General features: G+C 35.7%; 1 protein-coding gene, 1 long non-coding RNA gene and 1 other non-coding gene across 10 annotated transcripts; all 3 read left to right on the top strand.

Annotated features, from left to right (window-relative positions):
• Nucleotides 1-17,848: 17,848 nt before the first annotated feature.
• On the top strand, nucleotides 17,849-17,921 carry TRNAK-CUU. Its single transcript has one exon. It is a non-coding gene; the product is annotated as a tRNA-Lys (tRNA).
• On the top strand, nucleotides 17,898-21,342 carry LOC116421972. Its single transcript, XR_004232569.1, has 2 exons — nucleotides 17,898-18,232; nucleotides 21,256-21,342. It is a non-coding gene; the product is annotated as an uncharacterized LOC116421972 (long non-coding RNA).
• Nucleotides 21,343-31,559: 10,217 nt separating this feature from the next.
• On the top strand, nucleotides 31,560-69,741 carry MORF4L1 (mortality factor 4 like 1). 8 transcript variants are annotated; one of them, XM_031956756.1, is made up of 14 exons: nucleotides 31,560-31,678; nucleotides 36,662-36,708; nucleotides 42,946-43,013; nucleotides 47,903-48,019; nucleotides 49,202-49,288; nucleotides 50,385-50,465; nucleotides 52,582-52,638; nucleotides 58,558-58,583; nucleotides 61,286-61,374; nucleotides 62,487-62,588; nucleotides 65,936-66,024; nucleotides 67,575-67,747; nucleotides 68,081-68,165; nucleotides 69,013-69,741. In XM_031956756.1, exons 1-14 carry the CDS (start codon nucleotides 31,639-31,641, stop codon nucleotides 69,095-69,097), a joined length of 1,146 nt encoding a protein of 381 aa, XP_031812616.1. In that variant the 5' UTR covers nucleotides 31,560-31,638; the 3' UTR covers nucleotides 69,098-69,741. The 8 variants fall into 8 exon arrangements, with proteins under 8 accessions (XP_031812616.1, XP_031812618.1, XP_031812620.1 ...); XM_031956755.1 differs by having other exon boundaries at nucleotides 31,562-31,678; nucleotides 67,554-67,747; XM_012540390.3 differs by lacking the exon at nucleotides 31,560-31,678 and adding an exon at nucleotides 32,095-32,182 and having other exon boundaries at nucleotides 67,554-67,747.
• Nucleotides 69,742-72,089: the final 2,348 nt, after the last annotated feature.

The raw sequence follows: 72,089 nt of genomic DNA, 5'->3' as shown, positions 1-72,089 counted from the left end.
TCCCTATATTTATGCAACACCTTGGCATTTTTGATTTCCTTCACAAGCTAATTGTACAATATTTCCAGAGTCTGATTCTTTTGTACAGCAAAATAATGTTTTGGTCATGTTATACTTTATTGTGTATCTAAGTTATATTTTAATATATTTAACATCTACTGGTCATCCTGCCATCTAGAGGAGGGGGGTAAGAGGTGAAAAATTGGAACAAAGAGGTTTGGCAATTGTTAATGCTGTAAAGTTACCCATGTATATATCCTGTAAATAAAAGGCTATTAAATAAAAAAAAAGGTTTTTTGGGGGAGAGGGTTTGTATTTTCTTTCAAAACATGACTAATATGGAAATATGTTTTGCCTGATTTCACATGTATAATCCATATCAAATTGCTTTTCTTCTCTCAATAAATGGGAAAGGAAAGAAGGGAGAGAATTTGAAACTCAAGATTTAAAAAATGAGTCTTAAAAATTGTTTTTATGTATAATTAGGAAAAATAAAACTTTAAATTAAAAAAAGCCCTTCACAGGTTGGTTTCAATCAACCTTTTCATTTTCATTACACATTTCCCTTCAGGCATTCTGTGCTCCAAACAAACTGATCTATTTACTATTCCTTTTGAATCACAATCTATATCTCATGATTCTGTGCCCTTGTCAGTCTTCTTACTTCGAATGTATTCTCTCCTCATTGCAGAAACTCTCTTGCATCTTTCTCAGTTTGGTTGAAGTGCTATATTCTACTCAAGGCTTTTTGTGATTCTCTCCATTACTCTTGCTCCAGTTCAGATTCCAGGCACATCACGCAGACTGTGATCAAGGCAAAGAAGCAGCTTTTTTGGGTGACTTACAAAAGGAAGAAGGAAATAAAAGAAAGAGTGCAAGCAGTTCCACCCAAACCCCAACATCTAGAGAGTGATGGTATGATAGTCAGTGGCCTAAATGAGAGGCAGGATATTTAAGTCAAATGATGTAACCATACACTATCTTTTATGTACCAAAGCTCTCTTGGGTACTTGATTTTGACATGAAGTTCTTTAAAGAAGCAACTGATCCAGCAGCCATGACGCACCCAGAAGTGAACTTGGTGGGATCTCACTGAAGGGAAAAAAGAATCCCCCAGGTACATAATCCTGCCTCACACGTTTCCTATGTGTGTTTTTAGTACTTTGTGTTTCAAATTGAGTTTGCTTTCCCTAAGACTGAATGTGTGAGGACTGTCAACCATCCAAAATCAGGTACCAATCTGTGGATGGCCAGAGTTCAATGGAGCAGGCTAGAGACAAGATAGTTTGGAAACAAAGAGAAGTTTATTTTCAATGTGAGGGAAATAGCTTGCAAACAAGGAGGTAGATCAGACGAATGTGCTGGATCCGTGACCCTAGTGGGGGTACCCGATGTCCAGAGGCTAAACCTCAATTATACCAATGAGTGTACAGTGAATTGTAGCCCTGACAATGAGGAGTAACAGCAACAATATGGCAAGTCTGATTCATGGTAGAACTTCATTGCCATAATGTGGATGCAGTAGGTGCTTGTATGAGCTCAGGGAACATTGGTCAAAGCAATACAATAATTCTATGACACAATTCTTGAATTTTGCTGTGGCTGAGATCATCCAGCTGGTAAGCACAAAGAATTGTTGCTTTTTTGTTTTGGTTTTATTTTTTTGCTGAGACAATTAGGCTTGTGACTTGCCCAGGGTCACACAGCCAGGAAGTGTTTAAGTGTCTGAAGTCAAATTTGAACTCAGATCCTCCTGACTTCAGGGTTGGTGCTCTATCTACTATACCAACTAGCTGCCCCACAAAAAAATTATTGTTAAGCCAAGCTCAGGGCATCATTTTCTTGCTGGGCCTTATATTTGGAAAATAGTGTGTCTCCTAATAGCCAGACATTATCCCTTTTAGACAAAGGGAAAGGGTCTGAAAGAACCTCTACCCTTCTGGACAATAAAGGAGAAGCAGGTATAAACCAATATGCCAAGAGAAGACACTTGGGATGGGACAAGCATTTTTATCCCAGGAGATCATTACTTGAGGAGACCTATTGGGGATGAATATCTGGGTATCATTGCTAGTCACTGCTTGCTTGCAAGCAGAAAGGAGAGGAGGGGAAGAATATTACAAAGGAAGAAAATGCTACTACACATTGAAATCAGGGCCTTAGTGGTTGGGCACAGAACAAAAGAGAAGAGGAAAAAAAACTAGGACACTATTCTCAGCCCTCATCCGGAATCTTGAAACAGCTCTCTCGTCAGGGTGACAGCTGCTTCAGAGTCCATATCAGGTGAACCTTGAGGTCCCTTGAGGATGCTACCATCACTCAAGCTAGGGGATTTTGTCAGATGTTGTGGGCATCCACACCACAAGTCTGGCAGCTGTGGAAGTAGTCAGAAGGACCGGTACAGGCCCTTAGAGAAAATTCTTTATATCAATCTTTGGATCTCAGTTTCTAGACAGTATAACATAAGTTGTTAATTAAAAGTCTCTAAACAATACATAGAGATGATTTGATTTCCCAGCCACACAGGGACATATTCAAACAATGTAATAGTTTTTTCTCACAGTTCTCCTAATTGCATAATTACATTGTCAGGTAAAAATCAAACTAACAATGGACGAGTTTTGACAAAGGGGCATGTCAATCATGATGTCTCGGATGCTAACTAACATCAGGTGTTTTTGCATTCTAGTAACAATTTTCTTTTTTTTAAATAGTATTTTATTTTTCCAAATACATACAAAGATAATTTTCAACATTCACTTTTGCAAAACTTTGTATTCCAAATTTTTCTCCCTCTTTCCCCTCTTTCCCCTCCCCAAGATAGAAAACAATCAGATATAGATTAAAGATATGCAATTCTTCAAAATATATTTCCATATCTTTCATGCTACACAAGAAAAATCAGATCAAAAGGGAAAAAATACAAGAAAGGAATAAAACTAGAAAACAAGCAAAAAACAATAAAAACAACAGATGAAAATATTATGCTTTGATTCGCATTCAGTCTCCATAGTTCTCTTTCTAGATGTGATAGCTTTTTCCATTGGAATTGCTTTGAATCACCTCATTGTTTAAAAGAGCCACATCCATCACAATTGATCATCACACAATCTTGATGCTGTTTACAATGTTCTCCTGGTTCTACTCACTTCACTTAGCATGAGTTCTTCTAAGTCTCTCCAGGCTTCTCTGAAGCTGATCGTTTCTTATAGAACAATAATATTCCATTACATTCATATACTATATCTTATTCAGCTATTCTCCAGCTGATGGGCATCCACTCAGTTTCCACTTTTTGCTACTATAAAAAGAACCCATTTTCTATATCCATTTAATTTACATTTTGAGTCCCAGCTATTTCATGTAGTCATCTGGTCTCTACATATCTTTTCTTGGACAATATACTTGTTTAGAGGACAGCTCTAAAAAAGGTTCTGCTTTTTTTATTCCAAATCAGTGGTTTCTAGGTAATTCTGCTAGCAATACCATTTAAATTTGCTTCTTGAATTTTGCAACTTTAGACATATTCAGTTTACATACCATTTGCTGTTTCTTTCCTTATCTATATCCTATACCTAATACAAGACTCTTTTAAAAATTTATGAGAGTCCAAAACAAATTCTTCTGCCCTCTAAAAGTCATCAGATGGATACCTTAAAATGAGGAAATAATTTCACTTTCTTTACCATTATCAACACAATTTAGGTGCAAAATCGTCAATCCAATTTGAGAACTTATCACTAAACACACAATGCCTGAATTTCCACAAGAGATATTTTGAAAACCAACCATATACATGTATACATACTTCGTAGAGAAAACAGTTAAACCATGCTGGTTTTCTCAAAATTTGCTATTCCATTTATTTAGAAAACTTTTTTACATTACACCATCGTCTTATTACTTTGCTTAATCATTTCACCCTAAGGAGAATATCATCCCTATGTAATAATTCGACCACAGATATTCTTTAAAATTGTAATATATTCATGCTTGCATCCTATTATAGTAACTCAGGGATGTTCCAGTATCAATATATTATTGTACTTACAAAATTTCTTGATTACAGAAATGTGTTATAAAATGAAAGAGTAAGACATGGTTACAACAATGTCATATATCATAACAGGAGAGAAAAAAATCTCTTTGCTCTTTTTGATTCTAGGCATGAGTCATATCTGACTGCCAATCATGTAGTCATAGGGTATTAAAAAGAAGGCTCAGGATTAATCATGTGGGGAAATTTCTTTTTCAGAAAGGAAAAATACAAGTGCGAAATAGAATCAGGAGGATCCTACCTGGACAGGCACAGAAATCCACCATTATCAGTTCCCAGACTGCAGCACATACCATTTTTTTCTATTGGTCTCATGGCAATTCAGACAACTATCCTTGCAATCAAAGTTCAAAACAATAATAAATTTCAGTCCCAAGAATTTTACCATAAGTAGTAAAATTTTAACAACTTGGGGCTTGAATATCTTTCCTGATGTTTCCCTAACAGTTAACTTTTCATTTTTTCTTTACTTATAAATTAAAACTACTCCTATTTTAGGGCTTCAGACATATATACAGCAAATACCTAATAGCTGACATCATTAATATGTTGAAGCTACATCTTTAAATCACCCCATATACTTTCATAATAGCTAAAATTGTCAAAAAATTGCTGTTATGTATTATTATTAGGATCTTTTTTTTTAAACAAAATATACTTCATTAAATATTTAACAATTTTCAAGTGTCTATTTTTAATCACATCCTTTTAAAGCCCAATTCATGTATAACAACATCCAGATTAAAAAGCTGTTTTGTCTAACAGCATTTCTGCATAATGGTCTCTTAAGTCTTCAAATTTAAGAGTATAATAATAACAAAAACAATTGTTTATAAATTTCAGATTATATAAATTTCACTTTCAAATTATCAAATATAAAAATAATTAATCTTATTGTCTTTGGCATTTAAAAATCTTTTTTGAATTATCAACTATGGAATAGTTACATCAATTAAAGAAAAAAATAATGATGTAGTGCTTAGCACATGCCAGTCACTATGTTAAGTACTTTACTCTCCTTATTTTATTTTGATCTTCACAATAATCCTGAGAGGGAGGCCCTATTATTTTGTTTTTCAGATAAGGAAACTGGGGCAAATGGAGATAAGATAATTTGCCTAAGATTACATAGATAATAAATTTCTGCAAATGGAATATTATTTGTTTCCATACATTTTCCAAGCATTTTTTTTTCAACATCTATATTTGGGAATCTGATCTGAGATAAGATAGGTTAACAGGGAGAGACATGGAGAAGTAACAAGAGTCTCTTGTGTTTAAATAATCTTTTCTCTTTTCATATTCAAGGAAGAATTTTAAAGACATTGTTATGAAGGAGCTAGGTGACGCAGTGACGCAGTGGGTAGAGTACTAGACCTGAAGTCTGGAGGGCCTGAGTTCAAATCTTATCTGAGACACTTAACATTTCTTAGCTGTGTGACCCTGGGCAAGTCACTTAACCCCAATTGCCTCAGCAAAAAAAAAAAAAAAAAAAATTTAAGGCCTTGCTATAAAGGACAGATAGTTAATCCATCCACACACTCCCCACCCCACCAAAAAAAAAAAACAAACCTTACTAAGATGTTTCAGAATGGTGTGAGTTCTTGGAATTACCATTGCAATCTTAAAATAATTAATTTCCAAACTCCTTAATCTACACCAAGATATTTTAGTATTTGCACAGACTTTGATTATCTAACTTTATTTCTGCAATTCCAACATGTTAAAGCTGAACCTACAGACAAAAGTGTCTTGCACATTTTTTTCTTTTCCTCCTATAATCTAATCTCCCTCAGAAAGTCTAAAGTCTAAAGAATCAGTCTTGCTTACTGGGACAATTGTTTCAACTATAAAAGTTCATTAATCTTTCCCAGTGTTCTAAACTCTTTGGCTACAGTCCTCAGTAGTGTTTCCTGGCTGGCTGAATTCTAAGTCAAGATAACAATTTAGCTCACAATACAAACATAACACAAACAAAATGACAGACACAAACAGTTCTAATAAAGCCTTAAGTCACAATCCTTGGCTAGGCATGCACAAGTTTAACAGAAGCATGGAGCTAACCACTTTCTTAGCCTTTAGAGGGGGCCAAGGTCACACTCCTAATCTATGAAGGCTGGAATCTGGAGGCAGGCAGTTTGTTAGGAGAACAGAGTGTGCAGAAAGGATTTACTTACCAGAGAGACCTAAGACAGATTGGGTCACCAAAAGGGCCCTGGAGTTTTCCTCACAAATAATAATGAGCTCAACCAAAGCAGGAGCTTGGAGAATTGGAGCAAGGACAAGGGCAGAGGACTCACCAGACAAAGCAGGGGAGGAGGAGAAGGAAGGCATCAAAGTCTGGAGAAATAAATCGCTGGTGGAGTCTAGTCCATCCATTCCCACCGGTACCAGAGAGTTCAATGGCTCAACTCTATGTTCAATCCCACTTCTGATACCGATTAATGTCAATTGGATGAAACCGGCCTCTAACCCATGTATGGCTGGTGCTAAACAAAGCAGGCTAGACAAGGAGGTCAGAAATCAAAGTTTAGTTTCAAAGTTAGAGGAAAAGCTTGCAAGTAAGGAGGTGGATTAGAGGCAGAGACCCGCCCCTAATGGGGGGGACACACTTTCATCTGACCCAACCTCAATACCAGTGTCCCAACAGTGAGTGTAGCATTGATAATAAGAGGTAGCAGCAACAATGTGACAAGGCTGCATGACCAGAACATGGACACAGCAGGTGCTTGTCCTAGTTTAGGTCAAAGCAATATGATGATTCTAGGAAACAATTTTGAAATTTTGCTGAGGCTGAGATCATCCAGAGGCTGAAGCAAAGGATTGTTGTTATGCCAAGCTGAGAAGTTAGGCTTGCTGGACCTTAGCTAAGGAAAACAGGATACCTCCTAATATCCTGATTGCACAGAAGAGAGCACACTCCCCATTTGGAAAATGTCTATTTAAATGTCTCCTGCTTATGCTATATTTTCCTAATAAATATCCTTTTGTAAAACCTAAATGATATCAATTATTTAATCAATATGATGGGGCTTACCATATGGGGATTCATGAGTAATACTACTATAATTTTTCAACCCCTCCAGGTTACCCACCCAGTTGTCGATGTCAGTGGAAGTTGGGAATTTGCCCAGGATGGTATTCTACATATAAATAATCGCTGCTTCTCCCAAAAGGATGTAAAGTTTTTGTGTCTCTAGTCTCAGACTTTGGTACTTAGCAGACACTTGAAGCTCTTGACTGAAAAAAAGTAAGAATAGGCTGAAAACAAATAGGGGCTCATCTCAAAAAGCATCTAGTCTAAAAAAGAAGCAAGGAACTGGCAAGATCTAAGTAAAGGTTTGAGAAGATTTTATCAGCTTGAATCACAAAAAATTCAGAATTAAAAGAGACAGCTGTGACTATTTAATCCAGCCTGTACATGGAAAAGAATCTAAAGCACCACACATAAACAAAGGATCAGCCAGTTTCTGCAGGAAAACCTCCAGTGATGGGGCACATAAACAACTATTATGTGCAGGGAATGATGCCAGAGGTGAGAGATCAAGATGATTAAAATCTGTTTTCTGCTCTCAATCACTCTGGCAAGAAGGGATGCAAAACATACTCAGAATCAGAAAGCCTGGGTTGGAATATCACCTGTCAAAATTTGGACGAGTAATCTTACCTTTTGGAGCCTCAATTTCCCCCTCTATAAAATGAGAGGATTGTATTAGCTGATCTCTAGGAGCCCTTCCAGGTCTTACTGTGGGAGTATGTCAGCAAATATACATCAAAGCCATGTTTCTTCCACTTTCCATTCTGCAACTTCCCTTAATACTCAGGGTCTCTTCACCCTGGAGCATCCAAACTCCCCTGGTCAACTTTATAGCCCAGAATATGTCTCTGAAAGGCCTGCTCCCTTCTCTATTTGTGAGTTCCTTCTGGGGCTAAGTCTTATAGGAGGATCAAGCTGGCTGGGCAGGGATTGTCTCTTTTTTTGTTTTGTTCTGATGGTATACATATCCTAAAAATGTAACAGTGCCAACACATAATATTTCCCCTTCATTTTTCTTCCTTTCCTTCCTTCATCCCCCTTTTTCTTTTTTTCTTTTTTCCTCCCCCCTCCCCCTTCCCTCCTTCTTCCTTTCTTCTTCCCTCCCCCCTTCCTTTTCCCCTCCTTCCTTCCTTTCTTCCTTCCCCTTTCCCTTCCCTCCCTCTTTTCCCTCCTTTCCTTCCCTCCCTTCCCCCCTCCTTCTTCCTTTCCCTCCTTCTTCCCTCCCTCCTTCCTTCCTTCCTTTCCCCTCTTTTTTTCCTTTCTTCTTTTTCTCCCTTCCTTCCCCTTCCCTCCCCTTTCCTTCCCTTTTTCCCCTCTTCTTCCTCTTCCTTCCTTCCCCTCCTTCCTTCTCTCCTTCCTTCCTTCTTTCCTTCCTTCCCTTCTTCCTTCCTTCCTTCCTTCCTTCTTTATCCATTCAAATATTACATAATAACTCTGAAATGTAGCCTGGAGTATAGAGAAAGCCAACTCCAATTTAAGAAAATCTGGATTCAAGTCCTACTTTCTGACACACATATCAGACCATTAAGTTATTTGTGCCTCAATTAACTATCTCTGTAAGTTGCAGAGAATGCGACCAATTATAGTGGAAGAGGAAGTTGCCTTACCAACCAAACCACATATCATGCCCTTCCAGTTGAAGAACTATAATGAAGAATTGAATAGAGGAGCATAAAGCAGGTGCCAAATCCTAGAGGAGATGGGAGGGAGGAAAGAATCCTTCCATCCAGAGAAGGTTTCCTAGGGAGGTGATATTTAAATTGAATCTTGATGACTGAGTAGGGTTTTAAAAAAACAAAAACAAAAGGAAAATCGGTAGTTTTCCAGTTTTACACACACAAATGCACACACACACACACATTCCCATCTAGACTTTGGCTCTGTTAACTTCTTGCTGAGTATTCCCTTTTCTCATGTGGAGCCTATTGGCAATTAGCTATTTGCTAACATCATCTCTATATTGATTTCTTAATGTTGATATCAGTGGGTGGGGAGCAAAATAGTCCCAAGCTACAGGCAGTCCCAGGATTCAAATTGCCAATGGAGAACACCAGCTATGATCTCATATCTACACTGCTAAAATCCAGCTACAAACCACCTCTTCAAGGATCTTTCAGACCAATGGGTTCTATCTGGGCTACATCCCGATCCCATCCAGTAACCCATCCACACACACTATGAGCACTGACTCAAAATGCCCAATAAACTATGGGGGACAATGTGAGGCTATTTTTGAACATATTGAGTTTGAGGTGCTAAAAGGTTATCCATGTTGAGATGTTTCAAAGGTAGTCAGAACAATTGCAAGTAGGGGGAAATCAAGACTGAGGGTCTAAATTTGGGAATCTATTTTTAAAAGATAATAAAAGATGTGGGAATGGATAAGATAGTTGAGTAGGAAAGAAGAGAGAAAAGGGCTGAACCTCTGAAATGCTTATACTTAAATGTAGGAGGAAGAAGACGATCCTAAAAGAAAAGGGTTTTCAAAACGGGGACAAAGAACGTTGAATAAAACAAATTTCAAGAGGATCTCGGGAAAGGTTGGGAAAGTCAAAGGGTGGGAAAATCCTGGACAAAAAGTTTTGTATTTTTGTTTTAAAATGTGGAATCAGGTCTGAATTAAAAATTTTGCGAAAAAGTTTAGGAAGTTAGGAAAATGGGGCCCTGGATTTGTCAAATTCCAGAAAAGGAAGGGGTCTCTGATACTAGAAGGAAAGACTTGATGACTCTTATAAGGGTAATCTAGGTCAACCCCCCCTCATTCCACACATAGGAGGACTGAGCCTCAGAGAGAGAAGAAACAATTTGCTTCAATTTATATCATAAATAACTCCCTGACTCCAAATCGTTGCTATTTCCACTATACAAAACCTAGAAAAACATAGATTCTGAGCATTGGAATGAGAGGGAGAAGCAGGAGTTCATAATAGATTGCCTTCCATCATGGAAGAGATGAACAGCATTGGAAGCTGCAAAAACACAGAGCAGGAATTATGAAAAAGGCTACTGGATTCATACATCTGTTTGTATGCTAAAAAATGAACATCCGTAATGGATACAGACTTTTCTTAGCCCTGGGGAGGAAAAATAAGAAGAAAGAGTTGAAATGAATAAACCTTATTAAAGGCTCAGCAGAATCAGTTTGACAGCTGTAAAAATAGAACACTGAGAGAATGGAAGAAAGATCATATATTGGCAACAGAGGAATTTATTTATCAGAAGTAACCCAAAAAATCCTCAGATCCCACTAATGGGAAAAAGCAGCCAAGATATTCAGGTTGCCCTACATGCAAGGCATGCAAATACTCAGATGCAGCAAAATATCCCAGAATTAAAAGCTTCGAACTTTCAAAAGGGATCTTGGAGATCAGGGGGCCAAATATGATCTTGCACAGGAATCCCCAAGGCTTCCTGAAGACCTCTGATGAAGACCACCTGCTAAGACAGCTCATTCCATCTTTGTTGTTTCCTGGCTAAGAATAAATTTGTTCTTTGAAACTTCCAGTCATCACTTCACCTTGAAAGTGTGAAGCTGAAAAAGCCCAACCCCACCCTTTGTCATTCAAACATGGAAGGCAGTCTTTTTTTTTTCTTCTTTCCTTTTTGTTTTTTGTCTTTGAAAAAATAGAGTAGGAAAAAAAAAGAAAAACAGAAAAGGAATACAAAATAAATATAACAAACCCAAAGAGAACATTGTCATGTGCCCAGCAGAACATCAGAGAGGATTCAAAATATATTACAACAAATTACCAGATCAAGAAAGTGTATATATTAATAGAAGAAATTATATTCATGAATATGCATTTTTTCTTTACTTCCTTGTAAATCATTCTTTGGCTTTTCTGCTGCATACCTTATTTACTTTATTCCTTTTTCTCCCCTTTCATCCTCTCCACTACCCCCAAGCAAGTTACAGTTAAGATAGATTTATTTATACATATGTGGATACACACACACACACACACACCCCTTTCCTATCCCTGCTGACTCTTAATTAAATTCTGCTCCATAACTTGTCTTGCTATTACTTAACTTTCTCCCATCCAAGGATTCCCCCTCTTTTTCCCTCACCCTTTGCTTCCCCATCTGCTCATTTTGCCCCCTTTTTTTTCTTCATAGATTTAGAGAGTGTTATACCCTTCATGCTATATATGTAGTGTTGTCTATTGAATCCATTTCTGATGTGAATAGATTTTCAGAACTATGAGCCCTCTTCCCCCCTCTAATGGTTCTATGTATATTCTTCCTCTGCATTTCATTTGTATAACGATTACTATTTATTACCTTAACTCTGTTGACCTTTCTTATGAGCTAGCCTATTGTTGATGTTAATCTTAAACATATAGTACACTTTTCCTATGTAAAATCCACGTTTGAAGTTGTCCACATTTGAAGTCTATGTTGAGTTCCTTAAAATTGATCTTTGATATTAGCTATTACATGTTAAGTTTTCTGTTAAGTTCAGTTTTGGTTGATAGAAAGTCCTGAAAATCTGCAAGTTTATTGAATGTCCATTTTTCTCATTTAAAATGATAATTTTTGCTGCATATGATATTTTTTGGCCACAGGCCTAGTTCTTTTGATTGTTGGTAGATATGATTCCAGGACTTGCAGTCTTTTATTGTAACTGCTGATAAGTCTTGTATAATTCTAAATGTAGCTCCCACATATTAAATTGCTTTTTTTTGTTGGTTTGTTTCTTGCAAAATTTTCTCTTTAATCTGGGGATTTTGAGATTTGGCGATTGTTAACGACCATTTCTAGATGAAGGGGCAGATAAATTTTCTGAGAGTCTTCACAGATGTGAATCATAAACTTGAAGGAGTTGCAAAATAGCCTTTACTGACACAGGTGTTGCTTGTGGACTGGGAATGAGATAAATTGGAGGCAGAGGGAAGAGGACAGAGGTCAGACAACACAACTGTCTCTCAGTGGAGAGGTCAGAGAATGCAATTGCCTCTCAGTGTCCATGTGTCATCACCATCCTCTCACATGAAGAGATCCATTCTACAAGCCTGAGTTAAACCTCCAGCAGCCACTGGCAGGTGGCTCCCGTATCACAACAGGCAATAATATTCTTTTGTGTTTTCCACAAACGTTCTCTTTGAGGTGGTGATTGGTGGATATTTTCTATTTCTGCTTTCCCTTCATGCTCTATTGCTCCGGGACAATTTTCTCTGATTATTTCCTGCATTATTGTGTCAAGATCCTTTTTTTGATCATGACTTTCCAGTAGTCCAGTTATTCTTAGATTTTTTTTTTCTTGATTTATTCTCCAGATCTGTCATTTTCTGATGTTTCACATTCTATTATATTTTCTCATTCTTTATAATCTGTTTTGTTATTTCTTGGTCTCCCAGGGCTTTCTTTTGTCCAATTCTAAATTTCAAAGAATAATTTTCATCTTTGAGACTCTGTACCTCCTTTTCTAGTTGGATAACTTTTTTTTTTTCATAACCTTCTTGTTTTTCTTGGATGGTTGGTTCTCCCCCCCCCCCCACTTTTTCCTCAATGTCTCTCATTTGATTTTTAAGTTCTTTTTTGAGTTCTATAAATTCTCTCTGGGGTGAGAAGCCATTTCATATTACTCTTTGGAGTAGAAATTTTTTTTTTCTTTTCATTAAAGTGCCCTCCTCTGAAAATGAACCCCAGTCTTCCCTATTCCCATAATATGTTTCAATGGTGGGGTTCTTTCTTCTTTGTCAATTTATCTTAAAAAATAAGATGTGGATATAATGAAACTCTGATTGCCTTCATTTTTCTGACTGCAACCTAAAATATCATTAGTAAATCCCTATCTCTCCTTTTACCTCTCTGTCTTTTGGCTGATGTGGTTACCATTATGGACTCATAGACTGAGAGGTGGAAATGGCTTTAGATGTGATCTAATTCACTCCCTGCCACTTTCCCCTTTCACAATTTTACAGATTAGAAAACTGAAGTCCAAAGAAATGGAATAGAATGAAGTCACACAGTAATGGGGACAAATCTTTTTTTTTTCTTTAAACTTTTATTGATTTTATTTTTATATTACATTACTTTTACATTTTATCCTCATTCCTTGAGAGACTTCATGTAACAAAACAAAACAAAACAAAAAAAAAAAAACATTTAAGCAAAACTAACAACACCCTGATCTCATTTGAGAAGGTACACATCATTCCACATTCTATGCTCTACACCATTCCAAACTCAATTTTTAAAACTGCTTTTTTAATGAACAGAAATGTAGTTTATCTCCCTCCTACTCTATATTCCACCTCATTAGGGAAAAAAATAAGGAAAAAAAAAAGTCCTTGTAAATAATATGCATAGTCAAGCAAAACAAATTTCCTTATCAGCAACATACAAAATATAAATGTTGGTCTCTCAGACTTGGTGTGTGCCTAAGATCATGAGTCACCAAACCCTGATGACTCACTGACCAGATGCATTTCCAGATGGAAATAAGGCAGGCCATGTGCAGAGAGGCCTGGTGGCATTGTTTCCTTATCCCATATTTTTGTTTCTGTTGAGGCGGAGTAAACCTCCTTTGATAAAGTCAAAAATAATATATATATATATGTATAGCTGTCTCTCTCTCTATATATATATCTATATATCTCTCTATCTCTCTCTATATATCTATATATCTCTCCATCTCTCTCTCTATATATATCTATATCTATATATATTTATATATATATATCTCTATATATATCTATATCTCTCTATATCTCTCTCTCTCTATATATATATATCTATATCTCTCTCTCTCTATATATATATATATCTATATCTATATCTATCTCTCTCTATATATCTATATCTCTCTCTATATATATATCTATATCTCTCTATATATATATATATCTATGTCTCTCTCTCTATAGATATATATCTATATCTCTCTCTATATATATCTATATCTATATATATCTCTCTATATCTATATCTATATATATCTCTATCTATATCTGTATCTCTCTCTCTATATATATATCTCTATATATTATATATATATATCTCTATATATCTATCTAGCTCTCTCTCTATATATATCTATATCTCTCTCTCTCTCTCTATATATATATCTATATCTAGCTCTCTCTCTCTATATATATATATCTATTTCTCTCTCTATATATATATATATCTTTCTCTCTCTCTCTATATATATATCTATCTATCTCTCTCTCTCTCTCTTTATATATATATATACACACATATATATATATATCTACAATTGTCTAATTCCACAAACTAAATTCATTTCCTCCCTGTCAGATTGTAGATGACCATGTTTCATCCTTGGTCCCCTGAGATCATGATTGGTCATTTTATTGATCACAATTCTTACAACTTTCAAAGTTGTTTGGTTTGCAATATTGTGGTTATTGAATAAATTCCTTTCCTGAGTTCTGCTGATTTCATCCTTCTTCAGCTTACAAAAATCCTCAAAATTGTTCATTTTCATTATATTGATGTTATACTATAAATTGTTCTCACTCTGCTCACTTCCATCTGTATCAGTATAGCAATCTTTTCAACTCTTTTTGAAATCATCCATTTTTTCCTTTCTTACAGTACTCCATCACATTACCTGATCACAATGCCTATTTTCTCAGTCTCTCCAACATTTATCATTTACCTTTGTCCAATCTAATAATTATGAGGCAGAATATCAGAATTACTTTAATTTTCTTATTTTTAGTGAGTAGTGATTTGGGAGCATTTTTTCTTATGGGGATACATAGCTGGGCTTCTTCCTTTGAGAATTATCTATTCATTGTTATGGAATATTATTGTTCTGTAAGAAATGACCAGCAGGACGAATACAGAAAGAATCGGCGAGACTTACATGAACTGATGCTGAGTGAAATGAGCAGAACCAGGAAATCATATACCTCAACAACGATACTGTATGAGGATGTATTCTGATGGAAGTGGATTTCTTCAACAAAAACAAGATCTAACTTAGTTTCAATTGATCAAGGATGGACAGAAGCAGCTACACCCAAAGAAAGAACACTAGGAAATGAATGTAAACTGCTTGCATTTTTGTTCTTCTTCCCAGGTTATTTATACCTTCTAAATCCAATTCTCCCCAAGCAACAAGAAAACTGTTCAGTTCTGCACACATATATTGTATCCAAGATCTACTGTAATCTATTTAACATGTATAGGATTGCTTGCTTTCTTGGGGAGAGGGTGGAGGGAGGGAGGGGAAAAATCGGAACAGAAGTGAGTGCAAGGGATAATGTTGTAAAAAAAATTACCCTGGCATGGGTTCTGTCAATAAAAATTTATTTTATAAAAAAAAATAAAAATAAAAAAGAATTATCTATTCATATCTTGAAACCATTTAATACTTGGGGAATGACTTACTCTTATTCATTTGAATCACTTCTTTATGTATATTGGAAATGAGAAATTATCAGAGAAATTTGCAGCAAAGTTTTTTTTTTTTGCAAATTGTTTTTGTTTTTAGTCTTAGTTTAATTGGACTTGTGCAGAACTTTTCATTTCATATAATCAAAATTATTCATTTTATCTTCTACAAGCCTCTCAATCACTTATATGGTCATGAACTTTTCTCCTCTCCACTGACGGGATAGGATTTTTTCTTCATGTTTCTCTAATTTGTTTGTGATGGGTCAAGTTGGATTCAGAACAACAGATGTGACCTTATATCTGGGTCATGTAACCATTTGGAGTTTATCTTGGTATAAAGCATGAGGTGTTGTAAATAAATCTAATTTCTTCCATATTACTACCCAATTTTCCTAGCAGTTTTTGTCAAATAGTGAGTTCTTATTCCAGTAGCTGGGGTCTTTGTGTTTATCAAATACTAAGAAGGCAAAAGACACTTTTGCTTCTTCTGCATGATTTATAACCAATTTCTCTCACTGATCTCCCATTTTTAACTATTACTAAAATGTTAAGAATTACTGATTTGCCATATCATTTGATAATGTGCCGGTAGGCTTTCCTTTGTTCCTACTTCTTTCCACTACTTGCCTTAAGATTTTTGTCCCTTCATATAATAATAATGATAACTAATATTTATACAATGCTTATTTTGTGCCTGCCACTATGAGAAGTGCTTTACAAGGACTGTCTCATTTGATCCTCACAGCCCTCAAGGAAAGGTGTTTAGCATTATTCCCATTTTAGAGATGAGGAAACTGAGGCATTCAGAGGTCAAATGACTTATTCAAGATCACACAGCTAATAAGTGCGTGAAATCAAAACTGAACTTAAGTTTTCTTGACTCCAGATCTAGCGATTTATTTGCACCACCCAGTTGCCTCAAATATGAATTTCATTATTATTCTCTTTGAAAACAAAGGATAAACAGTATTTTTTTTTAAAAATTAAGTAATAACTTTATTTTCAAAATATATGGAAAGATAACTTTCAGCATTCACCCTTGAAAACCTTGTATTACAATTTTTTTCTCCCTTCCTTCTTCCCATCCCATGGAGTGCTGGTTTCAATGCTAGTTTCTGCCATGCTATTTTCCAATTTTCCCTGCAATTTTTTTCCAAATAATGAGTTCTTATCCCAGAAGAAAAAAAATAATCTTTTTTTTGGGGGGGGGATTTATCAAACACTAGATTACTGTAGCCATTGACGATTATATCTTGTGAACCTAACCTGTTCCACTGATCGATTACTCTTTCTTAGGCTTTACCAAATGGTTTTCATGACTGCTGCTTTGTAATATAGTTTTAGGTCTGGTACAACTAAGCCACCTTCTTTTGCACTTTTTTTTTTTTTTTTGCATTAATTTCCTTGAAATTCTTGACCTTTTGTTCTTCCAGATGAATTTTGTGATTATTTTTCCAACTGTAATTTCTTGGCAGTTCGATTGCTATGGCACTGAAACAATTTAGATTAATTTAGATAGAATTGTCATTTTTATATTAGCTCGGCCTATCCATGAGCACATGCTATTCTTTCAGTTATTTAGATCAAACTTTATTTGTGTGAGAGCGTTTTAGAATTGTGTTCCTATAGTTCCTGGCTTTGTCTCAATAAGCATTTATCCTCCAGGCATTATTCTAGACCCTAGAAAGGTTAAGACAAAATGAAGTGGCCTTTGCCTTCTAGGAGTTTACATTCTATAGGGGAGAAAACATGGAAGCTGGAAATGATACACAAACTATACTCAAAGAGCAAGGTCCTGCCATATGACACCCCAGAAACTCTATGCTTCCTCATTTGTAAAGTGAGCCAGCTGGACTAAATGTCGGCCATGATCTCTCCAAAATTAAACTGTCTGTGAAGGTTCCCCTGAAGAAGCCATCCCCTTAACCCCCACGCCCCCTGAGGCGGGGAATCACAAAAGCACAAACTGTCTTATTCTCCCGCATTTTCATTTCCGGCCTCGGTAGCTCCAATCTCGAGTCTGGGGTCTATGATGTAGCAAGGGGTTTTCCGGGAGATCTGCAAGCCCAATGTAACTAATTCGTAGATTTACTTAGTAGCAGGGCAGTTGCTGGATTGAAATGGGGAAGGGGTGCTCACCACTAGGGGGTGGTGACACTCTTGTGAAATAGTAGCCCTGGAGCGGGTCTTAGAAGCGCCCTCCCGACAATCGGAAAATCAAAAGTTCAGTCCGAAGTGGAAGAAAGCGGCTGAGAAAACTTTCCTGAAGCAAAAAGTGGCCAGGGGAGCATCCCGCTCAGACAGCACTTCATCACTCTCCTTAAAAGGAAATGCTGCGTCTAATCTATGAAGGGACAAGGAAAAGCCCAAAATTTCGACCTGCCCGGCTAGCTCAGTCGGTAGAGCATGGGACTCTTAATCCCAGGGTCGTGGGTTCGAGCCCCACGTTGGGCGACGGTTACTTTTTCTCTGGTCCCATTTTAGACTCGGGTTAAAAAAAAAAAATAATCAAAAAAAAAAAGGGAACAACTCAATTTCTCGGTTCCTGAGTTTATGTGTGTATCCGCGGGGAAACTGGAACCAGGAGGTTACAATGTATCTAGGGCAGAACAGGGACAGCCGCGGGAAGTACCCTGCGCTACGTCACTACTCTCACCCGGGCTCCGGCCCGATCGGGCGTCGCCAGTTTGGCGGTTTCTTCCCCCAGGCCACGAAGAACGTCCTGAACTGAGAGGACCGAAAACTTTGACTTGTTGGAACCCAAGGTACATGGAAAGTGATCGGAGGCTCCCTCCCTCTTGGGCCAGAGCAGGGCTTCTAATGAATTCATCATCCCCCATGTCCGCCAACTCCCCGCCACGCTGTCCCGAGCCGTCCCAGCGGCAAGACCCCCCCCATCTCTGGTCTCGGGCCGTTCTCTCTGGCCACCCCCCATGCCAGGAACGCCGTCTCTCCTCCGCTCTAACTACTGACCTCCCTGGCTTCCTTTAAGTCCCAACTAAGATCCCACCTTCTACGGGAAGCCTTTCCCAACCTCTCTTGCTCCGTCATTCATTTCCTATTTCCTCAATATATAGCTTGCTTTTTATGTATTTGTTGACGTGTCTCCCCCATTAGAAAGTAAGCTCCTAGAGCACAAGAACTCTTTTCCTTCTTTCTATATTCCCAGTACAGCATCTGGAACAAAATATCCCCTGACAAATATTAATCGATTAACAGACTAATACGAAATCGCAGATAACTCAGAGTTATCCTACCCCGATTAAGAAGCTCTTTTAATTCCCACTATTCCCACTCACTCCTTCCCTTATTCCCCTTTGCTTCCTGCACCTCGGTATGAGAGGGCAGGTCAAACAACCCCGGGGCTGCACAGCAGGCTTTTAGCTAAAAAGGACTCCGCCAGAAGTTAAGAACAGCTGCAAGTTTCTAGGGTGAACATAGATTTCCTATTACCCTCCCACCCCATTTTTTCTTGTCCTTCTCTGGTCACTCTCTGGCTTTACAGAGTCGGACAGAAGTCTTCTCCCTTCCTGAAGTGTTCCTAAGGCACTGAGAACCAAACCTGGTTTTCTCCATATCCGCTCCCCACCCCCACCCCAACTCCCGTCGTCCTGATCTACATATTGCTAAATCTAAATGGAGATCTAAGAGGGGAAAATGAAGATGGTAACTTTGCACAGATTTCTCACTTCAATCCGATTCATTTGCATATCACTGCATGAGCTCCCCAACATCATGATCCTCTTCAAAGAAGGAGGACAAGCAACTTCTGTGAGTAGTAGGAGCTGCCCCACTGGGGACCCTCTGCTGAGTAACACAGCTCCTTTCCTTAACTTTTCTTCTTTCCCTTCCCTTCCCTTCCCTCCTCTTCAAGACATCTAGGAATTATTGAGATTTCTTTCTTCAGGATAATTCCATAAGCCCAAATCACTCAGGCTCTCATTTACTGGCCAAAGTTGAGTCCCAAATCAAGCCCCACTTGATCATGGGTTCAGCCCCATTAGCTCAGTGTAAATAGGAATTATTTTTGCTTTGGACAGACACCCTGAGAGTCTTCCCCTCCCAAACTGATTTTTTTTTTGGGGGGGAGAGCAGTCTCTTGTCTCTTTTCTTACCTCCTCCTAATCACTGACTGGGCATTTCCTCAGTCAAACTAACATCTTTTAAAGACCTTAACTTTAAAAAGTCCAGGTCTCCCCCTGCATCTAGGGCCATCTTCAGGCATAGTGATCTATATTTTCCCATTGGGCTCAGATGGCTCCAGAGGAGAAAGTGAGGCTGGTCCCTCACTTCAATCCAATTCACTTGCATGGCACAGCATCACCTCCCTGAGGTCATGGTCCTGAGACAAACAACAAAAGCTCCCAACAATCCATTTCAAACCATTTCCCAAGGCAGGACTTGGCCCTCATCTTGCCAACTCCAGATGCTAGAGTCCTGACCTGCATTTGTTGGTGCTTTCTGGCAATGCTCAGATAATTTTCCTGATGAGTTTCTCTCAAAGCTTATACTTAATTTACAATAGAAATCATTTCAAGTTTCTGGGCCTTGACAAATTGTGCTGCAGTTTCTTAACAAAAACTGGCAAATTTCAACAGCTTGACTTTGAGCCCTTAGAAATAATGAAAAGCCCCAAACATCCCACTATCATAGAAGAGGAGCAATTCTCCCCGTGGAGGAAATATTTTCCCAAGAAAAGCTAAATTAGATTTCACAAAAAGGAAGGTGGAAATTGACAAGAAATGTGTCTAGAAAGTAACAAATAACAAATGCCCATTTTGAAAGGAAAACAAATAGCTATGGCCAATTTGTCGATTTATTTTTAATCCTCTACCTTCCCTCTGAGTTCGGTGGGGTTTGGAGGATAGAGTGCTGGACCTAGAGCAAGAAAGAACTGGGTTCACTGGAATCCAGTCATAGATCCATACTGGCTGTGTGACCTTGATCAAGTTGCTAAAACTCTCAGTGTTCTAGTCAACTCTCAAAGATTTTAAATTGAAAAACAGTTGCTGATCTGCTTTGGTTGAAAGCATTTCCCTAGAAGGTGCTTGCTTACATGAGTGAAACCACAGTTCCAGCCATCCTTCCCATCCTTCCCCAACCTCCCAAATACCAACTACTTCATAGGGTTATTGCTAGGATTGACTATGCAAAGCATTTTCCAAACCTTAAATCATTACACAAATGCCAGTTGCCATTTCCCAAGTTGTGAGGGTTTTAATCCATAGTTTCTTTCCCCTCAAAACTCCCAAATAAAGAAAACAGAAAGAAAGGACATGATTCTGGAATCTCTACCTATAAATGCAAATCTTAACTTCATTTACTGGAAGCATTTTGCTAATTTCTCCTTTAAAGTTCTTCATTCACTTCAGCTCTTAACCACACTGTATATAACTGGCACTTCATAAGTGATTAATAAACAAGTAAAAAATGATTGAATCATCTAAGAGGGCTTATTTTCCCATTTGTCCCAGGCTCTATTTAAAAAAAATTGAATTAAAAAAAACTATTATGTAAATGCAAAAACATATAAAGTAAAATAATATTTACCTTGCCATTCTGATTTTGTATTTTTCTAAATGGATGGTTTGATTAATGTGGGGGAAACTAGTAGAATGAAATGAATGAAACTCTTTTTATTGACCCTGTCAGTTTGTAATTTATAGCCTCAGAGAACTGCCTGGGTGGCTGACATTCTGTCACTTGCCCAGTGTCACCTAGTTTGTATCAGAGATAACACTTGAAATCAAGTCATTACTGATAACAAAGTTGTTCTTTTCTCCACTAGGTCATGTTGACTTTCTGAGAAGATTCCTACTCCTGCTCCAAAGTGACAACTGATGGTATGCCAATAGTTGGATTCCTTGTGCCTAATTAAAAACAAGAAAGCAAGTAACATCTGACGCTCAGGAAATGGGGCTGAGGCAAAATCTCAACTTGCATTATTCCATAAATAACCACAATTTATAATGTATCTTCTTATGTTTGCTTTCGTTTCTGAACTAGGTTATAAATTTGAGGGAGAAATTATCCAGATTATAAACTCAAAAGCAATGGACCTTGAATAAAGAGGTTAGGGTTTATGTCCATGCAGTATCAAACCTGGAACCATGCACAATTTCCATCATCTTTCTGAGTTATAATTTCTTCACCTATAAAATGGGATAACAATTCTTTGACTACCTTCCTCACAAGGTTGTTCAGAATGCTTTGTAAACCATGAAATGCTACATAAATAGAACTATAATTACCCAAAAATGGATCTGTAGTCTTATCAATTTGAACAGCTCCACAGAGGAGTGCTAGCAATAATGATTATTTATACAATCTTATACTGTTAGTGACTGATTAGATGGGGACAGGGAGGAGAGGAAAGATAACTGGAATTTTATATTTTAGGTGCCTGGGGAAATAATGATACCTTGGCAGAAATAGGGAAATTGACAGAGAACCATGGATGGAGATGGGCCCATAACTGATTAGTTCATAGAGATCATTGATTTAAAGCCAGAATTGTCCCAGCGAGGCTGCCTAATCCAACTCAGTCATTTTATAGATGGAAAATTTAAGTCCAAAAGGAGTTAGTCAATAGATACTAAATGTTTAATATGTCCCAAGTAGCTTGAGTGTCACAGCAAAGGTCACATGAAAAGCCTAAGTGACAGAAGCAGGATTTGAACCCAGTTCCTTTTACTTTAATTCCAGTACTCTTTGGCATACTGGATTCAGGATGGTAGCTTCCAAGGGGAAATGCCAAGTAAGCAGTTGAGCTTGTGGGTTAAAGCATGAGGGAGAGGAAAAAATAAGAAACAGAGATTTTAATTATAAGCAGAGAGAAGAAGTGAATATAGTTGAGCTCAATGATGGCAGAAAAATGCTGGGGTAAGTAGGAGAATGAGGATCCTTTTAGGTACTTAAAGTTCCTTGTGGATAGCGTCTGAAATCCCTCTAGCTCTGGAGGACAATCCTTTACACTTGTGTAGAGACTCAGAACAGATGTAGACAGATGCTGGAAGAGCAGATGGAAGGACTGGCCAATTAAACAGGCTCATAGAAACAGAACTTCTTAGTTAAAAACCAGAGGCAGATGGCAATTTGCTTCTGCATTTCAAGGATCCATGATTTTCATCAGTTTTCTTGTCTCTGCTCACACAGATTGCTACCATTACATATAGGTATTTTCTCTGAGTTGCCAAACCTCAGACTATGATCTTTTGGGAATTTAAGGACTCTTTATTATCTTTGAAAAACCTGCAAGAGCTCATGCTTTGCTGACAGTCTTTAAGAGTCCAGGATCCAAACTGCCATATTCTAGATAGGTGTTAAGGGTAGGCCTTTGATCCTAAGGTTTTTATAATACTATTGTTTTTAAAACTTTGTGACATTGGACAAATCATGTATAGATCTCAGTTTCTGTATTTATGAAATAGACTAGGCAGTCTATAAATTCTATATTCCATGACACTATAGGTTTTTGTCTTTAGAGATGTTTTCCCTTAAACTAGAGCCCTTAAACTTGCCTGACTCCATTTAATTAAAATTAATTCAGCTAAGGAACAACAAAAAAAATGTGTTTCTACTATCAACCCTGTCTTAGGAGTATACGTTCTCTTTTCTGTGCCTCCAGCTAAATGATCATCTTGTTATAAATTTTTAATCTAATTTTCTCTTTAATTAACAAAAATCAATTTCTTTGCCTTGCCTATTCTCCTTTTTTTTCCATTGGAAAAAGAAAACCCTTGTAACAAGTACATATAATTCAAGCAACACAAATTTTAGATGGTCACTTGTACTCAAATATAACAGAACCAGGATGTTGAGTGATCTGGAAACCATGATACATGAAGAATAGGAACTAGGGAGATTTGATCTGGAAAGATGAGCTTTAGTAGAAGTATGATTTCTGTCTTTAAATATTTGAAAGGCTGTTATGAGTGAAAAAGAGGGGTACAGTTTATTCTGTACGGCCAGCGTGCAGAACCTAGACTATGTATCTCTTGCACATACCTAGAAATTTTGTCTCTTCCATTAGAATGGAAGCTCCTTGAGGATAAGGAATAAATTTGTTGTGGTGGTTTTTCTTTTCTTCTTTTCTTTTCATTCTTTCTTTCTTGCTTGGTTTCTGCCTTGCTTTGTACCCTTGGTATTTTGTACAGTATCTAGCATACAGCAAGTGTCAAATGTTTGCTCACTGACTGTTCAAAATAACATGTTCTCACAGCCTTCTCTCTGGGTATAGATGGTTCTCTTCATCACAAGACCATTAGAAATGGCCTGAATCATCTAATTTTTGAAGAGAGCCATGTCCATCAGAACTGATCATCATATAAACTTGCTGTTGCTGTGTATAATGATCTCCTGTCATTTCACTCAGCATCAGTTCATACAAGTCTCTCTAGGTCTCTCTGAAATCATGCTGCTGATCGTTTTTTATAGAACAATAATATTTCATAACATTCATATACCATATACCATATACCAATAACTTATTCAGCCATTCTCCAACTGATGGGCATCCACTCAGTTCCACTTACTTGCCACTACAAAAAGGGCTGCCACAAACATTTTTGCACATATGGATCCCTTTCTTTCTTTAAGATTTCTTTGGGATATAAGCCCAGTAGAAACACTGCTGGACCAAAGGGTATCCCAGTTAGATAGCCCTTTGGACACAGTTCCAAATTGCTCTCCAGAATCATCCTTCATGTTTGAAGATTGCCAATGACATCATGGCTGATGGCTTGACTTGCAGGAGTTGGGTTTAGGTAAGGCAGAGGTGCACAAAGTGTCTAGCTTGACTTGTTCTTCTTAAGTCATCAAAGTTCAGTAACAAAAGAAAAGTCAGGATGATTGGCAGTGGCTTGGGATGCAGGAGATGACCTTGACATTTCTGATATCTGACCAAGCTTCAAATCTTCAATATCACTGGCTTCAGTTGTCATCATAGCCATTGGAACAAATTGTTCTCCTCTGCCCACTCCTGGAGGGGAATTCTTCATATGCTTGAGGTAGACATTTCCCTAATTCACAGATAGGTTTGAGGCCTGTCAGTTCTCTCAACCTGGTTAGCCTGTCTATCAACCTGGTTTTACCAGGGTGTGGCCATGGAGCTTCTTAGAGTCAAGATAAGAATTAGATGAATCAGGTGGACATTAAAGGTGGATAAACCACCCTAAAAGGGCCTTGACAGACTTCACAGAAGAGGTGCTAATCCTTTTGAGCACTCCATACACCCCTCCATTGTCTATTTAGTGTTACCTAGAATAATACCCCAAATTCCCTTCGGCTGAGTTTTTTCCTATCTCTGATTTTTCAATGTTGAGGGGACATATTCAATGCAAGACTAGTATTTCTAATATTCGTTCCTAAATTCATATTGTTTTGGCACATTATAGCCAAAATAAGATAAAATCGACAACCAATTTATTAGTAAAGCACAGATTTGTCAATAAATAGGATCTTATATTCACTTGCAAAGAAATCAGAAACTAAACATTTTTAAAACCAGAGAAGGCATCACTCTTGACACTATAAATTAAGCATTAAAAAACCCTTGTGCAGAGAGTGAACAATACAATTTTATATACAAAGTCTTGAACCCAATTTTTAGAACTTATTTGAACATGCTCAAGATCCTTATATTCCATTAGAATTATTTACCTATGATATAAATACATATACGTATACCATACATATACATACATATACACATACATTACATATGTGTATATGATTGTTTGGTATTGTTTCTTTCTCAAAATTTTCCATTCTAATTAATTCCTTGCTTAGGAGGATGAGACACTTTAGGGATATAATACTAAACATGACAACATAGTTAATAGCTCTTGTAAGAAAATAACTTTAATCCCTAGATTCATTAGCCACACAAATGGACTTGCATAAAATACACTTATTTAGCTTCTTTTGTAACAGATGACAAAAGACTGGAATAGAATGTGTAAATATACTAAGTACTTAATCTCAGACTGTATAAAGAGAACAGTGTTTATCTCAAAGGAGCTATCAGCACTTCTAAGACATGCTCTACACACAGGTGTTAACCCTAAATTGATGATAAATCTAAATTGCATTTCCCTTTGAAGTAACATAAGATAATTTATAAATTACATTCCTTCTATGATAACTGATTGCATGTAAATTCTTTTCCTTATAACCAAATAAAACATGTTTCTGATTTTAACCTCACCAATTAAAAGATTGATATCTTTGAGATACCACACACACAAACCTCTCATATCATTCTGAAATATTTCAAGAACCTTGCATCCTGTTGTAGTAGTGCAGAGGTCCTGAAGCATTGCAACAACAAGAATCTTTATTTAAAAAAAAAAATCACAGTTTTACCTACCCTGATTAGAGAGATTTGCTGTGAAAGGAAGAAAAAGGGATGTGGTTACAACAACATCAAAACTAATCCTCCTAGCCTTATCTAAGAACAATGAATGATACCATAAAGATAGAATAGAACAAAGCATCCTTACTTCTGTTTGGTTTTAATTAATTTAGGTGTTTAAAACAGCCAATGTTCCACCTTATCTGAATGGAGTCAAGAGGCTCCTGCCTTAGTCCACACCAAGGACAACCTTTCTGAGGCACAGACTGAGATAGACAAAATTACTACCTGTAGCAATTTTCATATCATACTCCCTTTGATCAGCTAATGGCATTTCCCTCAAATGATACATTACTGTCGTTCTGATATACCTAAATTCAAAAGTCAAAACAATATCAGGTTATAGTCTCATGATTTTTCACTTCAAATAGTAAAGTTTCACTAATCATAATTTAAGGCTGAATATAGTTATTATCACACTCATGTTGTAGCAATAAGTTAACAATAAAAAAGTTACCAGGTCTTAAAAAAAAATGAACATTCTTTTCTCTTCTTTTTTTTAAACCAATATAGTAATTCTTATTCTTCCCTTTTAAATTGAACCCCCTTAAATACTTGATAAGTTTTAACATCATGACAAAAGCCTCTAAACTAACTAATAATTTCATAGTATCCAAATCAAAAACAGTTAAATTTTCCAAGGACACAATTTCAGCATTCTTCTATTTATTATATAATGGTTTTTCAAAATTTACAATACTAGAAAATTTAGAAATATAATAACATTCACAATATTATGAATTTATTTAATATTTTTGCTTATTGATTTAATATTTTCCTGTTACATTTAAAACACTTTTAAACAGTTATTTTTAAAACTTTTGAGTTCCAAGTTCTGTCCCTTATCCTCACCTCCATTCCCTATTAAGAAAACACAAGTGAAATTATGCAAAACATTTCTATAAAAGTCATGTTGTGAAAGAAATCATAGATCTCCCTCATGAAAAAAAAAAAAACCCTCAAGAAAAATAGTGAGAGAGAAAGAGAGATAGATTTAGAGATAGAGATAGAGAATGTTTCAATCTATAGTTAGACACAATCAGTTCCTTCTCTGAGTATGGATAGGATTTTTCATTATGAGTCCTTCAGAATAGTCTTGGATCATTGTACTGCTGAGAATAGCAAAGTCTTTTTTAGCTGGTCATCCCAGAACATTGCTATTACTTTGTATACAGTACATTTCACTTTGCTTGAGTTCATGGAGGACTTTCCAGGTTTTTTTTTTTTTTTTTCTGAGAGCATCCTGGTCACCTTTCCTATAGAACAATAATACATTATCATGAATTTAAAACATGCAACAAAATTTATTACATCAGATGAATGCATTTCCAAATTATCTTCTATAGAAAATCATTCATATTTCATGTTTGGCAGTGTATATTATTTAGTCTAAAACTCAGTACAGAGTTATCTGGTATGAAGCAATTGTATTCAAGTAAAAAAAATAACAATAATAAACATTTATATAGTGCTTATCATATGCCCGAGTTCATAAAAATCCTAGGAAGTGGGCATTACAAGTAAACTGAGAAAGAGAATTTTACATTCTTCACATAACTAATGTTCCTTCAAGGACAGAAACTTAGTATACTATCTTCAAGTAATTCCATGTTAGAAAAAATGTTATTATAATGTTTATATCATACAAAATAACCACATGGTGTTTCTCCATATCCTTATTAAATACTTTTTGGTGACATTTCTAATTTACACAATTAAGTTCTGTTCTATTATTCATAAAAATCACATAAAGCATTTTGCCAAATTAAATTTCGCTTGCTCCCTTAAATAAGCTTATTTTTTCATAAGCAAAAAACATGACTGTTCTTAAAATTCACATTGTAAACTGCCTTTGAAATTAGCCCAAACTAACTTTCTCCTTCTTTAAGCTGCAATGGTATAATGGGAATCGGGGTAGAGTTTTTGGTTCAGATTTTTCCTTCTTTTTTTTCATATATAGCTATGCTTTTAAGTTTGCTCATAGCCTTCTTGTGCTACATAGGGCAGAAACTTAAATATACCATTTCAAAATGTAAGCTTTTTTTCCCTCTTTGCTTTGAAAACTTTGATGGAAAAACAATTTGGAATTATGTCCAAATGGCTATAAAACTATGCATACCAACAGTGCCTTTACTGGGTCTGCATCCCAAAGAGATCATAAAACAAGGAAAAGGACCCACATGTGCAAAAATGTTTGCAGCAGCTCTTTTTGTGATAGCAAGAAATTGGAAACTGAGTGAATGCCCATCAAATAGGGAGTGGCTGAATAAGTTATAGCATATGAATTTAATATAATTCTATTGTTCTATAAGAAATGATGAATAGGCTGAATACAGAGAAGCTTGGCACATGAACTGATGCTGAACAAAGTAAGTAGAATAAGGAAAATACAGCAATACTGTATGATGATCAACTATGATAGATTTAATTCTTCTCAGCAATACAGTAATCCATGAAATTCCAACAGAGTTTGGATGGAAAATGACATCTGCATCTAGAGAAAACTAAGGAAACTGAATAAGGATTGGCACATGCTATTTTTACCTTTTTTTTCTTTCTCATAATTTTTCCTTTTTCTTTCCAAACATGACTCATATGGAAATGTTAAAAAATGATTGGGGAAGCAAACCTATATCAATTATTTTGCTATTTTGGAGAAGGGAGAGATCAGGGAAGGAGGGAGAAAAAATTTGGAAATCTTAACAAAAATGAACGCTGCAAACCATCTTTACTTGTTATTGGAAAAATAATATACCATTAAAATATAATAAAAAGTCACTGATATTATTCTCAAACTAGCTTCTTTTTAATAAACAAAATGACTTTCCTCTCTTAGCAGTAAAAGAATAAATCTGTTATTCTTCAGGAAAAGAGAAATAAAAGATCTATGTAACTTTCACAATTATGTTCCTAATTTCCTTAAAACAAATTCTAAAGAATGTTAATCCCAAATATATTAGAATATTTTAGCATCTATAAAAGTAATTCAAACTGCAATGTGAAAATTCATAGTGGAAAACTAACATTTTAGTCATAAAGTCAGTTTCTAATTAGTTTATGATGTCATAATACCATATAGTCTAAGGGAACTTATTCCCTTTTCTTCCTGTCTTTCTCTTTGCACTCCCAAAACTTGGCCAGAGCTTAGAAACAGAGAAAAAGGGAGGCTTTTTTGTAGACTTAGAGAATTATTTAGAAAAGTTTACATTTTTTTTCTCCAAGAAAAAGCTACAAGACACAGAAATAGAGAAGCATTTGCCAAAAGGATTTTTTCTTAACTCTGTGAATGACAATAAACACCTGTTACAAAGTTTCTTAAAAAAAATAGTGTGTGGATGTGATAAATGATTTCTCAGGCCAAACATGGGATTTTTTTTCCAAAATCTGATATATCTTGTACGGATTTGGGTAAGGATGTCCCTGAGTGTTGACTACAGAGACTTTATCATTCAATTTAATCTTTGACTACTATTTTTAGTTACTCCCTTTTGGCTGGAAAGAATCCACTACTGGTTTCTCAATCACTTACCAAGTTTGGCTATTTGTGACTACTGGCTGTGCTGCTTGACAACAGTGTTATTTGGGACATTGTGCTGTTCCAACCCCTTTTGAAGGGAAAGTATCATTCTTTCTATTTGCCACTTATAACAATATATACTTAGTTCCTACCAAGGGCAGTGAACAGTGTCTGATTATTTCAAATAGATGGTAGCACAGTAGATAAAAGCATTGAGCATGGAAACCAGAAAATCTACGTTCAAATCCAGCTACGGATCTGGGCAATCACTTACCATGGGATTGCCTCTATTTTCTTCATTGTAAAAGGGGGACAAAAATTCCACTAAAGTCCTAAGATTGTTGTGAGGATCAAATGAGACACTTCTAAGAAACACTTAACCCAGTGCCTGGCACATAATGGGTGCTTAATAAATGATTATTTCCTTGTGATACTCCACTATTTAAAAACTTTGTTTGGCTCCTTGTTTCCTAAGGAATATAAACTTCTAACTGGTGTCATGATGTATTTATGCTGGTTTTATTTCTAATATTATCTTATTTGATTCAGTTGCTCCAAGTCCCAGAAAAAAATGACTTGATTCTGTCTCCTCTTCTCATAAACTTCCTTTGAGCAAGTCCTTCTCTATTCCAAGATTAAGCTTGGGAATTCTTTAGTTATAAAATGGCAATGTCTTGCAAAATTATTGAAAGCAAGTGCTTAAGCAGTGTGAGATACTTTTCTCTGGAAAGGGCATTCCTTCTTTCCTTGGCATTGATGGAGTGAATAAGTCCCCCAACAAAGACCGGATCTTTAGTAGCTGGGTAGTTCATAGGGAGGGGCATTAATGGGAGAGAGCCTGATTTGCTGTCCAAGCTATCCCATCCTTTAGTGGGCCTCTCCTTATCCTGAAGTGGACCTTTATTGCAATATTCCCTTGTTGAATTTGTCAAATTTGTCAAAATTATCAGGGCCCCACAATTAATAGTATCTAATCAGAAGGCCAAGTTATGATGACAACCCCAAAGTCATTTTTCTCCTATGAGAGAATCTACTGGTACCCCACTTCTTGCTAACTCCTTTTAGGGTTAGCTTGTCTACTAAGCATCGCAATAGCTACTTCATTAGGAAATTAGTCTAATTTAATGGTGTCTTCCCCCTTGTCTCACACTCACACTGCTACACCCTCGCTCTCTGCTCTCTGCGCAGCGTGGTACAATAGATAACGTCATGGCAGTGGGAACCAAACAAAGGGTCTTGTTTAAATCTTCTTCTTGTTATTAGCAGTGTGACCTCCTCTGAGCTTGAAGAGGTTACATTATGTTCTCAGTTTTACCTCCTGGCTAGCTTCTAGATTCACGTAGCACATCTACCTCTTCTGAGATGCCAGTCTACTCTGAATACACCGGATGTTCTCCTCCGGTCACCTAGCACTGACTGAGCACCTACTATGTACCAAACGCCCTACTAAGCTCCGGGGATGAGAGAGGAAATGCTTCCCCTCCCGCCATAAGTTGTGGCAAAGGAAAACTCCCGTTAGCCATAGGTGGTGACGTTATTTTCTCACTGTAACGGAAGCTCTTTAAGGAGGGCCTGGCAGACTCCGAGGTTACCTTCAGTGCCCTCCTGGGTGTGGTTTCCCCGTTAGGCTGAGAGCTCTCAGAGCATTAATTTCCCCAGGGATCAGCACAGGGCCTAGTACACAGTAGGCGATTCATAAATGTGTCTTGCCTCAGGGATTATATACAATCTCCCCTTCCTGTGGTTGTGGTTTTTCGCGACTTCACATGGACAGGTAAGTTTGCCTACTCAATAAGGTGGAGAAAATGGAGCTCAAAAGTTAAACAATAAATAAAAAAATGAACGAAATTATCCCTATCAGTCTGTGAGCTCCTCCTTCGCGCACACTCTAGGAGCTCACTAAATGCTCTAGTCCTCTCCTAGGCGGACTGACGTAGTGGAAAGAAAAACAAGGCAGCTTTCTCCCAGCATGCCTCGGGCGGGGCGGGGCGGGGGCGGGGCTGCGCCCGCGCATAGGCGTGCGCCCAGACGTGCGGGTGCACGCTCAGGCGCCGCATTCCTCGGCCGGGGGCGTGCGGGCGGCTGGAGAATCGGGCCGGGGGCGGCGCCAGGCATGACGCGCGGCTAGGCGTGGTGCGGGGCGGCGGCGGCGGCGGCAGCGGCGGCGGCGACGGCGACGACGACGACGACGGAGGGAGGAGGCGGAGAAGCAGGAGGCGGAGGCGGAGAGTCGTTCATAAATGGCGCCGAAGCAGGACCCGAAGCCCAAATTCCAGGAGGGTGAGTGCGGGACGCGGGCCGCGGGCCCCGGGGCGGGAAGACCGGGGAGGCCTCGGAGCGGAAAGCGTCGAGGCTGGAAAGCCGCCCGAGGGCTTTGGGGCGCTTTCTGCCGAGGGAAGCCGCGGCCCGGCGGGGGAGGGGCCGGGGGCTGCCCCTGGGCCCCAGAGGCCCACCCCTGCGGCGGGGCCGCTTTGTGTCCCGGCGCCGCGCGGGCGGCGCCGCCCTCTCTGCCCCTACTCGTAACCTTGACCCGCCGGCGCAGTCTGCAGTTAGGAGGCGCGACTGCGGCGGGTGCACCGCGGGCCTCCCTGCGGCCGGGCAACGTCTCCGACCGAGGGGGAAACTGAGGCGCGAGGGGGCGAGCGACGGCCCCGCTTCTCCCGGGGGTCCCGCCCCGCCGCGCTCTGGCTGTGTCCTCTGCCGTCGCCAGAGGTCACAGCGTGGCCGGGGTGGGGGGTGGGGGGTCCCGACAGGTTCCCCGGGCCAGCCCCCCTCGTTTGACAGGTGAGGAAATGGAGCGCGAATTCTCCAGGCCCTCCCTGGTGGGGGAGGGCGAGTCTCGGGCCCAGTGGCTGCAGGCCATCGGCCCCTCCTGCGTTGCCCTCTCCCCTCCCCCCTAATTTTGGGGGACTTCCCAAGCAGGGAAGGGTTTTGTTGGCGAAAAGGGGGAGGGTTTTGTAGGCGAAAAGGGGGAGGGTGAAGGGAGGCCCCGGAGGCAGTCAGAGACTGGACGTTTGGGGGAGGGGGCTTCAATCCGCCCCGTCCGGCAGCTTGATTGGCTGGAGATCTCTAACCCTGTGAGCATCTTCCAGCCCTGAAGGGTCAGCCTGGGGTTAAACAGATTTCCTCTCCTGCTCTGAGGAGGAGACGGAGCTTCTGGGAAGGGCCTGCGCTTTCTTCCCCGCGTTCTGCTGCTTCCTAACATGGCTGCCCGAGACACACCTTGAGCCTGATGGCGGAGGAATTGTTAGGGCTGATGCAGCATTTTTAAAACCGGGCTTCGTTGTGCGGGGGGGATGGAAAGAAAGACCAAAGAGACTTTCATCTCAACCTCCCATTAAACGTTTTGCTTTGCTTTGTTTGAGAGCAGCGCTGATGCTGAATTTTCAGTACAGTACGTTTTACTGTAAAACCTTGGAAACATTTGTTCTCTATAATGTAAGCCATTGTGATACAGCACGTAACTTTACCCTTTTGTTGTATCCTATTCTTGAAAATGTTAGACTACTACACGTACATTAATGGTCTTTTCTTATCAGTGACAGATTTTATTTTACTTAAATGTAGTATTTGATCCTAGACGACCCTGTTTCCTTAGCCGAATTAATTTTTATATGTTATCTTAAGGAACTTTTGCTCTCTCAGCAGACATTTGAGCATGTAGTAGAATTCAGCTTAAATCTGTGGGCAGGCAATAAAAGAAATATAAAGGAGGTCTTTGCTGTGGAGAAGCTTTTAAGCTAGTTGGGAAAAGGAGACTAGGATTTAGTTTACATGGTAAATGCTCCATATATATCAGAAGTATAGTGTGAGGTTGGATCTGAGGTTAAGTGGTCAAGGAGGGAAGGTTCTATGGAAAACCGAAGAAATGCTAGTAGGCATAGCTATTTTGTTCCACAAGGGTACTCATGAATTAGATGAGGCTTGAGGAGTGGAGTTAAAATTTAATTGGTTTAGGATTGAAGAGATAAGGAAGGAAACTCCCACTACCAGTTTTAAGTCTTGTCTGTGGCTGCAGCTTCTGTTTTTAGGGTGTTCCTGGTACACTGAAAATTAAGTGCCTTTTTTAAAGAGTTAGCTAGCTAGTATGTATCTGAGGCAAGACTTCTCCAAAGTCTAGGTCTTCCTTGGCCCTGGACCAGCTCTCTCTTTATCACCCTGTGTTGTGTTTGTAAGGTTTATCTTTTCACTTTTGTATTATATTCATCAGAACTGAAATTTCTTGAAAGTTTCATTGTTTTGTTCTTTGTATCCCTCTTTCTTGGTGATTAGAATATGTTTATTGTTTTAGACCTTGGGTCTAGGGTTACTTTGCTGGCTGGAAGGTCTGGGTTTTTGTTTACCTCTCAGGTGGATAGGTCTTGTCAACTTGTTAAGTTGTAGCTTTAGTATTTTGTTGTATATCATTGACATCACACACTTGGAGAAAGGCAGTGACTAGTCTATGGTCACAAATAGGGAGTCAGGGTTCAAACTCTTAATTATATTGCACTGCTTCCGTTTTGTGTGTCAGGACAGTACTAGTCTGTTTAAGATATAGGTGATGGGAGTGTGGGCATTGAGTTGAGTAAATCTTAATGCATCACTGGATTATAGACACTGAATTCATTCAGCTCAACGTTTTAAAATAGAATTGTAGAAAATATTTGAATTAAATGCATTTTAATTTGAATTAAATATTTTGAATGCAATTGTAGCATTACACCAGCATTTGAGCAAGCATCAGGCCCAGCCTCCCAAAAGGTTTGAAAGGTGGGCAGAATGGTTGAGGTTTGCTGTTTGTAATCACAAACTCTTGTAAATGAATCTCAGGTCAGATTTTTTTGAGAAAGCTTGACTAATTAGTTAACAGTAAGATTATTTACAAGAATAACTTGAGGGAAAGTAGGATCTTTTAATGTTAAGTTAGAAATTTGGTATCTTGGACCATAATAATACATGGATAATGTATGACTAACAAAAACCAATTTCCTTAAAACTGGGGATTTATAAATTTTCATAATTCTCAAGTTTAAAAAAGTTTGTATCTTTTAAAGAACTAGTTATATTTTAAAAAATCATTTTATCTCAAAAAGTATTGTCCATTAAAAAGTGTTAGTAACTTGCCTTTGGTACAGTGCATATATCATACTGATTTGGGAAATGCGGGAAACAAAGGGCAAAACAGGGCATTCATAATAGAAGCAAATTTTCTATAAATAGTATAATGCCAGCATATTCCATGTTTGAGAATTCCATAGATAATTTATTCCAGTGATTCTCAGATAGTAAAGTAGATAAAATATAAAATGCAAGTGAGGGTGGCATTCTATGTCTAAGGCTTAGTAGGGAGGGTTCAGCAGAATAGCCTCATCTGAAACAGGATTTGCCAGACCAAATTAGTGTGAGGGTGGGGTTTCTGTCCTTAACCTATCACTTAGAATCTGTGTGATTTTGCACAAATTAGTTGACCTCTCAGAGTCTTAGTTTCCTCATTTGTCAAATTAGAGGACTGGATGAGTTGACTTTTAATGTTTTCTTCTCACTCTAAATTCATGAATCCACAGTTTTTACTGTGGAAATTCAGCATCTTTAGACTTGACAAATAGTTTTTATTAAATGTCTTCGTTACTTTGCGCTTCATTGCAGTGAAGATTATTATAGAGAAGAATAGTTGACAGTACCCCTGTAAGTTGTTAGTGCTGTGAGAGCAACTAGATGGTGTAGTAGATATCATGACAGGCCTGGAATCAGGAGTTCAAATTCAATTTCAGACACTTAATAGCTATGACTTTGGACAAGTCACTTAACCATCTGTTTCCTCCTCTGTAAAACAAGGTCTAGTATCCTTGCCAAGAAAACTTCCAAAAGAGGTCACAAAGAATCAGACATGAATAAAATGACTGAACAACAATAGTGCTATAATGAAATCATTGCTAATGTTCCTGTGTATTTTAACTGAACACTTTACTTTAAGATACAAGTTCTTCCACCTTTTTTTGAATCCTTTTGGCAGTTTGGTAAAGATTGTGGGTCCTTTCTTAGAATAATAGTTTTGAATGTATAAAATGAAATATGTAGGATTATAAAATAAAAATGATGAAAAAGATGTAATTTTTTTTCCCCAACCAAGTTCTCAGATCTGAAAATCTTGATATATTTTGGGAGCTGGGATCCTTGGATCCCAGTTTAAGAATGTATTCTAAAAGGTCAGGTGAGTAATATTTTAAAACTAATAAGTAAACTTTTTGTAACATCTTAGTACTTTAAGTATCTCTATTTTTACATAAAGGACAATGGTCCAATTCTGTGTGATCATTTAATTATTGCTCCTTTGTGCAAAAGTGTGATTGGCTTTTGAAACCCTCCTTTAAAAGCAGAAGCTACCCCCAAATTTGTGGAAACTTGTATTTTTAAACTTTATTTTTTGATTCAAGATTAGAGTACATAAGATTCTTTTTTAACCTGTAATAACTTTGTGGAGCTTGGTGGTCTGGACTTTTTGGTATTATTTTTGATTTCATTGAAGACTTGTTGACCTGATTGTTGAGTCTGTCTGGACTAAATAATTTAGGAGTAACAGAGCTATCCTCACCTTTTAAACCTGAAGGATCTGCAGGGATTGTATTCTGCTTTCTTCTTAATCTACCAGGGAATTTAGGAACAAGGACTGAATCTAGAATACACAGACTAGGGTTGGAAAAGTAGGATTCACTTCTAATCTCCAGCTGATTTTAGGCTTTCAGGTCTCATCTAGTCCTTCTATAACTGTTTAGCTTTTAAAAACCTGTCATGTGGATTCATATGGAATGAGGCACCCATGGAAAAACAGGATATTCAAAAAAAAAAAAAAGAGAGAGAGAGAGAGAGAAACAAAAATGAAACCCTATCAGTTGAATGATCCTTAGAAGAAAGATGTTAATGTTTCAATATATAGATTATATTGTTATACATTATATTGTTACACATCAGGTGATGGTCATATTAAAAGCATTGTCTCTGCTCATGTTAAAAACTAACAATTTCAGGCATATAAATTGTACCTTCTTTTTTGTTTGTTTATTTCATTGATTGCTGTAGTTCTTGTAACAGTAACTTGCTCATTTGTAGACAGGTTTGAAATTTGACCTGAAATGTTAATGTTCCCCATAGCTCCACTTAGTGTTACAGTTTTGCTGGCAGTATAGTACAAAAGGCATGGATGATTTTATATTTTATTTTATTGTCCCTTATCTTGAACCTAAACAATTATGGATTAATTGAATTCTTTGAAATATTTTACAGGTGAACGCGTGTTGTGTTTTCATGGACCACTCCTTTATGAAGCAAAGGTATGAAAGCTCTTTTCTTTTACCAGGCTCCTGAGAGCTACTTCTGATTAGTTTTTTATAAATAGATTTTTTCTTTTGAATTCTCTCTTTACCTATTGCTTTGGTAGTACTTGATTTTTCATCTTTTTTCCCCCCTTGTTTCCATACATTTGCTTAACTTCTTTTCTTCCAGTGTATGGTTTCTCCTTAATCATCGGCCCTGCCAGGCTAATGAAGGAGCAGTATTAGAAAAAAACTACAGGAATTATAAGGTGGAGACTCGTATTTTAGTGTGTAGAAAAAGCACATAAACTATCTGTTAAGTGAAAGCTATGCTTTTTTGTGCTTTTTCAGGTTATGAGACTGGGTTTAGATTTTAGCTTAAATAAGGTCATGCTGTTTATTATATAAGTTGATATTTGGTAAGCATTTCATTATACCAGGTTAAATGTAAAGACTGAAATTGAAAAACTAGTTAAAGCAGCATGACTTCTGATTTTACATGTATAGAATTACCCATCTTATGAATTATCTTTGCCCAAGTTCTTATTTCAGATCTCTTTTTTCCTTTATTTTGTAGTTGACACTTCATGCTCAGTGGAAACAAACTAATTTTACTAGTAAACTTGAGGGAATCTCATCTGCATATTTATTCCCTTTAAATAGTATATATTGTAAGTTATATATATGACTTGTCATTATATGTAAATTTTGTCCACATATTTCCATAAAGCTTCTTTAGAAGACCTACCAAAAAAGGAAAGTGGACCTGATTTGAAGTCTTTCCTGGATATTTTAATCTCTCATGGAAAACAGTGCTTCCTTGGACTGTGCATATATTGTATCTTACTCTTGAAACATGGTACCCCTCTTCCTTTCAAGTCACAAATGTTCTTGATAGTATCATTTGCAAATCATCATTGATAGTATTATAGCCCAATTATATTCACCAGCATATGTCTTTTTTGCCTTTTGAGTTACCCGCAGTTGTTATTCTTCTGGGATTGTACTATTCTGTGGCTTATTCTTTTGTAACATTGCCAGGAGAATATTAGTATAGTTAGGTTGATCTTTGGTATATGGCATAGTTGAGGTTTATTGGAGGGATTTTGCATTTTCCTGAATGAAATCGATCTCTTTCTCCTAATCAGCTCTGCTTCCTGGATTGTTTCCCATCTGTAGTTCTTGTTCAGAATATGGACTGCCATCGTTGTCGTTATATGGGCAATGGGTATTTTGCAAAAAAAAAATTTTTTTTTGGTTTTTCCTGTGTAGCTTGCTTAGTCCAGTCTCTTGAATGGCTATTGATTTCATGAAGTTGGAGCCTCCTCATAGGCTATATATATAGCATGAGGTCATCAGGAGACTGAGAGCACTCTATCACACATAAGACCACATTCCATGATAGTCTTTGCTACTGCTAATAAACTTGTTGCTTCCTGTTTTATGTTTCACTTAATGTTTATGAACTGGATTTTTTAACAGACATCTTTGTGTGTACATCCTTTCAGAGAATCAATGTGTGAACATTATATTTGTGATAGAGACCTTATTGTGATAAGCTTTTAAGAGCCTTTTGCACTGTCAGGTTGGTCACATGTGGATAGGAAGAGAACCTTGTGGTGTGATCACCCCAGTCTGTGGCTATGTGATCTGCCATAGTCATCTGCAAAAGTTTTCATCAAGGATATATATATATATATATATATATATATATATATATATATATATATATATATTTAATTATATTTATTATATATATTTATATATATATTTAATTATTATAATTTTTAATTAATAATTAATAAATTAAATAAATAAATAAATAAAATAAATAAATTAAAATAAATAAAAAATTAATAATATTTAATTAAATATATATATATATATATATTTAATAATAATAACTTTTTATTGACAGAACCCATGCCAGGGTAATTTTTTACAACATTATCCCTTGCACTCACTTCTGTCCGGATTTTTCCCTCTCTCCCTCCCCCCCCTCCCCTAGATGGCAAGCAGTCCTATATATGTTAAATATGTCACAGTATATCCTAGATACAATATATGTGTGCAGAACCAAACAGTTCTCTTGTTGCACAGGGAGAATTGGATTCAAAAGGTAGAAATAACCCAAGAAGAAAAACAAAAATGCAAACAGTTTACATTCATTTCCCAGTGTTCTTTCTTTGGGTGTAGCTGCTTCTGTCCATCATTGATCAATTGAAACTGAGTTAGATCTTCTCTTTGTCAAAGAAATCCACTTCCATCAGAATGCATCTTCATACAGTATCGTTATTGAAGTATATAATGATCTTCTGGTTCTGCTCATTTCACTTAGCATCAGTTCATGTAATTCTCTCCAAGCCTCTCTGTATTCATCCTGCTGGTCATTTCTTACCAAACAATAATATTCCATAACATTCATATACCAGAATTTACCCAACCATTCTCCAATTGATGGGCATCCATTCATTTTCCAGGTTCTAGCCACTACAAACAGAGCTGCCACAAACATTTTGGCACATACAGGTCCCCTTCCCTTCTTTAATATCTCTTTGGGGTATAAGCCCCATAGTAGCACTGCTAGATCAAAGGGTATGCAGAGTTTGATAACTTTTTGGGCATAATTCCAGATTGTTCTTCAGCATGGTTGGATTTGTTCACAACTCCACTAACAATGCATCATTCTCCCAGTTTTCCCACGTCCCCTCCAACATTCATCATTAGTTTTAACGGTCATCTTAGCCAATCTGACAGGTGTGTAGTGGTATCTCAGAGTTGTCTTAATTTGCATTTCTCTGATCAATAGTGATTTGGAACACTCTTTCATATGAGTGGTAATAGTTTCAATTTCATCGTCTGAAAATTGTCTGTTCATATCCTTTGACCCTTTATCAATTGGAGAATGGCTCATCAAGGATATTCTTGATACAGACATATCTTATATATTCTTATAATCATTCTTATAAAGATTATGTAGACGAGCACAGGCTGGAGTTGATTATGCTTTCTTGTTGTCCCTGTTCCCGTGTATTAATGTTAGCCATTCTTTGAGATCCTTTGCTCTCCTTTTTTTTTTTTTTTTTCCATTCTTCTCTAGTTGCCTTGAAAACAAATTTTCTTAAATTTTAAATTATTTTGTCTTTATCAAGTATTTGGTTTCATCTTTAAATTTTCTTTTTAGACTCTAACTTTTCTCCTTCTATGGCATTTTCAGGTCCTGGAATCTGAATGTGAGGGTTTTTTCTGTCATTTATAGTGAGAAGTCATGTAAAAATATTTGAGAGGTCTGCCACATTTCACTCAGTTTATTGCCTCAGTGCTTCCAGGATCATCAGATTCAGTTGGGCATCATGCTGAGCTTTCTCACTCTCACTCTTCTTTCTGTTCCCTCTTGTTTATCTTTCTTGGTGTTTAGCAGATGAGTATATTTTCTAAGATGATGATATCCTTGGTTACTGTGTTTAAGCTTTATTACTTACCAACATAAACCATGGATTACATCCTTGCTTTGTATAAAGCATTTTATTGTGTCTTGAAGGGATATATACCCTTTTCTCAATGAGTCTATACTAAGAAGGGGGAAGATTTTTTCAGAAATAAATGATGAAAAGGAGTGATAATTGTAATAGGGAGTATTGTAAAGTATTATAAGAAAATTGAGGAAACAAAGAAAAGGGGGGAGAGAGAGAGAGAGAGAGAAGAGGAGATAGAGAGATGAGTAGAGATTGTTAGTTTTCTTTTAGGAGATAGAGAGATGAGCAGAGATTGTTAGTTTGTTGTAGGGGATTTCAGAGATGAGGGACTGGGAGGGTGCACATTCTAGGTATGGGAAACGGTGCAGAATAAAGGTAGCAGAATAGAGAGGCTTGGATTAGGACAGAGTCAAAGTGAGTGTGTCTGGCTTGATTGGAAGATTGTATCTGTGAAATATAATTGAGTAATGTAAATCTGAGATAGTAGGAAACAATGATGCTGAAGAACAGATAGGGTTTGAGTAAGTGAGGGGCCAGAGAGAGAAGAGGTGAAGTTGAGCTTCAATTTAGGAGGAACATTTCAGAGTTTAGGACCTTGAAGATGGACCAGTGGTCAGCAGTGGAGAGATCTTAAGGTGTCACTGGTCCTGCTCTTTGAATGAAGTAGAGTGAAAGTGAAGAAATGGTAGGAACCCAGTTCAAGGTAGTATGAGAATAGACAGAAGGCCTCACAGTGGAAATAAAATTAAAGAAATCTCTTTAAGTATTTTAGCAAAGAAAAAGAAACATTAGGAAGGCAAGTGATGTCCTCTATTTCTCCTCTTTCCCAATATCATTCCCTCTAAAAAAGCAAAGTACAAGGAATGTTAGGATTTATGTTCCCTCTTCCCTTGATTAATATAGATGTTTAAAGTGGCCTTGATTTTTAACACATATATTATAATTTTGCCTTTTAAAGATGTGTGGCTTTGGTGACAGGCAGTATACATCATGTTAATTCATTTGTTGTTATATGTGTGAAAATAATCTTCCTGTGTTAGTAAATTCTCACATAAATAGCATGATATTGGTTTTTTAAAGTTTATTATGTAGTTGTACCTAATATAAGTACTTGAAGGCACCCTTAGAATTATGAAGTTATTGCAATTAAAACATTAGAAGCTTTGGGTTTCTAAGTTAAATTTTTTTGTTTGTTTTGTATATGTTGTATGTACAAATATGGCTCTTAGTGATACTTAGAAAGTTAAGAAGTATATGCGAGTCCTGTGGATTCCTTTAATATTATTTTGTCAGATTCATACTAAATTGTCAAATTTTTAATTGTCACAGCAAAAAGCTAAAATTTTTAAACTACAGTCCTTTAATTGGAATATGTTTTAAATGGTTACTTGAACAAGTGAATCTATTTTTATTCGAAGTACTTCTTCATCTGAATATGACTAAAACATTGTCAAATAGAAGCATCCCAAGATAAGAACTTATTTCTCCAATAGGGACTCTCAAGATTAAAGATGTATTTTTAAAAATCTACCACATTTGATAAAATTATAAGTAAAAGTTGCTGCTGGTTCTTGCAAAACTCACAATTTGATTGCTGACTATGCTGAATGTGTTAATTGAAAAAACCAGTAGCCTTTTTAAAAACAATTTTAAAACATTTTAAACTAAAAAAATAGTTTAAAGTATCTCCAAATTCTTAATGTAGTTTTAAGCTTTTGAAGCTTCAGTAACTTAAAACTTTAAGACTGGGGACACTGTATATATCAGTTTGAGATTGCCACCATATATTGTCCATATCCATATAGATATCCTAAACACTTGGAAATTGCAGGTGAAACTTATTCTCAGTAAGGCCATGGAAAGTGAATCATTTTTTCTCAATAAAATTGAGGTGGGAGGGGGAAAGAACCCAAAATATATCTGGTTAGTCATTTTGTAAATTTGTAGGCCTGAAGGTGTTGTAATCTTTACTAAAAAGACATTTACTTAACTCAGTGTTAAATGTTTTGAAGATGTTTACTTATGCCTCTTGAAGAAATGTCAGCATAAATTTTATCTTGATGTCTCTACTGTCCTTTCCCTTCCATGTTTCCCTCTACTTAGTTTTTATTGTCTCTATCTAAAGGAGCCACTTCACATCTGAATTTGTTCCCTGAGTACACAATAGTATGACACTTTTAATTCTTAAAATGTCGTTGGCATTCTTGACATCTTTACCATTTTTTTCCCTCTTAGCCTCACATTTGCCTGTTAGACTGAACTGTGTTTTTTGTAACACTAATCTTGCTATTAATTATTGATGTTTCTGCAGTGAGTTCTTTCAAAATAATTCTTTAAAAATTACCCTTGTTTGGATAGCTCTTTTCCCTAGTTATTCAAATTTTGTGGTTAGTTGTCTTGATAATAGAATGTTTTCTTTTAAATTAATGTTTACTATTTCACTTTAATTCCTCATTAAGAATCAGTTTTTTAAAAGTGAACGTGCTGTTGTAGGAAGTCAGCTTATAACTTTTTATTCCATTAATAATTCTAAAATAATTTTGATTTTTTTTTTTTCTTTCATCATATGATTTTAAGTAAGACTGATTTCTCATTACTCTACTTAAATATGACTAGTTGTTGTGGTCATCCATACTTTAAATATTTAGGTGGATTAAGTTAGCCTACAGAATTAATTCTTAATTGGCAGTCTCTCTTTTAAAGACTGAAGCTATTTAAATATTTTACAGACTTTTAAAAAGTGATGTTTCTGAGTCACTTGTTTTCTTCTTTGTTTCAGTGTGTAAAAGTTGCCATAAAGGACAAGCAAGTGAAATACTTTATACATTACAGTGGTTGGAATAAAAAGTGAGTATTGGAGCTCTATCCACAAGTTTTGTCTTTTTTTTAACCAGAGTAAAGTCACAAAAGAGTTTGGATCATGAACTGGCATAAGCGCGAGTTTCTAGGAATTTGATGTTTTTACAAGTGATTTTTAAGCCATAGTGTTTTATACTGCAGAGGTAAACTGTAATATGATGAAAGAAATTAATAAAAAGCAAATAACATCCTTTTAATCATTTTCATTTATTTAGAATATATTTAATTTTTTGGAGCATGAATTAAATGTTTGCTAAAATAAGAACCTAGATTGCTTGGTTGGTAACAATTTACTTATCAAAAAAGAATTGCTTGATTTGGGAATGTGTGTGTCTGTATTAAAACATCCTTGGAGATATGATTTAGTAACTGTAATCTCTGTGTCAGATTTGAATCTTATGACATGTACACTGTATATGAATAGGAAGAATATGAAAATTGAGCTCATAGTTTTCTTATATTATACATAGGGATTGATTGGGAAACATAAGCTCCAGTGTCTGCTTTTTGGCTGCCAAACACAGCTACTTTAAAATGGATTTAGAACTCTTAAGGACTCCAGAAGAACATTTCTTTTTTATGCCAGGAATATGCTAACAGTTGCCTTTTTCAGGTGACTGAAAGTCCTGTGCTACATTGGGATAAACATCCCTGTACTGATGAGGCAGCTAAAATGTAAAAACAAAACAAAACAAACCAGCTTTTTCAGTTCAGCTCTGCATCTGTTTCTCTGTTGGCATAGTTTTTGCTCCATAGTATGCTGTCCTCAGAGACAATTTGTTGAATGTTATTCATTTCCTGTACTTTGAAATACTAATGTAAGCCTTTTTTTTTTTTTTTTTTTAAAGTTATTAGCAGGTGTGTAGTGTTATGAAAGGTGATTTTCTCATGGGGGTGACCTTAACATAAAAAAAAAAATTAGCTAAATCCAAATTCATAATGCTGCTCTCAGACATTTTCAAAACATGATTTCAAATTTGACACCTTTTTGTGCACAAAGCATTTACAAATCAAGTGTGGAATCTTAAGTCACCAGAGCTCTTTCTTATCTTGAGAACTGGAGTGTTCTGCTGGGGTTTGGGTCATGATGAATGCATGTGCCCATGGATCTCCTAGTCTAACATCTTCTCAGCAATTTTGGACTTTTCTCACCAGGTTCCAGAATTATCTAGACATTATTTTTAACTCTCCAAGATGGTGGAGCCACTTGTAATTTCTTTTTTCATTTTCTTTTTTGTTATAAGATTGATCAATTTTAATTTCATCAGCAGGGTTTTCTCCTCACCATCAGGGTTTTCTTCTTCAGCGAGGTCCCTTTCAGTAAGGCATTTGTTTGGAGTTGTTTTTTTTTTTTTTGTAGTGTTAATAGCTCTTGTCTGGCCTTTCACATTCTATTTCCTACTGTTTCTTGCATCATGCATAGTCTGTCTGTCTGGGTTCTGTGTGTACTACTGCAAACAATTGTTTCCCTATGAATTTGCCTGGCTTGTGGGATTCTTAATGTAGAAGCTTGACCTTGTTAGATGCATATGGTGTCTAGGAAATGGATATAGACTGGCATAGTAGTCAGCATGGAAATTTTCTAGGCACAAAGTAGTTTACTTTTCTGCTTTTTGATTTTATCTTTCTTTATCCTGCTGTATTATCTGGGCCAAATAGGTTTGTTTTGGGAGAAGTGATAGAATTATTTCTTTAGCATAGTGATAATTTGGCAAGCAATCTCACTTAAATCTTCTATCCCATTACTATATATATTTTTTTGGAGCTTTTAAAGGGACTTGTTAGACTTTAGTTTCTGTTAATGTCATAGAAAGAAAAAGGGGGATTTTTGTTTTAAGAAGTATAATTGTTGCCTGTAGTGCAAAAAAGGTTTCCTAGCTGTGACCTGGGAGCCAGTTACATTGCCATCTAAATTTTAGGTTTGTGTTTTATAATCTCTTTGTTGGTTTCCACCCACGTGTCTGCTTCCCAAAACAACTTTCCCATCAGCTGTTACTTCACTTTTTTTAGAGTTAAGTTCTAGCATCTTTTAGAATCATATTGCTGCTTTTTTTTTTTTTTTGAACTTCTAAGTTTTAGACTTTTGAAAGCTTTAGTGTATATTCAGACAATGTTGATTAGGCTAACTTTTCATTCTTGTCTTTATGAAGCCAGTCTTAAAGTAATATTTTTATCATTCCAATAGCTAAAAGTACTAGTGTACGTGTTTTCGGATTAGCTTGTGGTTACTACTTGAGATGTCTAATGATCTAAATAAATCCCTACTTATTTCTTTAATTGGTGTTAAAATATGTAGGGTTTTTTTTTTTTTTTTTTTTTAAATTTTATCAGTATGGTGATTTCTGGTGTGGAATCTCCCTTCATTAGTATAGGTCTTGCAACTGATTTATTGGTAATATGATTATTGACCAATAGTAATTTCTCCTAAATTAATCCATTAACAAAACAAAGTCCAGCCAGCAAAACTGAGCCTTCATATTTAATGCTTTCAGAAGTAATTAGGAACTTCAGTTTTTGTATTGTTAGAATTAAAGTTTCTGTGTCAATAAAAATATTCCATTGGGCAGAATTCATTTGTTAATTGTTTATCTTGTTAACCTTGGTATATTGTCTCATATAATATGTGGTTTTCTATTGATATGTAGGTAGGTGTTACTCTTTTTCCAGATTAAAAATTTTGTTGTTAAAGCCCATTAGCATTAAAATAGTCAAGAATGCTTCAGATCAACATGAACTTGCAGTGAAGTTGAGAATCCCTTCAGAAAAACAGCATTACTTCTGCATAAAATATTTAAAAGACACTAGGGAAGAATGAGTAATAAATTCATGATTTTGATTTACTTCTTGTACCTTGTAAGATTAATTATTTAAAAATTAGATTTCTGCCTCCTTAGAGGTATGAACATAAGAAAATATTTGCAGATTTTTAGTTTGCTGGCATAAATTTGGAGACTGGTAATTAATTATAAATATTTGTGAAGAAGTTTGTCAGCACCAAATTCACTTGTGGGTACTGATTATTCTCTTAGGAGTAATCATCTAGGAAGTCTGTACTTTTCCTTCTTTATGAGCATTTGGCACATGACAGGCACATAAAATGCAGTCTGTTAAGTGTTGTACAAGCCAGAGCTACATGGGAGGGAAAGGGGATTAGGAACTGGGCAGTGAGGTCATGTCTGTGTCTTGGAAAATCCTTAGGGAAGATTGCACAATGATTAGTGAAGTCCAAACTACCTAGAAAAATTAGGGCAGCAGATGTGGCTAACTGAAATAATATTTTTAAATATATAATTTCATGTAAACAAATGTAATTCTGGATTTATTTTTATTGAATTTGTAGTTTTATTTTAAGTTAGTAAAGAAAAGAGTAGCTGCTTATATTATATTTTGTTGGCTCCCAAACTCAATAAGGTTTAATAGGGAATGTTTAGGTTTGGAATTAATATTGTAGCATTCTGAGCAGGTTGCAAGCTAAAAAGCCAATTTTAATTGCTTTTTTCTTTTAACAAATTCAGTCTTGTATAACTTTTCCTTAAAAAAAAAAGTTAGATATTATAAATAATTTTTACTTAGCCCTAAAATTTTTTCATGTTCATGGATGGAAAAGCAAATACATCTGTAAAAAAAAAATCATTTTCCATTTTCTGTCAGTGACTTAGGAGAGAAATAGGAGGATAAATAATTTAGTTAATTAGTCCTAGATTTTAGCTATACTGGGGATTTCTGAATTAAGACAGTTTCCAGCCCAGCAGTAATGGCTTGAATGTTGTATTTTGATCTGTAGGAAGATCTAGATAGTTTTTTGGGGTTTATTTATTATTTATTAATCATTTGTCAGCTGTTTGTCATTTTAGAACATGAGATTTTGACTTTGATCAATTTGACCACTTGATACTTTTATTATGTCATGTATGTAACTTTTATTTTTCACATTTTAGTCAATAGTAATCAGCTAAGCTACCTTAGTATAATTACAGAACAAAGAATACTTGATTTATGAATGCCTATTTCCTAATAGTTCAATAAAATAATTTAATACAAAAGAAATCAAGGGAAGTATAGCAGTAACCTTATTTTTGTTTGAAGTTTGGTTGAAGTTGACTAAACATTGTAGAAAAGGTGTTTATTAAAAAATTATCAGACACAATGTGACATTTATGTATTTAAGCTACTAAATTAACTTAATAAAATTTTAGGTTAGTGTTAGCCAGTTGTACTTCCTGTATAAATTAAAGTATTAAACACGTTATAAATTGATAATTATACAATAACATCAGCCGAAATGAATGCTTTGTAAAAGACTTTAATAATCCTTTGGGTAAGGGGTAACAGAAGGGCTTAAATTTTTTCTTAAAGCTTCTTAATGTCAAAATTGAGTGAATACTTATTGGCAGGCTGTTAGGGGACAAACTACTATTAAATTACCAAAAAGAGAATCAGTTTATTAATCCTGCTAATATTGTTTCTTGTATTTTAATGTAATTTTGAGGGTTAATGGGGAAAGTTATCAGTAGTTGGAAGGCTGATGGAAAATAATTAGTGGGAAAGTCATGCCTTTGATTCATAACTTGTTTTGAACTAATTCATCAAAATGGGGATAGAATGTTTTCTTTATGAAGAAACAGAGCAAAACCCCAAACCAAAAGTTTGAATTTCCTTTCAAACAAATTAATGTGTAATTTATTTTTAAAAAATTTACAATAGTTCTGCCAACCCTTTATGCTAAGATACTTGTTCTAATCTAAAGTCTCCGAACCTTTTAGAAATGATTGATACAGCCATTTAAATACTCCATTTGTAAATAAATCTAAATAAAGCTTAAGCTAAATTCTGCACATAGTTACTGAGATTACTTTGTACTATGCTGTCTACATCAGAAGTGCTGTGAGGCCCAGGCGCTCTGAAAAAACTTTGAAGACACGTGAGGATATTGTAGCCCTTTTTCCTGTTCCTGAAGGAGCTCCCTCAGTACACCACCCCTTCCTGACCTCTAGGTAAATGCATGTTTTAAAGTTTTCTTTAGGAAATCATATTGAGGATTATGGGGATGCCCTCCCTCCTTTTTCTTTTTTTTAAGATAGAAAGTATGTTTTTTATTTTCTTTTTTTTTTGTTCATTTTAAATAGGAGGTCAAAGAAGTGGGGAATTAGTCAACCAAATTTTTCCTCTTTGCTTTGAGGACACAGAGAACTGTGTTACTAAAGGAGCTCCATCAGCAGGAGAAAAGGCTTTTTACTAACTTTGATATTCCAAAAGGCTGCATCCCTTCACTAGGGTTTTCTTCTTAATTTGTTTTTTAATTTGGGTTAGCTTTTTTTTTCCTCCTCTTTTTTCTTTGCAATGTCACTCCAGAACCTCTTGATTGAAAGGAGCTTTAGATTTGGGGGTGGTTGATGTACTCGATCAAATGGCATTACAAAATATCTTAGCAGCAACAAGGCAGGTGAGGGAATTGTATTGCCTGCAGTAACATATGATGAGGGATATTTTTATATAGTGAACTAATGATTGAAGTGGCATAGCTTTAAGTTTTAGCTGTAGACTATGCAAAAGGTAATTTAAGCTGACTCCTAAGCATTCTAGCGTGTGTGTGGGGGGAGTGCTCAGAACACATTTTATAACTGTCATTCATATGAAAATAACAGAATGAATAATGTCTAGCTTGCTTTAGAAATGCATCCATAAGCCCACATATTGAACTGTTAATAATCAGAGAAAGCTAATCAATTTTAATCTTTAGCAGAATCAATTTGTAGACTTTTATGCTTCATTATGGCATTTTAAAGTTTGGATTCATGGTTTGCATAGTGTTGAGTCTTGCTTCTGTGAATCTTGTGAAGAAGGTATAATTTAAAAAATATAATATGTAATTATACACATTATACTACTTTATACCAATTCCAAAATAATTTTTTTTTTTTAAAAACTTTCATGCTTAGAAATTAAAATTACAAGATTTCTTGGGAGAGACTGACAAGTTTTTTGGTCTCTGCTGGAAAAAGCACTCCAGTTGGGGAATATGTTTTTAGCTGCTCCCCAGCATGTAGTGCCAGTTCATCGAATTTAATTCAGAATAATTTTTTCTGCCTGGGTCTCTCAAGTAATGATTGGGAACAGACTCTAAGTAATGATTAATTGTTGACTGATCTTTTAACTTGACTTTTTTCTACCCCCAGCTGGGATGAATGGGTTCCAGAAAGCAGAGTACTCAAATACGTGGACACAAATCTTCAGAAACAGAGAGAACTTCAGAAAGCCAATCAGTAAGTTTATTTTGCAAAATAGATATAAGGTTAGTAATACCTTAATTTAATCCTTAGACACTTGTCTGGAAGGACATTTGAACTTTGCAATAGAGTGATTTTAGAGTCCATGTTAAACCTCTTGGATTATAGTTAAGACTGTGCAGGCAAGACTTTTACTCTCTGCTAAGGAAATGGAGGTACTTCTCCAAGCATTCAGTGCTTGCTACTGCTTGAATCTTTTGTCATCAGAGCCAGGTTAGAAACAGAGGAGATTCCAGAACCATTAACTTCAGTGTAGGTGGAATTTTTATAGTTCATTTTCTTGCGTGGCTTGGGAGAGATTGTATATCAAAACATTTAGCTCCTGAAAGTTTCACATAAAGTAGTGGAGTAAGGAGTGGCAGGGGGTGCGGTAGGGTGAGTCGTGCATGATTCAGTACTATCTAAAGTTTACGTCCTAGTGTTGTACCACTGTGATCTTTATCCTTCAGGAGCAGGAAGTCGTCCTTGGAAGATTTTAAAGGACTGCAGAATAATTCTCCCATGTTCCTCCCTACCCTCACCCCCACCACCCTTATATTTTATGCTTTTTAATTTTTTTCTAAAGGGAGTCTGATTTAAGTTAATGGTTTTTATATTTCACTTTTTTTCCCTGAAGTTTTTTTTTTTTCTTCTTAAGAGTTGAAACATATTTTATATAATAAAATGACATTAGAAGTAAAACTCCTTTGAGTAGTCTTAGGACTTTGTGTCTTTTGACAATAAAATGGAACTATTTCTCAAACAAGAAATAAATTTCTATAGTTTCTATTTTATTTCAATAAAACTTTTAGTCTTCTTCCTTTTCTCTTCTTAATAGACTTTTTATGGACAAAAAATTATAGGTTAGGTAGCCTGTCTCCTTATGTTAAACCCTATCTCCTAATTTTGATCCTATACTGACTTTGTAGTTTTGGAGAATCTTCCCTGTGGAAATTCATAGAGGACAGCTGAAGTTTTATTTTTCCTATTTAATGTTATAGGTGTCTTGGAAGTAGTTAAACCAACCCATTTCCTTTTTCTTGGCACACTTTAATTTTAAGATAAATTTTTAAATTGAATTTCTTTTTTGAAGGGAGCAGTATGCAGAAGGGAAGATGAGAGGGGCAGCTCCAGGAAAGAAGACTTCTGGTCTACAGCAGAAAAATGTTGAAGCGTAAGAAGCTTTTATCTTTTACTTAGTGTGAGGAGATTGGAATTATATATAGCTTTTTTTTTTTTTTTTTTTTTTTAATAGATATAGACAACCTTTTTGTTTAAACTTTTTATTATTTAAGTTAGATTTTATACAACTAAAACGCTGTGTTTTGGAACAGTGAGAATGCCAGTGAGAATAAATTCTTATGTGCATCATTAATAGAATTATTGAATGTGACTTATGCTAAGCTATTTTTCCATCAGTTTTTTGTTGGCTGTTTTTTTCTCTCCCCTCCTTTTTAATAGGGTATGCATACATACATACATACATACATACACGTGATGTTATCTTTCACATACTGAAGTAACTCTATTCCCCTAACACTTGTAGGGATGAGCTTTCAGTTGTTTATTTAGTAGGGACAATGTCTGAGCCATCTATACTCTTACCAAAGTCCCTTTGTAACTGGTGGCATGAATTTGTGAGGTGGCTGGCTGGAGATTGAGGTTCAGAAAAAAGCAAGAGCTTTTCTTTGGAAAGCAAAAGACTAGTGTAAGGATTAGAATTGTGACTAGTTTCAAATAGAGAGTAAAGACAGATATTAACATGGCTTCTATTTACATGCACATGCCACATGTTACTTTTGTGTATGTACATATAAGAAGATAAAAAAAGAAATTTAGTAAATATAGTTATTTATGAATGAGGGTTACTAAGCACAGAACAGAGAGGACTTTACTTCTTGGAATAGATGATAGAATTAATTTCATTCTTATGTTATAGTGTTTGCAAACCATTTCTTTTGAGTTCTGTGTAGACAAAACCTAAAGTGACCATTAATATCCACAATTCATACTTGTAAGCCATTTCAAAATTCATTGTAAGTTTTTCATGTAACTTCCCAATTCGCAGTTTTTCAGACATGCACAATTGTTGTGTTTGCCATTTTTTTTGGGTTGAATTTTAAAAGGTGATTTTATTTTAATAAGGCCAGTATGTGGTTATTTTCTTGCCATACTTATTAAAGAGCCAGACTTCATGCTTTAAGCTATGCCTTTTCCCAGAGAAATTAGTGCAATATTTTTAAAATTAAAAGAATTGATGGTATAGTTCATCATATCCTATTGATTCTACTTCTGCTTAAAAAAGTTACAGAATTAAAATTGAAAAGGCAGTTGATGCATGTTAGAGCTTTTCATTTAATTTGGTTCATTTTGAAATTATGAATGATATACAAGTAGTTTTATGTTTAGACATTTTAAAAAGATTTATTTATTTATTTTTTTATTTGTAAGAAGATAAGTGGTGGTATTGTTTTTCTTAAAATAGGAGTGTAACTGGTGGTCATAAGTCACTAGGTATTCTTAACTATTGTGTAGTTGGTATTTAATAGGTTTCCTTTGTTGCATGTTATTAACATTTTAGTGATTTGGTTCTTTGGGAAATTAGTCAATGTAGTAGCATGCAATAAAATTAGTAGCAAATGAGATTTTAAAATGCAGCAAGCTTCTGATACTATAGAAATGCAATATTAAAATAATATTTTGATTTACATCAAGTTCTTTAAGGACTGTATGTTAAACCTAGGATAAAAATATAAAGAAATTCAAGAAAATTATCTTTACTAAATAAAGACTTGGGAATTTAGCGATACCACATTTTATTCCTGGGATTATTATATAACATCCAATTGAACAATTTAATAACTAGTAAGTGCTTACTGTGATATGTATTCTTATATTAGTATATAAACTATTTGGTGGAGTCTCAGGATCATTATTAAGAAAATATACAAAGTGAAGCTTCCTTATAATACATTGGGGGAAGAGTTTGAGTTATTGAAGCTTGCACATGGGGTAAATGCTTTAAGGCTTTTGTTGTTTTAGGAACCTTTTGCTGAGACTATTAGAAATAAGTGTTGTGAACTCTAAGGATGGAGTACATTATAAAGAAGTTTCACTGTAAAAAAGCTAATTTGAAGACACTCATACATTTAAGTTGTTTCATGGAGGTCATATGGAAATAGCTTCCATTTAAGAAAAGTTTTGGTTTATTTTGGAAAGTAAGGTTCATTTCTTTGAAGACTATACATCAGGTCTGACACTCTGTCCTTACCATAACCCATTGTGCCTAGACTTTTTCAGAACAGATGGATCACTCGCTGTTTGGAGACCTCTGCAATATCAATGCGGTGAGTTAAGGATGGATTGTCATACCAGATTTTCATCCTGATATCCATGTTCCCCTGTTGTTGTAGGTTTGATAAGAGTATTTTTAATCATGTATAATTGTAGTCTTTTAGGCTTCGATTTGGATTTTATCATTGATAACTTTCTTCAGTTGGTGTATTAGTACTAAGATTTTTTTTTAAAGTTTAGGAAATTAGTTTTACTGAGTATAATTTGCTCAGTTTTGGGAAATTTTCTGATCTTTTAGTATAAATGTAATAGTAAACTAAATTGTCAGTGAATCATACATATTTTGATTGTGTAGCTCCCCAAAAGATCAAAATAAAGTTAAGAATGTTACAGGAGCACTGCCCTAAAAATCTTACTAAAATTTCACTCATACTTAATTTCAATTAAAAATTAAGTCATAATGACCAGCATTTTCTGTAGTCAAAAGGTATATATGTATTTTCTTTTGCTTAAGAGTTGGGTCCTTATGTTAATTAGTCTCTTTTGCTTAAGAGTTGGGTCCTTATGTTAAGTAGCAAACTGAGGTGAGTAATCTGATTCATAATTTGACTACCTCTGTTAAGTTCAATTTTGAATTAGTATAATTTTTAAAACATCATGATATACCATCATTTGAGTAAATCATTTTTTGGACTATATTAATTACGTCCAAAACTTTTTGTGAATTTAATATTAATAAATTCATGATCTGGATCTTGAACTAGAGAATCAAAAAAGCAAGTCCATAGTGCTGCCTTTGCAATAAAGGTCTATTCTTTTCCAGTGAACTTTACATTTTCGGAAGACATCACATTTACGGTATTCAAACAAGCTTAGTAAACCTGGGCTTGGATTCTTTTTTGCTTATTATATAATAGTTTATGTTTACACAGCACTTTAATGTTTTATCAGTTGCTTTATATTGATAATTTTGCCCTCTAAATATGGCATCATTTTAAAGTTATAGGCTTTTTGTTCTTAAAAATAAGCTTAAAATATTTTCAGTCTGTTTAGTACAGTAGGATGTTTACATAGAGTTTTTTACTGTCCATAAGAAAAGTTATGTAAACTATAAGGGACATACATGGGGCATTTAACAATTGTCTTATTTATTACATTACTTTTATGAATTACTCACGTAAAACATTTTAAAATGTCTTTAGATAGTATGTTTCATGGGCTTCATAGAACTACTTAATTTTTGCCTGAATATTTTCTTGGTGCCTTCCTTTCTTTCTGGTTCACTTTTCAATAATGGCCTATATCTGACTTTATTTATTGAATTCTTTTTTTTTTTTTTTTTTTTTAATCTTTTCCACCTAATCTGGCCACAAGTATCTTACTGAATTATCTCAACAAGTTCTGTACTTTACTAGTTATTCCTGTTCTTTATATTAAAGTGACATCCCATTTTCCAACTAACTCTCTTCATTGTGTTCATTCACCTGTCATCATTAACTTTTTCTTTTTTTTTAAACAATTACAATATTTTAGAATTTTCAGGGACACTAGAGATCTTCTAGTCCAAGCTTCTCATCTTACATTTGAGGAAACAGTCCCAGAGAGGTTGTTACTTAACCAAGATCACAGGATTTTTCCATGGTGCTCTAGGTGGGAGTTTTGAAATGTGTGATGGTTGAAGATTTTTAAAGTCAGGGGATATAATATAGGGAAGAAACAGGTGGGTATAGAGACAAAGGGATGAGTTTCTGCACATTTATCTCTTGAGTTATTGTCTGACATAAGACCTCATGGCAGCTTGAATATATGATCCCTAGTACTTTCTTACAATTTTTGAGACACTGATAATCCTTGTCCTGCCTTTTTACCCCAGTAGAGGCCCCAGTTCTAGGATTGGGGGAAAAACTATTATCCCCAGAACCCATTGAAAATTGGACCTAAAAAACGTATTGAGGAAACAACCAGGAATCAGGTGTTCTGGCTAAAGACCTGGGTATATACATGTTTAGGATACCTTGAATTAAATTTTGGGATTCCTAGTTTCTTAAGCATATGTTAATTTAAAAAATAGCCATGGATACTTTTTCCACTTGAAAGTACTATGTACAAACTGATAAATCTGCACTAACTTTGGAGGGTTTGGGAATTTGTTTTGATAACTGGGATGAATAGAAACTTTCTCTGGAAATCTTTCATACTTTACAACAGTACATTTCAGTTTAGCTGAAATTAGAACATCACTATACATTTTTTTTACTGGAAGAATTAAGGCTTTCCTTTTTAGTAGCTTAACAAAACAGCAAAAACATCTCCTAAAAGCCTAACACGTGGAATGAATTCTCTGGGTAGCATAATGAAACACATCATTTCTCATATTAGAAGTTTTTTAATGCCTGAAGTTTTTAAAAAAGAGTATTCTATGGAAAAAATAGAGAAAAGGAGAATTAAGTAATAAACCTTTCCATTCCATTAGGAAACAGGATTATATGTTCATCCTGTACCTTATGTAGAAGATAGTCATATTGCTATTCAAATTAGAATAATTTAAAATTATTTTTCTTTCCTTTCCCCCATGGATTAACTAGACTATTCTTGAAGATAGTCTTAATCAGTAATTCAGAGTACATTTGTTTTATTTTTAGGATTTGACAGAATTGTTAGGCTTATGGGTGGTTAAGAGTTCAGATTCACTTTCTGCTGCAAAACATGGCTGTCTTATTGCTGATCTGAACACAGATGCATATAATCAGAGCACAATAGATATCTAGTTCAGTTTCTGTGTTTTACAGATGAGAAAGCCAGGGCCTACAGAGACTTAAGTGGCTCCCCAGGGCCAACATGTCGTGAAGGATGTGTCATTTGAACAGTGCTTGGTCTCAGAATCCAGGCCACACTGCTTTGTAGTTTTTTACACTGTCTCATAAAATATTCTGTATTGGCTACTCATTAGTAAGAATAACTGACAAAGTGTTTTAAGATTTACAAAATGCTATATATTCACAATAGCCTTATGAGGTGGCCACAAGTATTATTTACAGATGAGGAAATTGAACTCAAAAGTTATAAGAGTTGGGATTGGTGCTCATGCCTCTTCAGATTCCTCAGTCTAGCACCCTGTTTAAAATAGCCATCTCAGATCCTACGGGCTTGTTGTCTAGTAATAATTTCCCTCCTACTCAGTCTGGGTGACATGTTTTGTGGCACCATCTGGGTTAACATTTGTGGTATCCCCATTTTCTAATTTCTTCAGTGGAATAGAGAATTTACAATAGAAACAATGAACAAAAGAGGCATAGAGTAATTATCCAAGTAATTGGTTTGTAGAACCACTTTCCTATTCCCTAGAAATTAGCATACACTCTTCACTGTCAACAAAGAAAAGGTATATTGATGTTATTGAGGTTGCCAGACAGACAACTAGTGACTACACATGGTTGGTGTGATTGAGCTTGGGAATGATTGGAAAGGCAAATTTATAGGTTATTTTGAGGCCCTTCATCCTTGAAATGAGCACATGATTTCTCAGCTGGACCTTCATGGTTTCTATGAGATGATTGATGTCCAATGGAAAAGAGCTTCTCTATTAGACTGCATCTTCTCTCTTCATAGACCCCGGGAAAAAATGCCAGAGTAGTTCATGTTTGACCTGATTCAGAAAGTGAGAGAGTCTACTCCATTTTATTTTATGTATGAAAATACTGAAGTGCCGATTGAGCAATTTGACGAAGTTTTTAAGTTTCAGTTACAGAATAGCCTGACAATCTAGAACTCTTGATAATCCCAAGGTACATTTGTACTTGTTTGCTTCTCACAGCCCACCACATAAGGGCAGAGAGAAGGAGTGAATAGATGTTTAGGTTAAATGGCTTGCCCTCTAACACATTACAGAACTGGGAATGAACCCAAGTTTTAGTATTCCAAATCTTGTATTCTTTCCACTGTGTCCCTGCTGATTGTAGGAGTAGAATTAAATATACACACATATGCTTATGAATGAGAATTTTTTATTTGAAATTTGGTTTTCAAAGACTTCTTTCATGCAATAGTAAAAAATAAATCCATTATCCTGCCAGTCATTAGACCTGAATGTTTATTATAAATAGGTCATTCTCAAATTACTCTTAAATTACTATGAAATTGATATGCATGACTTCTGAAGTTCCTTTCAACTGTAGAAGCTGAGTTTCTAAAAAGTAAAATATTTTTTATTCTTTAAAGACCTTATTTAATAATAATAATAATCTTTGAAACTGTACAAATAGGCAGTTGGAACAAATAAATTTGAATTGTTAACAAATCAAATTATTGTTATATTTTCTCTAGCCACATTTAACATTTGTTAATTGAACATTTTCTATGTTAGGGGTTCTTGACCTTCAGTCTGGGAACTTGTTTTTTAAAATTTTTTGATATTTTGTTATAATTGGTTTCCATTATCATCCTTTTTTTATACTTTAAAAAACATTCTGATAGGGAATCCATTGTTTCTAAGTGGACTGTTAAGAGAGGTTCATGACACAAAAAAGTAAGAATTCATTTCCAGATTCCTTCTATTTTGATGAAAACTAATAAAAATTAAGTCCACTTTATATCTTGGGATATTCTAATATGTGGCTCTTTTTCTTAACATTTCGGTACTTTAGGGACCCAGGATTTATTCTTGACTACTCCCTCCTTTGGTACACTTAGATCACCTACAAAACAGGAAAGGCAGACCCCACCTTTTTACTGTCCCTTAGGTATTGGCATTGAGAATGCATTCTGCATTTTGGCAAGGATTCTTCCTACATATAGCTTTCTTTGCTTATTGTTCTCTGGTGACAGAGCCATATGCTTTAAGTTTTCTGAAGTGGATGCAACCATGCCCCTGATGTAGCCTTTGAGAAGCCAGGGTAATTTGTTGGAAGGAGGTTTTGGTTAATGCCGTAATTTATAAGAGGTTTCTATAGACAGTCTTAAAAATAACATTTATGTAATGGTTTAAGGATCACAAAGTGCTTTATGGATGTATATTTCATTCAGTCCTCACAATAGCCCTATGAAGGAGGTGTTATTATCTCTATTTTATAGATGAGAAAACTGAGACTTTGAGAGATTAAATGTCATCCAGCTGGTAGGTATCAGATTCCAAGTCAAGTCTAGTGCACATCAAGTGTCACAGTAAAATCAGGCACCCATTCTACTTTTATATGAACGGAACTATAGTAAATTGCTTCTAAACACAATAATGAAGGGCAAGTTATGGTGTGTTCTGTCTGAACTGGAGCTACACAGAGAATTATGCACCATGATGTTGATCTCCAGGGCATCTATCCCCCATAGAGCCAATGAAACTAAAGGAGCTTTGGCTTAAAGGAGTGCAGTGAGCAGCAGATAAAATGAAACCCTTGCTGCTGCTGCTATTAACATAATGTAAAATCTTTTTTTTTTTTTGGCCACCTATATGTTAAAAGCCTTTAATTTAGAATTAGGAATCAAGTTATATTTAGACCATTAGAGCATCACTTAGGTTAGTATGAAACCAGTCTATTTTCACTGGAAAAGCTTATTATAGTGGTTGCTTTCCTTTTTTGTTTTAGATGTACTTACATAAAACAGCTGGTTTTAATGATTGAATCTTGAAATATTCATGCTAAATAATGACTCCTGTGGAAGAAAAGCTAGGTATTTTTATGGCAGCCATGATGATGATAGTCACATGGCGGCCTCTCTAGTGTCTTGGATTTCTTCTTTTTCATCTTTTGGATGATGATGTGAATTCATCCAGTTGTTTGTGTAGCTTTTTAAGTCTAAACAGGAGAACATCTTTACACTCCTGTGTCCTTTACAGATACTGTCATTGCTGCACAAACTGATCATCGAGATTGAATAAAGCTAAGGGAATGACATTTTTTTAAAAAATTAGGAAATAGCATTTTGCTTAAATTAATTTTTTGTTTCTTTTCTTCCACTCTCTCTTCCCTGCCCTCTAGGAAAACCAAAAAGAACAAACAGAAAAGTAAGGACATTAATTTTCTTCCTTAAAATTTTATTTTCATTTTATTAGAAATCCAAAATTTAAGTTCATTGTTGCAGTTGAATTTGTCATTAAGTTATTATAATGGAATAATAATGTTCATTGTAAATATGGCACATTTTACATATTACAGGAAATTTTATTTGAAAGGTATCTTTAACATTTTAATAAATATCATTTCAGTATAATGTACTAAGTTTTGAGCAGTATGTTCATAAAACTTCACTAGTATAAGACTTGGACACTCATAATTTTATGTGTTCTTAATTTTCCTGGTTTGTTGTTTAAGTGAGAAGGCTTACCTTAGTTTTCTTTCTTTGACCCTATTGCAAAGTATCTTTTTCTTGTCTTTGCTCCAACTCATTTCACCTGTGAAGAATACAAGTCAACTATAGAGTCCAAGACAGGAACATGTCTGTCCTTTATGGTGTTTTATGAAATTTAGGTCAGCTTTACGTCCCCCCTTCTTGCTTGCTTATTTCTTAATTTAAATGTTTTGAGCTAGAGAACATATCTGTTCCATCTTCTTAGGTATATTTAGTAAAAATTTATTTTATCCTTGCCCCAGTGCATGGTTTTAGGGGGAAAATATTCATATCTTAACAAAAGTAAAACACACTTCATAATGGATAAATATTTTTTAAAATTTGACCTTTTTCTTTTTGATGCTGCTTTAGAAAAGTATGTTTAATTATTTTTTATGTTAAAAAAAAAAACTTTTAAATTGTTTATTTCTAATGGAGAGACTCTGTTCCACAATGTCACATAATTATTTCTTTAAAAGAAATGCAAGGTATAGATGGTTGCAAACGTTCTGTTTTTATGACTTAAACATTTTCTCTTTAATATGTACATGATAATTGAAACAAAGTAGAACTGCTTTCTTTAGAAAACACTTAAGGTATTTTCAAGTTTAATATATAGTGCCTTGTGGTTTATGGTACTGGTTAAGTATTTTAGGGCCCTGTGGCATTATGATAGTAATGCATACTGAAATTAAATTGGGCATTGATTTTCATCTGCTTTGGTTTGGTAACTCCCTTATGTTTGTTACAATGTGGCTTTGTTTCACCTTAAAAGGAATTCTTTTACAGATGTATATTAAAATTTGTTGAACAACTTTTTTTTTTTCTTTTTTTGAGAGAACACTCCTTAATTAGTGATATCTCCCCTTCCATCTTTCTCCTTCTCCATCAACATTACAAAACCAAGTTTAGAAAGTACTAAGATTTCAAGTTGGGTAGCTCGAGTGGAAACACTGCTTACTATAATAATAATAATAATAGCTAACATTAATTTTGGACCTACTATGTATGTGTCAGATACTGTGCTAAGCACTATAGTTATCTGATTTACCTCTCACAACAATCCTGAGGTGTAGGTGCTGCTATTCCCTTTTTACAAATAAGGAAACTGAGATTGGTTAAGTGACTTGCCCAAGGTTACACTAGATAAAAAATGTCTGAGGCTAGATTTGAACCAGAGTCTTCCTAACTTTAGGCCCTAAGTTGATGTTGATGACTGGGACTTGATTACCAGACAAAAACAGGTAATTTTTGTGTTAAAGCATTCCATCTACCATACCACTTAGTTACCCCAGTACATTATAAATATAATTATTACCTTGCTAGGCATTTTGCTAATGAATTATGAATAATATTTCTTTGGAAGAAGTTTGAAAACTAAAACATTACTTTTCTGTCACTTTCCCTGGTTGACTCTTATTGGGAAAGGTTCTAGCCCTTAATATTGTTATTTCCAAATGTTTGTCCTTCATCTGCTATTCTTTTGTGATAATATAACTCCCATTACTTTGATTTGCATGCAGATGATTCCCAGATTAGCATCTCTAGCCATAACTTTTCTGGGACTTCAGATTTGCATCTCAGGCTCATTGTAGGTTATTTATTTATTCCTGGCTGTTCAATCAATATGAAAAATTCCACATGTCCCAAACTGGACAACTTTGTGCCAAAAGTTCATTTTATCTTCTAATTTTCAACCAGTCATCATGTTTTAAACTTTAGTATTATCATTGTCATTTTCTTCTTCTCTCCTATGTCAGTAATCAGTTGTCAAAAGTTTCATCTCCCAACATCTACCATCTATCTGTACCTTGCTCTCTAGCCCCCCACTGCCACAAATTTGGGATGTTACCTAATTTATATCTAGCCAGTATTTGTTGTAGTAGTTAATTCATCTTCCTACCTCATTCTCTTTCCTCCTTAGATATGAGGATAGGGAACTATTTAGAGCAGATCCTTCCCTGATCTGTCTAGCATAGCACAGTGATTAAAAAGTGCTTGTTGACACTGCTGAAAATGGACAGTAGAGAACATGGGACTTAATTATAAATCAGTTATCTTGTTTTGTTGGATTTCATATCTGTTAATGGGGATTAATGATCTTTCTCAAAGAGATTTAATGAGTCCCATAAAGGTAAATATATAAATACAAGATGTTAATATTATTACATTTTGTTTGTATTAGCTGAATAGTAGAAGGGATATATTGCGGTGTTTTAATTTAATTTGAGTAACCTCTAAATAATGGATATAATATTAAATGATTGGAAAATGAAAAACAATCTGTTAATTGAATGACATTTTCTTTAACATGTTATACATCTTAATAGCAAAATGTTTGTTAAAATCACTTTATGTTCTTCATTTTTTTTTTAAAAGCTCCTGGAATTGGAGAGGGTAGTAGTACCAGTGAGACACCTCAGCCACCTCGGAAAAAAAGGGCTCGAGTGGATCCAACAGTTGAAAGTGTATGTCCTTTGATTTTTAAATTAACATATAAATAAAAATTGGTATCTCTTCATGGTGTGCATTTAAAATGCAGAATTCTAAAGCACAAAAAAATTTTTCTTGACAGCATCAAAAATATCATAGATTCATTATGTAGTTAGTATTTGAAAATCAAGTATCTCATACTTCTTTGTGCAGTCATGTTTGACACACTTAGCATCATGCTACTTTTTAATTCAAAAATGGCCAGTATAACTAATTTGTTACAAGGTTCAATTTCTTAAAGCCTAAAACTACTTTTTTGCATCTATTTAAAATGAAAATTTAATTACTAAGCTTCTTCCTTACCAGAAACTCTACAGCTATGGCATTTCTCTATATCTCACCTTTTTTACTGTTTTTGTGAAGTGACTGTCTCTATTTTTTTCCTTTGTTCTCAAGATATTTGATAGTTGATTACAGAAAACATAGTTGAATAGATAGATCGTATTTAAAGTGGCTAATAATTCATAATAAAAAACGTGATATAGTTCGTCTTATTTATAGTTGTAAATATTAGCTTGCATAGTTCTTTTAAAATTAATATTTTGAAATTATTTTATATATATATATATATACACACACATATATTGCTGTTTTTTCACTGCTTTTGGTTGATCACACACTGTGAACTTGATAATGACACTAACATAATTTCCATGTTTCAATTGAAATTATAAATAAGTCATGAAATAGAATAGAAATTGCTATCTGTAAGAATTACTCCAATCATATCTAGAAATCAAATTGTATTTAGTATGTAAGAATGTCTTTGTATTTCTAATTGATTGAAATGTCACCAACAAATGTGAAACACCCCAGGTCTATGTTTAAAGTAGCTTTTAGATTAAATGATATATCACAAGTTAGTTCTATTTGAAATGATTTTTTTCCCCATTCTGATTCAGAAAAAAATATTTCTCAAAACAGCTGTGTTCTTTGATTTCATTTAAAATTTTTGGAGTGATAGTGCCATTCAAGTATTTAAATATATTGTATAACTCAGTCATTTTTAAGGCCTAGAAAAAATCATGTTTCTTAGAGGTTTTATTTTCATCATAAAGAAAATGCTTTTTTTTAATTGGTTACTCAGGAAGAAACATTTATGAACAGAGTTGAAGTTAAAGTAAAAATTCCCGAAGAGCTAAAACCTTGGCTTGTTGATGACTGGGACTTGATTACCAGACAAAAACAGGTAATTTTTGTGTTAAGAAAGCTCATCTTTTAGAGGTAATATAAATTATTTATTTTTATCTCAAAATGGGTTAGTGGCAAATATTATTGTATATAGAAATAAGGAAGGTATTTTTAAGTAGTAGGAACAACTTTATCATTCAGTGGAAAAACATTGTTGTAGCTTATTTTGACTTTCTTGTCCAATATTAACTTCTAAATCAATTAAGAGGGTGGCATTGAGAATAGTCTATGAGACCATCTAGCTATAGAATTTACATTTAGGTATCTTGTTAGGACTTGGCCCTTTAGAATTAACTTTTCACAGGTGAACTGGTACTATTTATTTGTTAATAATAATAAAATTAGCATATAACATTTATAGAGAATGAACAGTTTATTTTGTGCCAGCATATGGCCCTTCTTTTGATTTTTTTTCCTTTTATACTCTGGTTCATTATTTAGTATAGCTGACTTAAGAAAACTTGACTTTATTTTAAATTCCATTGGTATTTAAGCCATCTGTATATTAGATGTAGTAAAAAGTAATTAAGGATAGAGAAGAAGAATTGGTCTTGTGATTTTTTTTTTTTCCCCAATCTGGACAGTTTCAGGATGAACAAACTTCTCTACTATTGTATGGCATCTTTGCAATTTGTCATCTTATAGAGAATTGCCTTAAGTAGAGGTATAAGACGCTTATTGGGATCACTTTCCTGTGTATAAGCTAAAGCAGATTAACATGTAATTGGGAAATATTTAACTAAATAAAGAAAAAAAACAATAGAACAGAAGATTATGATGTGATTTTTCTAGGTTAGTATGTGGCTAACAAGCATCCTTATGTATTATGTATACTTGATTTCATTGGTGGTGCGTGCCATTGGTGTAAATGTAATATATAAAGTGACTCGCTTGGGATTATACAATTAGTATATACCAGAGAAATTTATAATCCTTGATTAACTTTAATAGTAGTTACATTAATGACACTCATGTCATAATTTGTTTTTTTAACTATTTTTTTGTTTTTATATAACACTAATTTCTCAGATATTGCTTCCTCTTTCCATATTAGAGCCATCCCTTATACTGAAATGTAAACAAAAGAAAGCAAGTCTACAAAATTTACCCAGCTGTGAGCATACCAGTTAGCCTATAAATATGATAGCCCCTTATAAATTTGTTGTAATGCTGTGCCTCCTCTCTGCAAGCCCATTTCCCTCCTATTTCAGTGACTCATCATATGACTTGTTGTTGTTCTGAGGTCCTGCACTTAAGAATTTCCTGATCCTTGGAAAAATCTTCTCTCCTTGCTCTGCAGGAACTTGAGGGGAAAAAAAAAAACGTCAAAGTGACTAGAATTTGTAGGAAGTCTCCTAAATTTAGATGTGGCAAGTCTTTATTGTTCTAGTTCTGGATATCCTTAAGGACCTCTCCAATAGGCTGTCGGTCATTTTGTCCATCCACTCCATATTTTTTCCTTATAGAAAAGAGCATCATCTCTCTCATCACTAAAATAGTGACTGTACCTTTTCTCTGAGGGAGGCTAGATGGCTGTGGGTAGAAGACTGGGCCTGAAGTCAGAAAGACTTTTGTTCCTGAGTTCCAATATGGCCTCACACTTTAATCCTGTTTTGCCTCAGTTTTCTCATCTGTAAAATGAGCTGGAAAAGGAATCTCTGCTAAGAAAACCCCAAATGGGATTATGAAGAGACAAATGACTGAAAATTACTGAATGATAATCATCACATCTTTCCATCATCCCTTCTTTTTTGTGGATAGCTATATTTATTTGAAAAGCCCAGTCTTAATCTGACACTTCACCTTTTGATTTGCCCAAGACTTGATGATGATTTGGCAGAGAAGACCCAGACTAAAGCTCAATTTCATTAAAGTGAGATTCTGTCCAAAAGACAAGATCTTAGGCTGTCTGAAAGAGCTGGCAGTAGGGTCAGGAGAGTTGTAGGGAGCCCACATAAGGCTATTCCATGTAGCCAACCCATCTTTCCTTGGCTGGTTTTTTCTCATGTTTTTGAGGAGAAATATGCCAAACTCTCCATTTTAGCTATCTAAAAGGGGACAAATGGTTCTAGTTCACTGGCTCTCCAAGAGCAAATTATCTTCAGTCAAAAAACTCTTCAAGTGACTTAATTATTTTCCTGGGATTTGTCAATTTTTGTAATATTCTTAGTTTGGTTTTCTGGAAGTCTTGGAGGGGGCAGCCTTTGTTTCAGTAGAGTAATCACCACAAGAATAGCCAGGTATTAAAATCTTTATTGTCTCCTTCACCTGGTGCTCAGCAAGCTTTCTCCTGACCTTCAGAGGGGACTTGGTTTCTGTGGAGAAAATGCAGGATGACAGGCCAGCCACCACAAGGCTGATGAAGATGGAAATGAATCTCCCTCTCTCCTTGGCTCCCGCCTCCAGTCTGCTTGTCTTCCCTGGCTCTAATTCCAAGCCTCTCAGTCCCCCAGGAGAGCCACCAAGAGCCTGACCAAAGATAGAATGAATTTCATGCAGTCCTTGCTGGCTGTTACATACTCCATTATCACACATGTAAATCTCGTGGAACTCTAAGCTTCCACATCTAAGGAGATGTACTTAAGTACATATACTGAACTAGAGAACTATTAAGTACCATGCTAAACTAGATAATCATTGTCTTTATCAGTTCCATTGACTTAATACCGCAGAAGAATCCCTGTTTCAGAGTTCTGGCCCATAACAAATTTCTTTATCCTAAAGATACTGTACATAATTCCATGCTATGTTAAAGTAATAATACAGCTCACTTCAGAGACTTTTAAGATTTGTAGAGTGCTTTATTTATATTCATAATTGATCAACAGGAAATCAGGCATTAATGGATGTTTTCTTTGCCAATATTTTATGGAGAGAAACATAAGGTAGTTATATTAAAGGAGAGAGATAGATTATAATTGCATAAGGATTGCATAGTTGATTAACTTGTTTAAAAATCAGTCAGTATTATTGTCTTGGTATTATACATTGGGTGGAGCTTGATATGGAGGTTTTTATGAGAAAATTCTTTTTATTAATTTATTTAGTTTACTTATTCCTTGGTGCAGAATAGAAATTTTGCATATATTACTACTAGGATGTAGTTACCTTCTTAAAACTGGGGGACAGAATAGGCCATCATTGTATTGTTATCTTTGTCACTATAGTCTACACAGGTTTAATCAGCAGATTATATGAATGTTTTAAAAAAATTTCCTATTCTTGCCTTGTAATGACCTTTATTTATTTGAGTTTAATGCCTTAAAGCTACAATAGTGGTTTTTTGTTTTTTTTCTTTTTTACTCTTAGTACTAAGAGTACTAAACTACATTTTTGTTTTCGTAGCTTTTTTATCTTCCTGCCAAAAAGAATGTGGACTCAATTCTGGAAGATTATGCAAGTTACAAGAAATCTCGTGGAAACACAGATAACAAGTAAGCATGTTGTATGTTCTTAAGGGATTAAAATAACTTTAAACAAAAAGAACCTCCTTTTAGAAGTGCTAGGTAAAGCTTTTATGCACTAAATATAGCTGCATGACTTACTTTTTTCATTTAGATGGGTCACCTGGAGTTTTTATTTAGCTTAAAAATATTTATCATCAGAGACTAGCCACTTATTAGTGTGTCCTATATTTAAAATTGAGCTGGGCTTTCCTTTTTTAGTATGCTCCTCTGTTCACATTCTTTCCTAACGCCTGTTGCAGTAATAGAATTCCCTGTAAAAGGGAGTAGCCTGTAGCCTGTGGCTGTACTATTAACATTCCATTTAAATATCTAATCTACCAGCTGTATAAAATTACTTGCTTATATCTTATATAGTCACTGCCCAAACTAGAAACAGACTCAGTGAAGTACTGAAATTGGAAATAAATGGAATTGGGGACTGACAATAGATGTTAGGATGTCTAGATAATATTATCTAGATATCAAATTTTCATGAAGTCTCTAGAAAAACATCTCTAAATAGTTGTTCTGTCTTTTGTTCTGAATTTGTAGAGATTGATTTGCTTGCTACTGAATTTTATCAGAACCTGCCTACTTAAAATAGTAGTGAGATAAAATCTGGCTTTTATTCCCTCAGTTGTATTGTTGTTCCATAGTCACTGACCTCACTCCTGGCTTCAGGTTGTCCTGGAAAGAGGTTATTGGTCTAACTGGCCTAATGAATAAAAGCTGTGGATAATTCAACTTGTGGGTCTGACTTTAGTTGTAGCAGTGACCATGTAAGAACAGCAGCAAGAGTGAACATGTTTAGAGGTTTGCAAAGTGCTTTATAGGTTATTTCCTTTGATTTCCAGCCCCAGGAAATGGCAGTCCCAGTATAGACAATCAAGTAATAGTGTTGGAAAAACTATATGAGCTCCTTAGTAAGAGAAGAAAGATCATCATGATGTGGATCTTTAATTGATCTAAGGCCTCACTGGAATCTTTATGTTCTTTATTTCTTTAGCTTTTAAAGTCTGCCTTTATATTCTGAAAAAAAGTTCCCTGGGGCCTTATCTAACAATTTTCAGTTGAGTCTTTTGTGCTTATGTCTGAAACCATCTTACTTATCTTGATGAATGAACTAAAAAACGAATTCATCAGTGTTGGTTTTAATGTTGTAAAATAGATATTCTAGTTAAGTTTTAAATAGTTGAAGACAGCTCTCACCTATCTAGATCTTGGAGAGAAATTTCTGAGTTATTTTGAGAAGTCCCCTTCTAGTTTTGTCAATTTGATTGGAGGGGGGAGGGGACAGATGACAGGCAGCTCTTCTTTAGGGCAGTCCGGGGATGCACTGGTAATGCTCTGGTAGTCTAATTAGAAAGATATTTCACAGAGAAATGAAAGCTAAACGTGATTGACCATTTGAGTGAAGCTGCATTTGATGTGCTACCCAGGGCTTGACCCACATTGGAAGCTGTTTCTCACATTTCTTCTTCATTATGACGCTGGTTTCTGCATCCACTCATGCTCAGGGTGGCTTCTGTTTGCTGCAGGGAGTATGCCGTGAATGAAGTGGTGGCGGGGATCAAAGAATACTTCAATGTGATGTTGGGCACTCAGCTGCTCTACAAGTTTGAGAGGCCACAGTACGCGGAAATCCTCGCCGATCACCCTGATGCGCCAATGTCGCAGGTCTATGGGGCGCCACACCTGCTGCGGTTATTCGGTACGTGGGCCTCGTTCCTTGGCCTCTCAGCCTGACTGCTTGTATTTGTAGTCCCACTGCCTGGCCCATAGTAGACGCTTAAGCAATGCTTGCTTGTTTGAGACGTAATGATAAATGTGAAACAGTCATCTAAAATGGGTGATAGCATTCTGATCTAGATCTCTAAAGTATTAGCAGTCATAGACTGTAAAAGTCAGAGATGCTGGTTTTCTGAATACAGACTTAATGGAATTTGATGTAGTTATGCCTGCTTGAGTTTATTTTCAAACATGATAGGATGTTATTGCTTTCAGTGGAGATGTGGATGCTAATGTTGTTCTTTGTTTCAAATAGTGAGAATTGGAGCAATGCTGGCCTATACACCCCTTGATGAGAAGAGTTTGGCCTTATTGCTGAACTATTTGCATGATTTCTTAAAGTAAGTATGGTGGTGCGCTTCAAGGAAGTAAGGGTGGGTCTGGAATGCAGAGGCTGCTAAGATGGGAGGCACACCTGGCCACTAATGTTGGCTGGCCACTGACAGGTTTACCTTGTGCAGAGCCCGCCCTTTTTGACCTAATTGTCTTTATTTGTAAAATGTTGGGGTTAGATCAGATTTTCCTCTGAAATTATGCCTACCCCTAAGCCTCAATTTTAGGGACTTTAGGAGCTAGAAAGGCTAGTTGTTGTAGAGAATGAGTTGACCTATGTTGTTAGAGGGGAATCAGTCTCTTGTATTAGTGAAATGAGTTATAGGATCTATCCTTATTTCAGATCTTAATTTCTAAAGTGTATGTAACTTGATAATTTTGTTTTTTAAAACACTGGAAGATTTCATCTTAGGTATTATCACGCTAAAGTCTGTATGTGGTCAGGCTTGAAAGAGAAACTAAGTCCATTTGTATGTCTTCGGATTGTTTTTTATTCAGTTTTGTAGACCCATTTTTTGGTAGTCTTTAAATAGTTAAACTATCTGAATTGTGCTTCCAAATTTTACAGTAAATGAGGGTTAGAGTAGTTTGAAAAAAAAAATATTGAGTAGATCAGGAAGAGACAAAATGATCAAAGAGTATCTTTTCAGGCTTTTAATCTTTGATGGTTAAACTCAGATTCTTTGAACAAGGCTTTTTAAGGAGCTCTTTAAAGGGGGATAAATCATATATAATATGAATATTTATGATAGGCATTAATGGAAGTGGGGTTAGGAGTAGCAGGTTTTGCTTGTTTCTGAGAGTAGATTAAGATTATAAGTGCGTCTTTAACTATAAACTCTTCTTTTTGTCTAGATATTTGGCGAAGAATTCTTCAGCGCTATTTAGTGCCAGTGACTATGAGGTTGCCCCTCCTGAATATCATCGGAAAGCCGTCTAAGGAATCAGATGCTTTTTGTTTTCTTTGGGTCTCTGTTAACCTATCTATATGTTCTATTAGTCCCTCTCTTGCACAAATATCGTACTTTAAAATTGTGTTTATGTAAAACAGGACTGATGTTTAGATAGTCTGTTTTGTTTGAAATAGAAAGCGTAAAGGTGGGGTGCTTCAGCTCTTCCTTCCCTTTCAGAGTTGCTGCCAGTGTGTGCAAGAACGGACACTGAGAGTGATATGCTGTATATAGGATGTTTCAGTGTATATTTGACAAAGCTGCTTGAGTTCTGGTGGTTTCATTCCTTTGACACTAAGCACTTTGATGATCCCCCGTGAATGCTAAGTGATAAAACACCCTGATTCCTAGTGCCAAAGGTTTAATTCACATATAGCTCATGACTTATTCATTTGTGCTCATCTTTCTTCTTAGTGCTTGAAGTAAACATGCTGTTCCTCAGCCTTTTTTCTCCTTGCTCACATTGTTGAAGACTGGTGATTTGTGTTACCATTTTCGTATTTTGATTCTAACGTGCACATTCTAACAATAGGAAAAAAGCATTATTGTGTATCTATGATTTTCTGGAAAAGTTGATCTTTCAGGAGCTGTTTTACAAGTCTTGGAAATAAATCTTTTTTTTTATTTAAAAATAGTTTTGTGCTTGTATAGTGTTTCAAATATAAAAGTTTATTTTGTATACTCTGATATAGCTAGTTCTTGATTCAGTAAAAGCTTTGCTTCAAATTCCAGCAAAAATCTACATTTGCCTTCCTAGTTATCCTTGCAAAAGTTGTCTATCACAGCAATTACCTTTATTCTGTAGGATCTACTTAATGACAGTATCCCTTTTGCCAAAGACTCTTTTCATCTGCTAATTTTAAATTTGTTGACTTTTACCTGTGCATTGGCACATTTCTGACAAACACATATTGTTCATTTTTGAAGTCGACACTCCAAATGCTAAAATTTTTGTTTCGGGGATCAGGACAACTAAATTGGGTCTCGTTGGGTTACTATGAATACTGCAGTGCTCTGGAAAGCAGCTTTGATTTGAGAGTCCATCTGGCTTAGAAGGAAACCAAGTTTTTTGGTGACACGACACCAAAATAAGCTGTCTGGACCAATCCTAATGAGGTTAGCTACTTTCCAGATGTCCTTTTTATAGGATCATAATATTTAGAACTACAGGAGACCTGAGAGATTACATGGTTTGAGAATTGCTTTCTTAGCATTTAATATTTATTAAAGTCCAGCTTACCTTGCACCGTCAGTCTTTAGGAATTGGGTTGATATTAACATAGGAGTTAGTCTTGGGTGCTCCTCTATCAAAAATGCCCTCTCCTTAAATGAGTAATAAAGACATTTTTTTACAAAGTTAAACATAAATGAACCTGAAGAGTGATTTGAATTTGAAGAAAAGTCAGTAACTATTTACTGAATGCCTGATGATATGCAGGTTGGCACTGGCAAGTTAGAGGTTAATTTAAAAGGTCTGAGGGTTTGGATTCTGTTCACAAGAACAAGAAAGCATTTGTTAAATATTTTCTTGGTGCAAATTCCTGTAGTACATAATTTACAGAGTTGGTCTTAAGATCAAAGTACTATTCATAAAATGTTAGGTACATATTAGTTAAATGATGCATAAAAACTACCCTTATATTTTCAAAAGTGAGTAGAGAGGCTGGCCCAAATTTTGTTTACTAGAAAACCTCCCCATCTTTCAAGACCCTGAACAAATGTCATAGATGCCATGGAGCTTTTCCTGATTTCTACCAGTTGGAAATAATCCCTCCTTGAAGCACTTTGTTCTACACTTAACTTAGTCATTTCTTCCTCTCAGGTAATTGGATGATCTCGGTGAACTGCTCTCGTGGCCCTATATCATCTTTGCTTGGAGGATATGAGGTTTTTTGGTCCTTCAAAATAACTCTTCTTGAAGAGCCTTTTAGCTGTTTCTTCCTTCTGTAACACAACGGTGTTTCATAGTGACCGATGGTGGCCAAGTAGTAAAGTGGTTGAAATACAGAATTCCTCTCATAATGCCTGCCTCCCAGGGGTGTTGTGAAGATCAAATGAAATAATCTCTGTAAAGAACTCTGCAAATCTTAAAAGGGTTATATGCAGTCTAGCTATTCATTAATGAAAAATCTTTTGGAGTTCAAAAAAATTGCCTTCCAAAAAGTATAGGACAGAGGAAGCATAAGCAATTTTTTTTTTGGAAGATCTAGAGATTTTAGCTTTAAATCTTGTGCAAGTCCCCAATGAAATAAATAGCCAAAAATATCGATGGGATTTGCATTAAGAAGGCAAGAGTGACCAGGACTAGGGAGGTGGTGAGCCTGCCCATGCCCTTAGCCAGTAAAGTCATAGCTGATGTGTTGGATTTGATCCTTGGAACATTTGCCCCAGAAGAGGGCAAACGGGGGTCGTGTGAACTTGGACCAGTGCTTCATCTCACTGTAAGATGATTAAGTTGGCCCAGATATTCTTTGGGTTCTTTTGAGCTCTTGATTCACCTCCTTTGGGTGTGTATGTTGGGGTGGGGGGTAGGCCTAAGGTAATTGAGGTAGAACTGGAAGACACTTCCTGAGGATCAAGTGGAGGAATTGGAGGCATTAAGGCAAAGAACAGTCAACAAGCGTGACAACACATTGCTTGTGTTCTAGGTATATACAGAGAAAGGCAAAAACATAGTCCCTGCCTTGAAGAAGCTCACAGCCTGAGAGGAGACGACATGCATACAGTTGTGTGTACACAATATATGCAGTATGAATGGGACATGATCTGAGAAGGGGCCTGCTAGCCACAGGCAAGGCAGACTAGGAAATGGGAAGCTGCTTAGAGGGAGAGGTGCCAAGGGAGAACCCCCAAGGCAGTCTTCCTGTCATATAGTCAGCAGAAGCATTTCCACAGCTTATACACTGGGATATCCTTTCGGGCCTGTGACTCATAGCCTCTGTGTGTTAGAATACAAAGTCCTTGCGTTCAGTGCTTTTCTGT

Source organism: Sarcophilus harrisii, chromosome 2 (assembly GCF_902635505.1).
Source record: "Sarcophilus harrisii chromosome 2, mSarHar1.11, whole genome shotgun sequence".
Classification (NCBI taxonomy): domain Eukaryota; kingdom Metazoa; phylum Chordata; class Mammalia; order Dasyuromorphia; family Dasyuridae; genus Sarcophilus; species Sarcophilus harrisii.
Note: the sequence above shows the minus strand (reverse complement) of the source record. Positions and strands in the feature narration are given on the sequence as shown.

What these genes read in the sequence shown, in the direction of transcription:
- MORF4L1 (XM_031956755.1), top strand. Translation starts at nt 31,639, where the DNA reads ATGGCGCCGAAGCAGGACCCGAAGCCCAAATTCCAGGAGG. An exon ending in ACCTCTGCAATATCAATGCG is followed by an intron (nt 52,639 to 58,557) that starts GTGAGTTAAGGA and finishes CCTGCCCTCTAG; the next exon opens with GAAAACCAAAAAGAACAAAC. An exon ending in TATTTGCATGATTTCTTAAA is followed by an intron (nt 68,166 to 69,012) that starts GTAAGTATGGTG and finishes CTTTTTGTCTAG; the next exon opens with ATATTTGGCGAAGAATTCTT.